General features: G+C 47.2%; 1 protein-coding gene across 1 annotated transcript; it reads right to left on the reverse strand.

The window, feature by feature from the left end:
* Positions 1–14,471: 14,471 nt before the first annotated feature.
* Fhdc1 (FH2 domain containing 1) lies at positions 14,472–55,337 on the reverse strand. The gene is made up of 12 exons (XM_042701888.1): positions 55,302–55,337; positions 48,932–49,572; positions 39,973–40,034; positions 39,364–39,466; positions 32,980–33,065; positions 32,794–32,894; positions 29,927–29,997; positions 29,724–29,831; positions 27,669–27,739; positions 23,859–23,976; positions 19,175–19,339; positions 14,472–16,394 (listed from the first exon to the last, which is right to left on the reverse strand). Exons 2-12 carry the CDS (start codon positions 49,433–49,435, stop codon positions 14,490–14,492), a joined length of 3,294 nt encoding a protein of 1,097 aa, XP_042557822.1. The 5' UTR covers positions 49,436–49,572; positions 55,302–55,337; the 3' UTR covers positions 14,472–14,489.
* Between the last annotated feature and the right edge of the window lie 2,510 nt (positions 55,338–57,847).

The following is a 57,847-nucleotide window of genomic DNA, read 5'->3' on the forward strand; positions in this document are numbered from 1 at the left end:
ACTCTTTCTCCAATTAACCACAAGAAAACTGGAAGTGGCACAGTGACTCAAATGGTAAAGTGCTTGCCTTGCGCTGAAGAGCTCAGGGACAGTGCTCAGGACCAGAGTTCAAGCCCTACAACTGACCTCCCCGCCCCCAACTTCCTCCCCCCCAAAAGGAAGAAATTCCAGTGAGTCAAGCTAAGGCTCAGTGGAGAAGCCCTTGCCTCAGAGATCCACGTTCCTTGCACTAAAACAAATGAAGGAACAAAAGTCTGAGTGAAGGGCTCAGTCCCCTTCATCTAGAGACATTTCATCTATCTATCTAAGCTTGAATGACATTTATTTTTTAAGGACACTCAGAACACATTTGTCACCAGCAAAAGCTTGGGCATTGCCAGATGGTTCAGGACCTTAGGCAAAAAATTCCCAAGAATGTCTAGGAAGCTCTTTTAGCTACAAAACGAACACATCCGTCTGTAAGTCTGAGGAAGTGTTTCCTTCATATTGCTTAAATTCTTTTAGTGTAATCACTTCTTTCTGTGTTTCTTTCTTTCTTTTTTTTCTTTCGTCAATTGTGGGGCTTAAACTCAGGGCCTGGATGCTGTCTCTGAGCTTTTTTTTAACTCAGAGCTAATGTCTACTACTTTGAGCCACAGCTCCACTTCTGGTTTTCTGGTGGTTAATTGCAGATAAGAGTCTCACAGACTTTCCTACCCAGGCTGCCTTCAAACTGTGATCCTCAGATCTCAGCCTCCTGAGTAGCTAGGATTACAGGTGTGAGCCCCCCACACTCAGCATAAGCGCTCCTTTCTATTACTGCAAAAAAGTATTTCCTTATGCCGGCAGGAGAAAAAGGTGGCGGCCTCTTGCTGGCTTGCAGTCGCCATTCTCACTGTTGGCTACTGTTGGACAGCTCTTTTTTCCCATTAGACTCCTTGGTCACCTTTGCCCTCAGGACTTTCACTTGCATTGACTGAACTCTGTGCCAGGAAGCAAGTGCCCGAGGGGCCTTCCCAGGCCAGTGTGTTCTCGAGAGCTGTCCATACTAGTGGCTTCTTTGCTATGTGATTCCTTGGGCTAGGCACAGTGCCTGGCATGTGACTAGTACTCAATCATAGTGTGACTTATTACTGAACCTAGTATTACTTCAGTGAACCTTTATCAAAACCCTGAAATTGGCAGAGGCCTCTGTTGCTTTGCTACCGGAGCTCCATGAGAAGGCACAGGTCGCATAGCGCAAGTGCTCGTGTCACAGGAGCCTGAGCTATGAGAGTGTTTGATTGGCTTGCTTGCACTAATAGATTACTCACCCTTCCTCCGCACCTGCTGCATTATGAATGAGCATGAATCAGACAGGAACCACGGTTTGCAGAGTGGCCTCCTTTCCCCTCTAAAGTGAAAGCTGGGCAGGCACCATCTCCCCAGCTGGGTGTCACTCCTGTCAGGCTGAGGTGGAGAAATACAGCACCGATTGAACTTCACACCCCAAAAACCTACAGTCACAGACCTCTGGGCGCTGTGCCATTTCCCAAGTGACAGGTGACCGATGAATTATAACCAGAAAAAGAATCGTGTGAGTCACGGCCTGGTGCAGGAGGGAAAGGTGGGGACTTCCACTCCCTCCTCCCTCCTCCAGAGTGAACCTGGCCTCTCTGCAAAGCAGGATTTTCTTGGTAGTAGCTGAACTCAGGTCTCCTTTTGGGCAGGTCCTGAGAGCATTCAGCAAACCAGATCGGCTGGCCCTGCTTGTGGTGGCGCCCTGCCAGGGGATTAACGTGGCGGAGCTGGGATGTGAGTGGCCTGGGCTCCTCTTCAGCTGGCAGGAGCGACTGGGGACTCTGGTTCCCAAGGGCCTGCAAAGCCTCAACACCTTCCTTCTTGGCCTCTAAGCGCTGCCCCGTTCCTGTGGTTCATGGCCCCATGCACTCAGTTCTGGAGTCACCTACCCTCTTCCCTGGCAAAGGAGGAGGGCCCAAAGCCCTGGGTAGTGTTGTGTCATGCTGGGTTCCCTGCACCTCCCGCCATTAGTGGATGAAGGACTTTAATAGTGATTTTCTTTCCTTCCCAGAGGCTGGGACTACAGAAGGAGCTCTGGCTCAATATCCCCATTGTACAAAGGGGGAATGAAATCTAGGTAGAGGGATGTGTTGCTCTATGTCACCCAGTTAGTTCTTGACAGGACCAGAGCTGGCCCCCAAGTCTGCTCCTTCTCCGATGCCCTAACAAGGCATCATCAACTCATCTGATTGTTTTCTATAGAGCAGAGACATCAAAGTGCACGAAAGTGCTTACATACTTACGTGAGTATTTTCTATTTCTTCCACCCACACAGCCACCAGCACGTAAGCGACTTGGGATGGTGTGTGTCTCTCATCCTCGCTACAGCCCTGTATCTGAACGGGTGGCCCACACAGTGGGACCTCAATGGAGATCTGTTGTTGGGCGACTTATGGGGCCTGTCCAATGACAGTTCCATGACGGCTCTGCCAAGCCCCAGGCTCACCACCCCTGCTGGATCTTATTTAAATGAACCAGGCTCCTCTCAAAATAGACAAACAAGGAGAGCAGTGCTGTGACTCACTCTCTGCCATCCTGCCTTCAGCACACACAGAGGTTTACCTCACCCACCTCTAGGCGGGAAGAACTGTTGGGTTACTTACCTGGTGGAGAGTTGGGTTTGGCTACAAGCACCCTGGAATAGCGTTAAGGCCACCTGGAGACACCATAGGCAGAGATGGGGTGACATGGGGAGACGATCTCACTGTGGAAAAATGGTTCACACGTGACTTATACTAAGGTACAGAGACACCCAGCCCATTAAGCAGCATCGATATGGGCACCCAACAGGGTAGATTGGATCGGGGTGTGATATGCTTTAAATATTTAGTTGGACCCCTGAGGAGTGAGGTCAAAGGTTTCATTGACCAAGGAGCCACATGGCTCTCCTGGTTCCATGGACACAGATTGCTCCTCCAGCTGCAGACAGCCACTTCCTTCTTACAACCCGCGTTCCCAGGCCTGCACTCTTTGGAGAGCCCAGCCCTGCTAGTATCTAAAGCTGAGGGCCTCTCCTGACAGCTGGCAGTGCTCTACCAGGAGAGGTGAAAGTTGCCTGGCAAATTTTGAGCTGCCCTGGGGAGTTTGGCTGGGAGTTTGCACCCCTCTGAGACTCCTCAGGGGCGACCTATCAATAGGGTTGGGAGTGAGAGGCATCCAAAGGGAGGAAGAAGATATGAAGTCAGCCATGAGCTTTCTTTAAAGCCATAAACTTTCCAGAGTCGTTACTGTCTGCCTAAGCAGAGACCCACAGGGACAGGTTACTTGAAGCAAGCTGGGCTGAACCCGTTCCCCCAAGGGCATTGGCACACTTGGGCTTCCTTCAGGAAGATGACAAAGGCTGCAAGAGGGAAGTAAGCATGACCAGCATCCAAGTGACACTAGAGGCCAATCATTGTTGGCACCATTTCTGAATAGAAACCTGCCGTAGCCTGGGGTTCCAGGTTGGATGGAGCCGTGTGAGCCACAGACTTTAGTGGAACCCCCAGACACTGGCTCTAGCTACTGCAGGGGGTGGGGGTGGGCAGGGGAGGAGGAAGCTGCATGGGTTTGAAAGCAACTCGACCACCTGGGAAGAGACGTGAGAGCTGGTGACAAAAGAGAGATTCAAAGGAAACAAACAAACCAGGCTGAGGGGGAGGGGAGCGGGAGGAGCAGAACAGAGTCAACCCAACCCCTAGCACTGCTGAGCCTGAAAGGCCAGTTTGGTGAATGGGTGGAGAGGAAAGAAATTTCTCTTCAGCAGAGTGAGCAGCGCAAGCAGGAGGATCAGAGTGGTTGCTCTAGGATGGGTCTACTCTTTTCTTGGGCTACACAGGGGGTCTCTGTCCATCCAGTTCCCTTTCAAGACCACTCAGACCAACATTGCCATTAAGCTGGCCTTTTCCTGGGTGGTTTTAGGTGAAGGCCTCAGGGCCTGCCTTCCCAGTGTTGTGGAGTGCCTTTTCTCTTCTCAGAACCCCACCTCAGAGCTCAAATGAGCTCACCGACTTTGGGCAGGTGAGAGCAGAACTCAGCTGGCCAGGACTTTGAGGGGAGTGAATCCTAGCTGGAGGAAATGATGTCACCATGGTGGGCAATGATGAATAGTGCCTATTCAGTATCAGGCCCAGAACCTCTGTACCCTGTGTGGACATAACATGCTGATGTCAGCAGATCTGTAAAACTGCTGACAGCAAAACTGCACAGGGCATTAATGTGGGCAGTGGGTCAGGGCTTATGAGAACCAATTCTCTGCAAAAGAAGTAGGAAAACGGTGTCAGAGAAACATGCAATAAAACAGCTCTAAAAATAAGTTTCTAAGGCTGAGCATGGTTGTGCATGCCTGTAGACCTTGCTACTCAAAAAGTGAGGCAAGAAGATCAAAGTGTAACACTGTCTTGAGCTAAGTTAGTATGAAGTCAGGAAGAAAGGAAGACCAAACCCCATCAATATGCTATCTCTTAGGATTAAAGCCTTTTGGAAAGGGTCTCCCTGGCCCATTGTGCTCTTAGTGAGATAGGCAATGACCAGCCAGATTTTAAAAACCCTGTTTTGACTTCCCACTTCTATCACATGGGTTTCCATTGGAGAACAGAGCCCAGCCAATGGTCCATCAAAATATATGGGAATTAGTCACAGAACATTTACTGAGCATGATCATTTGTCCTGCGCACCAGGACATGTTTTCTGTTTGGATAACTAACTTGAAAGGCAGGCGTGGCTTTTCTGATGTTACACCTGAGAAAGAGATTCCCATGGTGATGTAGTTAATAAATAGCAGAGCTGAGATTTGAACCAGAGCTGTCTGGTTCCAAAGTGCATGTTCTTTCCCATCAGGGCCCAAGGGGGCCTTTGCAAAGCTCAGTGCTGGGAGCTCTGTTTAAGCCTCTTCCATCCAGGTCGCAGATGGAGGCTAGCAGGGTAAGACTGAGTATGCCCAGCAGAGGGGGAGGGCCCACGTATCTTGCATGCTTATCAAGGATTACATCATTCACATCAAAGAACTCACCCTCATGGACTTGGAGGTCATAGAGCCCCACCTTCCTAGGAATGAGAACCTAGATGTTTAGAAACATGTTGAGCTGGCCTAGGCCCATACAGAACAAAACAGGGAAGTCTTGTGAATGCTAGATCTCTGCTCTTTCTTCCAGCTTCCTGTGGCTTCCCCTTGCCCATGGTCCTGGATGGCCTCCCCCCTTCCACCCCCCGCCATCCTGTGCCCCACCATCCTGTGTTCCCTCTTGCCTCTCTTGCTGTGGGGAAGCAGGAGTGTGGGTGGACAGCATACCAGAGCAGGTGGCACAGGGAAGCAGGTGATCCAGGTGGAGAGGTATGCTGGGACCCAGAGACAGGCCTCCTCACTCCTGTGCCTCTGCTAGGCTTTGTTGACCGTGAGAGCGAGCTTCTGGCACAGTTCATTCCCTTGGCCTTTCCTGAACCAACACAAAGCCTGCTGCTGCTATGCTAACCACACCTTCTTTCCTCGTGTAAGTACGTGCGTGTGGGGCAAGCTCTCCAGGAGGGAAGGACAGGAGTCCGGGGTGGGAAGGAATCCCCTGAAGACTTTGGTCTGGAGAATGAGATCATGGGTTTTAGATGCAAATACGTTTTATAGATCCAATAAATTAGACACTGCCCAGCTATTATGTACTGCCAAGTGTCATGTGAATATTCTGTTAGAGGAAGAAGCAGAAATAGGGTATAGCTCTGGTTAGTGACCTGCCCAAGGTTACCAGTCAGATAGAGATGGCTGTGAGGTGAGGACTGACTACACTGAGTCATCCGACAGCTGTGGAACCTGCTGGCCTCTTGGTCTAATACACGTGGACCTCTCAAGCCTTCTCCTTCTCTTGCAGGTGGAGCTGGCTCACCTTGCTGAGCCCCGCGGGGTGGGGGTGGGGGGGTCTTGCTCAATAGAGCAGTTGCCATGTCTAGGCTTTGACCCAGTGATAATGGCAAACACTTAATACTGTTTCAACACATGTGCAATCCTCTCCAGGGTTCTGAAGATACACACAGCTCTTGTTCCCAAACAGAAAGAGTCAGCCATTCATCCTGGCTACCTATCTGCCCGATGTCCTCTGGAATGTCCCCGGCTCTTGCAGATCATGGGTGCAGGTTAGAGACTGCATCTTCAGCAATCAGTGTCCAGCTGCAGCCTAGGAATGTCCAAGACAACAGACAAAGGCAGGCTTCCGTGGGCTGTGCCAAGGCTGGAGCTGAGAGTTTGCAGGACACGGGTGAGGCTCTCATTCCTCTCCAGGGAAAGCTTTGTTTAAGCTTTTGTCATTTTTTTGTCCTTGAGATACTTCCTCTTAGGGGAGCCCTTTTCCCCCTTCCATGAAGTCTTTAGGAGATCCCTGAGTGCTTCTTCTTTACAAGTCGACAGAAACAGAGATGCCATAGTGACAGGGCAGAGGTTAAACAGTAGGCTGTTGATCATACCTGGTGTACAAAACAATCCAGAATCTTCCCTTTTTCTCTCCACTCACACATAGGCTGAGTATGTACTCAGTGTCAGCCTCACTGGGTCTCAGAGGGCTCTGTACACAAAGAACCCCCCACCTAACATACCCCAATGGGGCCACAATCCAGCTCAACTGGGACTTGTGCAATGCCTCAACAAGTTCCACAGATCAAGGGAGGGAAGATATGTTCAGAACTCAGGGCCAGAAGGGAGTAGGTAGAGGGGGAAGAAGTACCTGATCTGGGCCTACAGGGTAGATGGGATTCTGGGGAGCACTATGTTCCAAGTTTAGAATCCCTGCAAAATCCAGAGCTTCCCAGAATCACACCCTCTTCTTCACTACTACTGAGAGGGAGTCTGTCATAAGGTAACTGTCTTTATGCCCCAGAATCCTGCCACATGGACTGATCCAAGTGAAATTAACAGTCTCTACCCACAGTAACCATGGGCCCTGCACTGGTAGCTACTCAAGAAATTCTCCGAGAGGTAATCATGACAAAGACAGCCATGAGACTTCTCATGACAATTGAGGCACAGGTGGATGCGACCTATGCATAGGAAAAGTAGCCTGTGGGCAATACCTGATAAAGTCAGCCACTGAGTCTAGGGTAATCCTTTCGTGAGGCCAGACTATTCCAGCAGAAGGGACATGGAGGCCTCCCACCCAGGAAGAGGGACGTGCCAGTGGATTTGTCTCCCTTGTGCTTTGGAAGGACACAGAATAAGACAGATTCAGCCACCAAGATGGGCCTTGCTTCTCATTCTTAAACGTAGTGGCCAGACCCTCAGCTCTCCAGGTCATCGCTCTAGGTCATGATCCAGCTTATCAAGATCCTTCCTGGCAGGTGCATCTGAGGACTGAGGATAGTATCTAGAAGTGGACTGACCATCTGGGTCTCTGGTACTACACTCCACAAAGGTGGCCAACGATGCTGCTTTTGGCAGCTTTCTCTCTCACACAATGAATTCTTCCATTGGCAAGTAGAGATGATGTTTTGAGTCCTGCTCGGTGGCTGGGATGGTGGGAGGGGGGTGAGTAATTGTCTGTGAAGCCATGAGTTTCTTGGGAGTCGAGCACTAGCCAGAGTTCAACCCATTATGAGCTGGTTGAGAAGAGCTAGGGCTTGGGAAAGGGCTATGAGCAATTGGGCATGTTCTCCAACTGCCTAGCTAGCAACTCTGCCTTCTATTGTGTTGAGCAGATCTTGACTTTGGGAGCAGGAGCCCTGTGGGATGAGGAGGCAGATCTATTCTCTCTCTCTCAAGCCTGGATGAAGAAGCATGCCCTGCAGGCAGCCCACCTCTTGCCCCTGGGGATGAATCAGCTGCTGGAACCACTGGTGCCTTGGGAAAGCAGAACTGCTGCTGACCAAGCGCCACTGCTGAATGGATGCTCTGTTCCTACTTCCCCGGCAGCTTCCTAAATTGAATCATCATTTTCAGCCATCACAGCTCAAACTTCACTCCTGAGCTCCAACACAGCACAACAGTTTCTTGAAAGTAACAAAACTGTCCAGATTCTGCGGGCCAAATTCTGTGGGCAGAGTCCTGGGGCGGGGATAGGGATGGGGAGCTATTTATAGTACAGAAGTAGTAAAGAAGTGGGCCCTTCCTTCTAAGAAGGGGTTCCACATCCACATTGGGGTGGAAGATGAAAAATTTTGTTTTGCCAGTCCTGGGGCTTAAATTCAGGGTTCCCCAAGCTTGTTTTGCTCAAGACTAGTGCTCTACCATTTGAGCCACAAGCTGCACTTCCAGCTTTTTGGTGGTTCATTGGAGATAAGAGGCTCATAGACTTTCCTGCCCAGGCTGGTTTTGAACTAGCAATTCTCAGATCTCATGCTACTGAATAGCTAGGATTACAGGCAAGGGACACTGGCACCCTGCTCTCGTTTTGAATGCCAGAAGTGGATATACGCGTGCGCACAGGCTCCTTGCTGCCCTGAGTGAGCACTGTGGAGAGCGGCACCCACCCCCCTTTCTATGTGGTGAGGGACAGCAAGGAGGCCAGCCTGCCCGGAAGTGTTCTCAGAAGGCTGGGGAAAGCTCCAGCACTCAGGACACCAGGGAACGGGGCTCCAAAGTCACTTTGCTGACAAAAACCTTACTGTGAAACTGAGACCACCGCAGCATTGTTCAGCACTTGTCAGCAATTCCTTCAATATGCTAAATTATGACATTTCCAAAGGGCTGCGGTTACAGAGCTGGAGTGATGTGTCACTTCCTCTGTTCCCCTGGAGCCATCCTTACGGAAGCTGCATCCCAGTATCACGGAAAGTTCCAGACACCAAAGAGTGGCCAAGCATGAGGCTAGAGTTGTATCTCTTTTAAGATCCAAAATAGACCAGTTCTTTCGGCTCCCACAGGACCGCTGTCCCCACAGCCAGGTGCTGCCCCAGAGCACATGGCTTCTGCATCACTGGCTTGACACAGGTCCCAAGAGGAGCCAGGCTGGGGAAGAACTCAGCTCCACTTCTGAGCCCAGGAATCCTTCCCTCCCTCCTTCCGTCCTTCTTCCCTCCTTCCCTCCCTCCCCCTTCCTTCTTTTCTTTTCTTTTCTTTCTTTTTTTTTGAACTTAGAACTTAGGGTTTCACACTTGCCCTTCTCCAGCTCTTTCTTGCTTGTTCAGTTAGGGTCTTGCTTTTTGCCCAGATCCACCCTCAATCCTTCTACCTAGGCCTTCGGCATTGCTAGGATTACAAGCACGTACTACCACACCTAAATTCTTATTAGTTGAGATGAGGGTCTCACTAGCTTTTTTGCTCAAGCTTACTTCAAAACCATGATCCTAACTTTTGCCTCTTGAGTAGTTAGGATTATAATCACGATCCTCTGTGCCTAGTGCAGTCCAATACCGGTCAACCATGTGGCTCTCTCCAGCCCACAGGTTCTCTTTTGCTCAAGGCTAGTGCTCTAACACTTGAGCCACAACGCCACGTCCAAGCCCACAGGTTCTCAAAGCATGATGTAAATCAAGTCACCAGAAATCTGTTAATAAGGTAAATTAGAGGTTCATCAGCAAAGATATTAGTTGGTGGGTCTGTGTTGGGACCAGGAGCTCAGACCTGGTGATTCTGTTACATACTGGATACTCCATTTGACAGGCACACCTCGAGGTGCTGATGCTCCAAGTCCTGGAGCTTCCCAGGATAGCTTGTTACCTACAGCAGACATCCTGCGCTCCCCGAGGCAGTCCACTTGCCAGCTACCATCTGGCCTGGACTCATGTGGTCACAAAGGTGGCCTCCTCACCTTCTCATCCATGGTTCAGGAGGCTAGGGGTCAAACCCAGCCTCCTTCCTGGAAGGAGGGTGTGTGCTCCTTTTGGTGAGGGTGATATACACTCAGACTAGAGCAGAGGGGTTACCTGGCTTCCTAATGAGGCGTCGTCCTGAGAAACTACTTACAAGCCATGCCACAGTTCCTCAGGGAAAGCTTATCCTGAGCTCCTCCACTGCAACTGCAAACGAGCTAGGGAATATCGTCTCCTTGCAATGATGTCACTCAGACCTTAGATGCTCCTGAGGAGGGGAGGGGCAAAGCCCAGATGATTCCAGTGGCCCACACAAATCTATTCAAAGAATCTTTTCACAGGCATCCTTACTGAGAAACTCAGACTCCTCCATTCCACAGGATGGTGGGCAGAGGGGTGGTGCCAAGCTCCTGGAGGTCCCTCACCAAAGGTCCTGCAAGAACAGACTGAATGCTGACTGTCCAGGGCTATGACCCTTCCTGCAGTGAAGTCCCATTGTCTTCACCAACCAGGAAGCCAATGGTTCCATTGCATAGCTCTGGCCCAAAAGACAGAAAAGCTATTTGCTTCAACTGTAAGAATACAACTCCTGTCCTTCCTTTGGTGGTCTAGTGAGGCATAGCCATGTTTTAACTGAAAGATGTTTGCAGAAGATGACGCCCTCGGGGAGAGAGGTTGCTCTGGGTTGTGTGATTCAGCCCTTCCACAGATCCTGTCTGGGCTGCCTGAGCACTCTTACCCTATCGCCCTAGTAATTTCAAGAAGCACTTACTGAATGACTAGATGCCATGTCTCTTATCCAAATCTGGCTCATATATTTGATTGCTTAGAGGTGTTTAGGGACATACACTAAAAACCAATCTATTTTTTTCTTTTTTGAGCAGGGCTAGAGAATGGGGGGGGGAATTCAAGTATTGGGACACAGAGGTCCTTTAATCCGATGCATATCTTTGGTGGAAGGGCTAGAACTCACATCTCTTGCAAAAGACAACCAAAGTATAAAAGAGTAATTGAGAACCTCTGGGAAAGCCACAAACTTTAGTGGTACTGATGGGACTGTGTTGGCAACTCCTGGTATAGCAAGAATAAGGTGCTATGAGGAATTTAGTGTCCTAAAGTACTTATAATCCAGACAACCAGATTCTAAATGTCCAAGGATTTTATAGCAACTCAAAACAAGAATGTCACCAGCTGTCTCCTCTATTGATGTCTGAGTCTGGGATACTCCTCTAACCTGCTTTCAGATACAGCAGCTAGGATCTCAGGCATAAAACCTGAGATACAAGAAAAGAAGCATCCTACACAAACCTTTCTTTTCAAATGCATGCTAACACTGCATTTCCTATGTAGTGACACCTCTCCCTCTCTTCTCCTCTCCCTCCCCATTCCTGAGCCAGCCAAAGGTGAGCTGTGATTTCACAATAAGTATCCTAAGCCAAAACGCAATTGGGACAGGAAGGAGTAGATCCAGACTTGCCAGCCCTACAGAGATCATACAGAGGCTGGCTCAACACAGAACAAAAACCCATGAACAGCCAGGGGCCGGTTGCTCAAGCCTCTCAGGAGGCTGAGATCTGAGGATCGAGTTTCAAAGCCAGCTGGGCAGGAAAGTGCATGAGACTCTTATCTCCAATAAACCACTCAGAAAACCCAAAGTGGTGCTGTGGTTCAAGTGGTAGAGCTCTAGCCTTGAGCTAAAGAGCTAAAGGACAGTGCTCAGGCCCAGAGTTCAAGCCCCATGACTGACCAAACCAAACCAAACCAAACAACAACAACAACAACAAAACCCATGAACATTCTATTGTTGGCTTGTGGGTCAAGTGTGGGCCTATATCCCTACAGGTGTGGAACTGAAGCCCATCCCCAAGCCCTTGATTAGATGCATGTGTCATGCCATCAATACATACCAAGAACATATCAAGAAAACCCAGGGCCAGCATCCTCATTTTTGGCTCTGGACCCTTTGGAAGAGAAGACTGCTATAACCCAGACCTCCCTCACTTCCTGAATCTCCACTTCTGTCTGGGCAGGAAATCAAACATCTTCTCTGCAGGATCCTGTGGACGTAATCTACAGAGGGAAGAAGCCAAGATAAAACGCAACTCTCACACACAGGAACTTTATTAAACTACCTGTTCCATAAAAGCAATATAAATGGGACTTTTAAATACATTCAGTTCATCTTTAACAAATTTATATAGAAACCTACTTACATTTTCCACTGCATACTTAAATTATTTGCCCAAGCTTACTGCGGATAAAAGGTAATTGATCGCTCACCTGCACACACAGATGCACATGTGTAGTCCTTGGAGTTGAGTACACCCCTTCTCAGTATTCAGCCTTTTGGGCCTGACAGCACCAAACATTCTGTGGAGCTTTCTCTGAGCCACCTGAGTACACCAGTTCTCAGCTCCAGGAAGGCTGGAAGGGGCTTTGAGAAGCTGATCCCAGGAGAGATGGCTCCCTGCTTGTTTCTGACTTGGACCCTGAGAAACCAACATGGAAGCCACATTCACGTCTGTAGAATTGGGGACAGATGCTTAGGTGGAGAAAAATGACTTGTCAAAGGCACACAGCACAGGACACAGCTATCTACAACCTTCTTTGCTACCCATAGTCTACAAGCTTCTGATGGCTTTCATTCCTTTCATATGGGCTCTATGTCTAGGCTAATTTTGCCTCACCATTGAACAAGACATCAGTGAGAAGCTGTACAAGATCCTCACTAGGCATCTCAGGGCGCCAGATATACTTGCTCTGGGTTATTATTATGTGTGTATGTGCCTGTTCAGGTGTGTGAGTGTGTGTGTGTGTGTGTGTGAGAGAGAGAGAGAGAGAGAGAGATGTAAGCACTCAGGGCTATTTGTGTGTCTGGGGGTTGGGGGGATAGTGAGGTTAGAATTCATGGCTTAAGCCATACCCTCAGCTTTTTTGGCAGTTGTGGGGCTTGAACTCTGGGCCTGGGCGCTGTCCCTGAGCTCTTCAGCTCAAGGTTAGCACTCTACCACAGGAGCCATAGCACCACTTCCGGCGTTTTCTCCTTATGTGGTGCTGAGGAATCAAATCCAGGGCCTCATGCATGCAAGGCAAGCTCTCTACCACTGAGCCACCTTCCCAGCCCCAGCTCTTTTAGTTTTAGTTCACTTTTCAGATAGGGACTTTTTTGTTGTTGCCTGAGGCCTGCCCTGGACCCTCACCTCTAACCTATGTGCCCCACAAAGCTGGGGTGCCAAATGTGCTCCACCATGCCTGGCTTATTAGTTCAAGATGAAGTCTAATTAACATTTTGCTCCAGCTGGCTCCAAGCTTCCATCCTCCTGATCTCTACCCGTTGAGTAATTGTGATTCTAGGCATGTGCCATCATGTTCAACTGCTCAGGGCTATTTCTACAAGAGGCCTATAGCTCTTATTTCTTCCACCTGAATGTTGGCCTTTTCAATGGTTAATGCCATGGCTTATGGCAATGGTTTCCATTAATTACGATGAAAAGCTAATTATGATGAAAAGTAATATTCTATAGTAGTGAGACTCTTACTTCATTCATCACAGGATCTCCACAAATGCAGCTCTTACCTAGATCCATCTACCTACCAATGTCAGATCTAAGATGAGGTTTCACTCATATGTGATCCAGAGTGAAAAGGGGAGACAATCTTTAAAAAAACAAAAAACTTTCAATTATTCATTCTCCCATTTCCTAGAGAGGTCATGAAAGAGTACTGGGGGAGATTTTATGCTTTCTTTTGAATGAAAGTAAAAAAAAAAAAAAACCTAAGAATTTCTGATAAAATAGCTTGAATTGGGACTTGACCACCACTATACCAAGGAAGAAATGTCAACACTAAAAAAAAAGTACCGCTGAGAACAGGAACCTGAGAGGGTGAAGGCCAGGGGGAACGGCAGGCACCAGTGACATTTGAGAGGAGGGCTTGGAGCAGGCAGAGGGAGAGGAGGAAGGCTGGGGGCACGCGAGGTTCTGGAGCCAAGGCAGACACATGTCAGAGCAGCCATCACAGCTTTATAACCGATACAAAACGGAGAAACCAAATGAGGACCATGTGCACGGCCACACTGCCTCTGATGTCTTCCCACCCAAAAACAGCACGTGGAGGTTCTGGGATCCACCGTCTGCAGGAAGCACTTCGCTGATGCCTTGGGGATCACCCAAAAAAAAGGCAGGAACATATATATGATTTCTGTCTACCTAAGTCTAACATCGCCTTTCATTCACACACAGACCTGCAGAGAAACACAAGGACATACAGGCAAGGCCAGAACACCCAAGGCCTCGGGGAGGGGGGAGCAGCTGCCCATGCAGGGCCAATTTTGGGCAGGTCAGGGAGTCTGGGGCCTGGAAATCCAGGAAGATAGGAGCCTCTTCACTTTAAGGATAAGGTTTCTCCCCTGAGAGGCATTTCACTCTGCAAAAGGAACCAACTACAACATTATTTTATTGTTATAATATTAAAAAATAAGTCTTTGATATATAAAAACTGGCCAGAAGTATTTTTTTTTCTTTTTTTTTGTTCAGTTATTACATAATGTCATCCTATCCAGTCTATCATGGATGGTGGAACCTTTGTCTTGGGTGCAGGATGAGGGTTAGGGGATCCCCCCCCCCCCCCCCGGAGGTGAGGCAGGTGGCTTTCCACACCCTGGATTTGACAGCAGGAGTGCGCACGACAAGCTGCGGCCCGGAGGCCCCCAGATCTTCAGGGCTGGGGCGGCCAGGGGGGGTGGCGCATCACTTCTGCAGAGGATGGAGGATCCTCCCCAGCGTGGCCCTCCCGGCGTCCTTCAGCCGGAGGGAGGCCCTGTCCCTGGCCCCCCTGGCCTTCAGCGGGCTGTCGGCGTCGGGCCCCTCGGGGGATTCGGGGCACTTTCTGGGGGCCCGGGCGCTGCTGGCACGCCTCAGGGTGCCGTCCCGGGGGCCGGCGTCCTCGGGGCCGCCCTTGACCTTCAGCTGCCGCTGGGAGACGGTCCTGGTGATGGCGCGGGCTTTGGCGGCGGGCGGGACGTCGGTTTTCAGGCACCGGGACGAGGAGGCCACAGTATTTCGAGCGAAGCTGGGGATGGGGGCCGGGCCCCGGGGGGCGCCGGGCTCGTCCGCAGGGCTCTCGGAGCTGGAGACCTTACTGTCCTCGGGCTTGGGCCGGGGAATGTTCCTGAGGGGCTTGGCGCTGGGCTTGAGGGAGCCCCTGCGCTGCAGCGGGGCCGCCTCCTTCCCCGGCAGCCGGCCGCCCCGCGCCGGCTCCTCGCCCCCCGCCGGCCCCGGCCTCCCCGAGGGCGGCCGCCGGGGCGAGGTGTCCGCCGTGCCCCGCACCGAGCTCTGGCGTGCCAGGGGCGGGTCTGCGCCGTGGGGGGGCTCCCGGGGGGCGCCCCGGGCGGGCCCCGGCCCGCGGCTGGACTTGGAGATGGGGACCACCTTGCGCATGCTCTCGCTCTCCCAGGAGGTCAAGGTCCGCACGGCCCGGGGCGCCGCCGCCCCCTGGCTGCGCCGGGCGGCCGCGGGCTTGGGGACCCCCGGAGACGCCTCTTTGAGGGAGCCCCTCTTCGGCGTGGCCGCGGCGTCCTTCCCTCGCAGGGCTCTGTCCCGGGGCGGGCCGGCCTTGCAGCCGAGCCCGGCTTTCGGGGAGGCGGGCGCAGGAGCCTGGCAGGGCCCCAGATCCCCAGCCCCCGAGGACACGGAGTCGCTCCCTTCCCTCTCCCCATCTCCGGGCCTGGGCTCGGCGCCCTCCGAGCAGTCCAAGGTCAGCGAGCAGTCGGTGGTGTCCGAGATGTAGAACAGGCGCCCGGGGTCCTGGCTCTCCGGGTCACTGCTGCCCACGGACTCCTCGGCGGCGGCCCCGGCGCCCTCCGGGGCGGCGTGGAGGCTCTCCTGGGGGACCTCGTCCACGGGGGTCGGGCTGTCGCTGCCCCGCCCCGGGGGCGCCTGCTCCCCAGGGCTGAGGTCACTCGGCGTCAATGGGGATGTGGGCAGGGGCGCCTCGGCACCCTGGAGGTCGAACGGGGTCAGCCCGGTCACCAGCTCGTGCTCCTTGACGCCCAGAGCGAGTGGCGACAGCGCAGGGACGGGTGCGGGCCGCAAGCCCGCCGGCTCACTGTTCCTCTTCCGCAAGACCCCGACCCCCTCGTGTCGAGCTCGGGGGACGCTGGGGGCAGGCTCTGCAGCCTGGGGGGCACTCTGCCAGGCTGAGGGTGGGCCGGGGGCTTTCTCCAGGCTTTCAGAGGCGGGAGGGTTGGGTGCGAAGTCGGGGTCGGGGTCCTTTGGCTCTCTGGGTCCCATCCAGGCCATGGTGGGCCGGGGCTGCCGGGCGCTGTTCCGGGGCAAGCTGTTGAACTTGTTGGGCCCCTCCGAGCTGTCGGTGGTGCTCTCCAAGAAGGTCAGCAGCTCCCGGTCAGCAGACGCACCCAGGGACAGGCGGGAGCGGCGCATGTTGGGGGGCCGGTAGGAAGGGCTGATGGGTCTGGGCTGCAGGAAAGGGGGTAGGTCCTCCGTGCCCTTCTTGGCCAGTAGCTCGACATCGTTCTCGCTGCTGCTCCTGCCAAAGCCCCCCAGCTCTCCTGCCGTCCAGGAGCGCCGCTTCTGTTCCAGCTCCCTTAGCCGCTGCAGCTGCCTCTGTTCATGCAGCTCTCGGTCGTGGTTGTCCTGAGCAAGGGTGGAGAGAAGCCAGCATGAGACACGCGTGGCTCACCTGCGACTCCAGGGCCGCCCACCTGGGAGAGGTGCGCGGGGAGGGCGGCCCTGGGCTCTGGCTGGTTTGCAGATGCGCACTTGTCGCAGTGCGTGGAGATTCCCTAAAGTGTCTTAGGGGATCTGACCCAGGCTCACTGCTGGGCCTGGCTCCAACAACCTCGACTGTTCTCATCTAATCCCTTGGCCCAACTTTTAGTTTTCAGCCAGGGCTACAATTCCAAATATGCACAGGACTTCAATTCCAGGAAAGTCAGCTTGGTTTCTAAGTAGGGAAAGACCAGGAGGAGGATGGAGAAAACGACTATGTAAGCAATGCACAGAGAAAAACCACTGTGAAATGTTCTGCATGCAAACTGTAGCATAGGTATGATAGAACTGTGCTGATGTGTGCACACGCCACACACTTGCATGCACATAACACACACTGCTACTTAACAATGACCTGGATACAGAAAGGTGTGCCCCAAATACTAAGAGATGCCTGCCCTGGCCCCCCACAACCAGAGAAAAGGACAAGAACAGGGGTGCCTTGCAAATCCACCCCGATGCAAAACACTCCACCCTATCCCATGCAATGGAATCTGAACCTGTGAATATTAAAACAAAAGTTTGAAAGCCCACTTTAATGTATCATTCATGGAATGACAATGTACTTTTGCTGCTCAGATCCAGGTTTTTAAATTTTATTTTATTTTTTAGGGGATGGGGGATGTTACTGGGAGTGGAACTCAGGGCTTTGTTCCTCCTAGGCAGGTGGCTCTACTACTGGAGCCATATCCTCAGCATTTGTTTGTTTGGTTTTGACTTTAGTATTTTGAGGATAGGGTCTAATGCTGTTCATGCCCTGGTAGGTTGGGGCCAGTCCTTCATATTGCAACTTCTCAAATAGCTGGAATGACAGGTATATGCTACCACACCCAGCTGTTGATTGAGATGGTGTCTCACTAACTTTTTGCCTGAGGCTAGCCTCAAACTGTGATCCTCCTGATCTCAGTTTCCCAAGATGATAGGCATGAGCCACTATACCAAGCACTGATGTAGTTTCTTAAGGTATTTACAACTTGGGGTTGGCTGAAGCTGCAGATGTGGAATGGTGGCCATGGAGAGCTGGCTGTGTCACAAATCACAACTCTTTTGGATTGTGACATCTGTGTGTGTAATTACATAATTACACAGACATCACCACCCAAATCTGTTCTTGTTAGCAATTTTTTTGTTTGAAAATCCACTTCCTCCTCCAATGAACTTTTCCTGGCCAAGCTTCTGTGAGGCGCTGGCTGAGGACTCCTGCTCCTCCTACAGCTCCGGCATCGGCCTTCTGGCCTCCCATCATTCCCATCTCTCTCAGCCGTCTCCCATGCAGGCTGCTCTGGTGGGAGGGGCTAGGTCTTGGCTCTCAGGTAGAATGCGCTATGCAGGTGGCCTTATAGGCTTGTAGGATTTGGACATGGACTGAGCTCCTCAGAAAGAGCCAATTTGGCTTCCCCCATCCTCCACAGTCTCCCACAGCTGAGCTCACTGCTTGGATAGAAGTACATCAACGTGGCCACAGGCTCAGTCTCCTCCCCTCAGCTGGACAGAGAAAGGAGAGGCTGGAAAATCCAAGTAATTCTGAGCTTGTGAGGAATGTGCCCAGTCTTTCCCAGAGATCCAGCCATGGATAGATCTGCATTTAGGGTAACAGTGTAAGCCCTGGGTTTGATCCCTAGCACCAACTAAATAAATCAATAAACAAAATAAAATATAGGACAAGAGATAATTTGGGGGTATGTGGCTCCTTGGGGCTACCTGAAATGAAAGATGAGAGCTACTTTTTCTTTTTTCTTTTCTTTTGTGGGTCCAGGAGCTTGAACCCAGGGCCTGGGCACTGTCCCTGACCTGTTTTGCCCAAGGATAGTGTTCTATTACTTGAGCCACCATCACATTTGGCTGTGTGTGTGTGTGTGTGTGTGTGTGTATGGGGGGGGAGAGTGGGAGAGAGAAAGAGAGGGGGAAGAGGGGAAAGAGTGAGAGAGAGGAACAGAGAGAGAGAGATTGATTAATTGGAGAGAGAGGTCTCACAGACATTTTTTATTCAGGCTGGCTTCTAACTGCAATTCTCAGATGTCAGCCTCCTGAATAGCTAGGATTATAGGCATGAGCCACCATGGCTTATTGTTTGGTGTTACTTAACAGAAGTTTGATTTATGACTTCCAAATTCAACTCAGAGAGCAATGGAATTGGCAGCTGAGGGGAGGAAGCATGGCTGCTGTGATCCATACAGGGGTGTGGTCCCTAGATAGGGGAAACTATCGGAGGCCATGCTACAAAGAACAACAGGGTCCTTATAGAGCCAGTGCCATGGCAATGATGCGGGGCTGCAGATGAGTAAAAGAGAGGCCTTTCCTCTAGGTGGACCACAGAAACTCTGAAAACAAGCACTCTTTAATCCACTTGGGTTGAGCAAGAGAGACAGGCTGTTAGGGAGATTCTTAGACACTGTGACTTCCATCCTTGAGAAGGTCTATGAATGGAACACTTTTAGGGCGTTACGTATGCTGATGTGAACACTAAGACACCATGCCACATCAGAGCCACCACTGACCATCACAGGAGAGGACCTGTGTCACAACCCAGCCTGACACTTCCGGAAACCACAGAACCCCTAGACCGAACTGTTGTCCCATGGACAGAGAATTGGATCAAAGCAAAAAGTCAGAGTCTGGAAACGCAACGATGCCACTGGCCATACCTTAACTGCTTTGTTGAATCTGGTGCAGAAGTCTCTGAATATCTGGAAGCATTCGTCCAGCTTCATGGTTTCTTTGTCTTCGCAGAAAAAATCTATGAGGGTATGAGACTCTCCCTGCAGCTCCCGTCTCCAGTGCTCCAGTTCCGACAGCTTCTCCATGGCAAACTGCAGAGACACAGACAGACTCAGTGCAATACACAGATCAGCTGAAGCAGCGTGATCTGAAGTACTCAGGAAGACACACTGCCAGAGTCCCATCTCAAGTCTCTGGGAAGGGAAGGGTTACTGCATGACTGCTGTATAAGTCAACTCCAACTGAACTTGGGGAAAGCTAGGAGCTCATCTCTCTCTCCTAAACCACAAAATGGAAGAATCAGGCATGGTAGTGCATGCCTATAATCCTATAACCCCAGAATTTGAGAGGCTGAGTCAGACTGAGGTTAGCCAGGGCTACACAATGAGATCTCCATCTAAACCCCCTCCCCCCACAATAACCAGAAGAAAAAAACAGATTTAAAGCTAATGTAGAGGGTGCTGATAAAATTTTCACCTTGAAGGTCACTAGAAAGGTTGGTTTTATTAGGAAAATCTCCTGTTCCTATTCTTCTTTCTCTCAAACTTGACTCTTCTATTGGCAAGGGTTGTCTTTAGGGTTTGTCCTGACAAACTGCCCACGCTGCCCTGTCCAGAGGGAGTCTACGCTTGAGCCTATCAGATCACTAAGAGGGGTGCTTTAGCGTGGACTACTGTCCAAGTCAGCTGGGAAGGGCTAGTCACAGTCCACGCTTGAACCCCACATGCAGAGAGTAGATTTGAGATAGACCCACATCGACATTTCACTAAAAACCCAGCAGAGTCTAACCCTGTGCCATTTCCACTGCATTACTCTCCCAACTCCAGTAGGATAACAGGGTCACCCAAGGAGCCCCAGCCACCTGCCACCTGCAGTGTCCTGGGGCAGGTGAGCAAGCACCTCAAGAGCTAATGGTGAGGCGGTGTGGTGAGGGAGGGAGCATTTCTTCCCCATCACCTGGGAGATGGAACATCTGGAATGATGTGGAAATCTTCCCTTGCCTGCTGATGGGGAAATGCAGTTTACAGGAAGGAAATTTGCTACTCGGTGAAATCACATGTCCTGTCTTTCCAAAAATGGGCTATTTTTCTTCTTTTTTGTCTGTGTGTGGCAACCTGAGCTTTGAACTTAGGGTCTGGAGCTTGTTTAACAGGTGCTCTAGTAGCTCTTTTGGCCTTCAGTCATTTTTTCCAGATAGAATCTTAGCTTTTGTTGTTGTTATTGTTGTTGTGAGGGCTGACCTCTGGACCTGGGTGCTGTCCCTCAGCTCTTCAGATCAAAGCTAGCGCCCTACCACTTGAGCCACAATGCCACTTCTGGCTTTTTTCTGCTTATGTGGTGCTGAGGAATCGAACCCAGGGCCTCATGCATGCAAGACAAGCACTCTACCACTGAGCCACCTTCCCAGCCCAGGATCTTGGCTTTTGCCCCAGGAGTAGCCTTGTATTGCAATCTTTCTACCAATGCCCCCAGCATAGCTGGGATTACAAACAAGTCCCAACACATTCAGCTTGATTATTAAGATGGAGTCTACGTAGGCCTTGAACTAAGATCTTCCTGATCTCTACCTCCCAAGTAGCTGGGATTACAGGTGTGAGCCACTACACGTAGCCCAAGGGCTTAAATGTGAACAACTACTCTTGGAATGAGGGGGTTGGAACTATGGTGCGGCAGAAGCTGCAAGCTGCCCACTTTTGAGGAGGACTTACTGTCTGAGCACGTCCTGCCAGCTCAGACCCACCACCTCCCCCTCATTCCAACAACTTTCCCCCTAAATGGCCTTTTCTTTTAAATCAAACACATTCTAGAGGTAGTAGAAAATCTAAACTATGTAGGAAAGTGAATACCAGAGACAGTAACCATCTGAGTCAGTAGCCCACGGCAGTATGCGTGTTTATACTCTATCTTTCTTTATGGAGAGACGAACATTCATGAAGGGATAAATCTTTGCCTGTCATTCTTCTGAAGGGGAAATATGGATTCCAGCCAAGAATAGCTCAACTGGAGAAGCATAGTCTTCCTGACAAAAGCCTATGCTGGGAGCTGGGCTCTGCCAGGTCCCTGCTCTGCAGACCCTGGGCGACAGGCCCACACCAAAGCCAGCCCCGCACCAGGGAAAATGAACGGCTCTGGCCGCTGATCTGAGAAAAAAAAACATAGTTGAGTCATGTGTCTTGAGTCCCACAGGACCAGGGACACAAAAGTCCAAAGTTGCACTGGTGAAAGGGCTTATTCTCTTTCATAGAGACTGAACTTTCACCTTGAACTTGACTGCTAGGGATCAAAGTTCCAAACCAGTATGGCTTGCCCAAAATCTATTTCAAAATGTTGAAACTGATCTGCAGAAAAAAAGTGTTCCAATGATCTTTCTCAAAAATCTTGAACAGAGGTTAGGGCTTGCCCTAGGTTTATCTAAGTATGCAAGAAAAAGGCCCAACAAACAACTCCCCACAAGCTGACCCATTCTGCTTACCACAGCAGGTCCTGAGACTTCACAGCCCTTCATGCTCCGATCCTAACCCATTTTAAAAAACTTTGTCTCACTATTTAAGAAAGAAAAATACCTAGCTATGTATCATATTTTATTTTCAGAGATAAAAGCAATTGACAGGGCATGGGGCATAGCTCAGTGGTATAGCACTTACATAGCAATTACCACCACCAACAAAATAAAATTATATCCCAAAGAAACAAAAACTTCCAGTAAGAAAAGTTTAAAGAACTAAAACAATGGTCTATAGGTAAGGAGAGAGTAGAGACATTTTTCATCCCAAATCCCATTGCACAGCTAGGTGCCAGGGGTTCATGGCCTGGCACTGTAGCTTCATGGGAGGCTAACATCAAGAGGATTGCAGTTCCAGGCCAGCCTGGGCAGAAAAGTTCCTGAAGTCCTTGGTAGTATGAGTGTGTCATCCCAGCTATGACAGGAAGGCTAAAATAGGTGGACTGACGCCTGAGCATGCACCAGGGTACGAAGGGAGACCTCATCACAAAAATTAGTGACTAGAGGTAGAACTTAACTATAAAAAGCCTACCTTGAAGGCAAGAGGCCTTGAGTTCAAATTCCATACCTTTGCCAAAAAAAAGGGGGGTTCTATATTAAGGTTTAGTTTAATTGTGGAAGATACAGCTTAGCAGTAGAGTGCTTAGCACACAGAAGTCATGAGTTTAATCCCTAGCTCCATGAGAGGAAGGTGGGAGAGACAAAAAAAAGACAGAGAGAGAGAGAAAGAGAGAGAGAGAGAGATTTAGCATAAAATATTAAACTTAAGGTAAAAACTTGGGAGAAGGAAAGAAATATCCAAATTCTTCACTGTGACACGTGGCAGTTCTTACTCTTGAATTTCATAATTTCTTTTGTTCATCCAACTGTGCTCAATACTGTTTGGTGGTACTGAAGCAATGATGGTAGTAGCATTTGCTTTGTTGTTGCACTAGGAGAAAAATGTGTCTATGTGAAGGGACTGTGAGCAGAGCACCTGCCTAGCATGCAAGAGGCTTTGGGTCTCATCCCCAGCACCAAAAAACAAACAACAAATCCCAAAAGGTATGAGTCTGGTTATGCTTGAAAGTAAACGGAGAACATGTTTAATAATAAAAATAAACTCACAGCAGAGCCACACACAATGCAGCATTTGCAGGTGGAGCTGAAGGACATATACTATTCAAAGGAGCCCAGTGAATGCACAAAGCCCCGGCCCTCACTGTTCCAACCTAGCACGCAGGTAACTCTGCTCCACAACTCCCAGTCATGGGTCTTAGCTACTGAGCTAATGGCTGCATCCTATCTCGTAGAAGACTAACAGCAGGAAACGGTGCCACTTTTTTTTCTCTTTTAATAAAGCAGATTAAAAAGATGTCAGACTATGTGATTAGTGAGTCATGGTGAGCCGCCACAAACATGTCCACTCTGCTAGTTTTTGTTGATGTTATTCAGAGCAGCTCCTGACACACCCTGTGGGCTGATGTTCCAATGTTGACAGGCAGAGTAACTATGTGTGTTCTGCTGCCCAAAACCCATACCCATCCATGTGCAGTGGTCCCAAGAAGGAAGGACGATGATCAGGGATGGGCACCAGTGGCTTATACCTGTAACCCTATCTACTCAGAAGGCTGAGATCGGAGGTTCCTTGTTTATAGCTAGCCCAGGGAAGACAATCTATGAGACTCTTATCACTAATTAGTCAGCAAAAAGCCCAAAGTGAAGATGTGGCCCAAGTGGTAGAGTGTCAGTCTTGAGCTAAAAAACCAAGCAAGAGTGTAAGACTCTTAGGTTCAAGCCCTGGTACTGGCCCTTCAGAAAAACAAAAACAAAAGGAAGATTGGCCTGGGTCCTGCAATGTAGGGAGATTTCAATAGAACTTTGTGTTCCAAAACCATGACAGGTGTACAACCAGATGTTGAGTTGCTGGGCAGAGTTGGAGCGTCAATGCCCCAGGCTGCTATAGGTTCACCACAGGAAGGTGGATCTGGCATGTTTATGGAGCAGTATAGGTTCCTTGTACTAGCTTTGGGGAACTATAAATGAGAGCCTGCTACTCTGCAATTCACCCAGGGGAAACTGAGGCAGCCTTTCCAGGGCTGCCGAAGGCTGAGATTTGAGGGACTGACCTGAAGGAAATCTTCCATCTGCTGGCAGAGCTCCCCATCCCGCTGGACATTTTCCTGAAGCGATCTCGTCCTGACAAAGAGGGAGCGCAGTTCCGCCTCGGTGTTATCCAGAGATAATCTAGAGAAGGAAGGGGAGAGTGGGCAGTTGGCACAAGGTGTGGGTATGTTAAACCAGTTCCATCTGTTTGATGGACACACACACACGCTGGTTCAGGGCACAGGCCGTCACTGTTCTTGGAGATGTGGCAACTCAAGCCCCATGATTTGCAAAGCTTTTCATAAAGCAGGTCTGAACACCTTTATGCAACAGCATCACCACACAATGCTTTCCCTGGATTAGTAAGCTCTAGCCCACAAAAGGCAAGGCAATAGAGGCCCACAGTCCCAGTACTAAGGGCCCCGTGGAGAAACTAAGCAGACACTACGTCTCACAGGTAGCCACACACACTCTCCCTATTGTATAGAGCACTAAAACACAGCCACCAGCTCTGAGAGTGAATGATCAGATTGATTGTAATGATTCTGTTACATGCATCAAGTCAAGATTAGTAGAACATGATGGATGGCTTTGTTTTCTGTGCTAGTTGTGGGGCTTGAACGCAGGGCCTGGGTGCTATCCTTTAGATTTTGTACTCAAGGCCAGCTCTCTACCACTTGGAGCTACAGCTCCTCTTCTGGCTTTTTGGTGGTTAATTGGAGATAAGAGTCTCACAGAGTTTCATGCCCAGGCTGGCTTTCAGCCACGATTCTCAGATCTCAGCCTCCTGAGTAGCCATGAATCACCAGTGCCAGTTGTATAGATTTTTTGTTTGTTTTGTGTGTGTGTGTGTGTGTGTGTGTGTGTGTGTGTGTGTGTGTGTGTTGGTACTGGGGCTTGAACTCAGAGCCTAGGTGCTGTCCATTAGCTTTCTCCATTCAAGGCTGGCTTTATACTACTTGAACCACAATTCCAGTTTTGGCTTTTTGGTGATTAATTAGGTATTAGTGTCTTATGGACTTTCCCACCTGGCTGGCTTCGAATTGTGATACTTAGATCTCAGCCTCCTGAGTAGCTAGGATCACAAGTGTGAGCCACTGGTGCCCAACTCTCTTGTCTTTCTTAGTGCAATGAAAATTTTTATCTTCATTGGTTATTGGTCCTATCTGAGATCGGATACACCCATGTATTCAACCCTCCATTTCAAATAAGCAAGCCTTACCAAAAGGATGTTTTCTAAGGTATTATCTAGCTAAACTGATTTTTTGCTAGCTAGAAATGTAATGGTAGCCAGAGGCCGGTGGCTCATTTCTGTAATCCCAGCTACTTGGAAGTCTGAAATCAGGAGGAATGTAGTTCAAAGCTAGTAAGGGCAGGAAAGTTCATGAGAACCCTTCTCAACTCATAGCTGGGTGCAATTGTATGCAGTCATCTCAAGCTACATGGCTTGAGAACAAGAGGACTGAAGTTCTAGAGCAGCCCAGGCAGAAAGACTCCATCTCTATGGAGGGAATCTAGACATGATAGCTCACACCTATGATCCTAACAACTATAAAGTAGGTTCATGGAGACTCCCAGTGGGCAGGAAGTGAGACTCTTATACTAAAAATAACCAGTGAAGAATAGGGCTGGCCATGTGGCTTAGTGGTAGAACACCAGTCTAGCAAACTAAAGACCCTGAGTTCAAACCCAAGTCCCACCAAAAACAATAACAACAAAGAAAGCAAGAAAGGAAGAAAGGAAGGAAAGAAAGTAATGGTAGTTTCTCCTTACATATCTCTTGATAATAGTTCTATACTAGTCAGAATAAAAATAATTTCACACAACATTAAAAAGTGAATAAGTCTGTGTCATAAGATGAACATATTCATTTTTACATCATAATCTAGTAATCTGTAAACATGAATTATGAAATGTTTATACCTCTGCACTGATAATTCTCCTTTTGGAAAGGCATATAATCTGTGGTTACGTGTTCATAAAGTTAGTATCAGTGAGATACTGGCCAATGACAGGGCTATGAGCTGTGGTTCATTTGTTTATATGCAGATGGTTCATAGCTATCATAGCTGGCTAGAGTCACACATATAATAAGTACATGATAGGCTGGGTGTGGTGGCACATGCCTGTGGTCCCAGATACAGGGAGGTGGAGGTAGGAGAACTGATGTTTAAGACTAATCTAGGCAAAGTTAGCACAAGATTCCATCTGAAAAGCAAACTAAGAACAAAAGGACCAGGGCATGGTTCAAGTGGTAGAGCACTTAACCTAGCAAGCAGGAAGCCTTCAGTTAAGACTCCAATACCATGCACAAACACACACGTACACACACATACACAAAATATATGACATAGTCGGGTGTGGTGGTACACACCCATAGTGTTAGCTACTCAGAAAGTGGGGCAAGAGGAGTGCTTGAGCCCAGGGACTGGAGATCTGTGGGAAGCCATGTGCTGGTGGCTCACATCTATAATCTCAGTTACTCAGGAGGATGAGATCTGGAGGATCTAGATTCATGGCCAGCCTCAGCAGCAAAGTTTGCTAGACTCCATCTTGAAAATCACTAGCATTAAAACAGGGCTGGAGGTATGCCTTAAGTGGCAGGGCACCAGCTTAGCAAGTGTAAAGACCTGTGTGTTCACAGCCCAGTACTAAAAAGAAAAAAGAAAAAGTACAGAGATATGAACTGGGTCCACACATGCAGTGGTGAGCTGAGCAAACTCTTCCTGCTCTACACTGAGTAACTCCACGGGACAGCCTGAAGTCAGCCAGGCTGGCAACGGTAACAAATCAGAGGGATTTTCTTTGAAGAACTAGTTATTTGAAATAATACCATGGGATGCACAGATATGTATTATAAGAACTCAAAATAGGACATTCTCACAGATTATAGCCACCTTAAAATATACACCTATATTAGGATTAAAAGCAAATTAGAGTTATGTAATTAGAGCTTTATGCTTGGTAGGTACTTTCTCTGTCACACTGAGTGACTAATTTAAAAATCAAATCCTGTCACAGCTCTTGGTATGGTTCCAAACCCTTTTAATGTAATAGAAAATAAATGGACCATGCTAGATTCCACAAGGAAACAGTGATGTATGGCTCTCCGTTTGACTGATAGGAACCAACTCCCAGGATAATAAGCTGTGTTGTTTGAATTTTTTGGGTGTGGAAGGATTTGAAGTTCTTAAGCTATATATTTTTTTAAACTGGTGATACTCATAGGATAGACTAACATTGTTTCTTTTAGTTTAAAAATAAAGCTTAAATTTTAAAAAAAACATCAATTTTCTCCAAACAAATTTCTTTTAAACAAATTAAAAGAAGTTCTGAAAGTCTAACAGAAATCTTTTTAAGTTGGGCACTAGTAACACATCTCTATACTCCTAGATTTTCAGTAGTATGAGATCTGAGGATCATGGTTCGAAGCCAGCCTAGGCAGAAAAGTCTGTGAGATACTAATACCCAAATAACTACCAAAAAGCCAAAAGCAGAGGTGTAGCTTAAAAATTAGAGCACCAGCCTTGAGTGGCAAAAGCTAATGGACAGCACCCATTCCTGATTTCAAGCTCCAGTATTGGCATATGTGTGCACACACACTAAGAAAGCTTTTCAAAGTTCATATTCAAATCTAAGAGTTCTAACTTCTCAGCCATTTTCCTAAGAGGACCATTAAGAAAACTGGATTCTCACAATGCACTTTTTTTTTGTCTTTTTTTTTTTTTGTACTGAGGAATCAAACATAGGACATTGCATTTGCTAGGCAACTGCTCTGCCACTGAGCTGCAGCCCAGCCATCACAATGCATATCCTCTGCCCTCTTTGCTTACCTTGCAGCCTCTTGAACATGATGCAGCTTTTCAGAAAAGTTTAGAAGAACAGCATCTTGCTTTTGAGCTTCCTGGAACAAAACCAGAATATTCCCTCACTGGATAGATTAAAGGAAATCATTTTCTTCCAGATTAAAGGAGCCTTCAACTTCTTGTGTCTTTTGACACCTTGATATATTCTCAGCAATTCCCAGAGACAGGAACTCTGCTATCTTCATATTTACCAGAAAAACCTCAATTCTCAGACACAGCAAGTAATCTGCCATGGAATACAACTCATGTGCATTGCAACTCAATGGAAGAGGTGGCAATTTAGCAGGCTTATTGTTTCTAAGAGAATCCAATATATCCTGCTTAAATATCACCCATACCTCTGAGTGTGTTTTTAAAGGCGTAAGATACTCTCTGCTGTAAAACCAGTTTGCATACTGAGTTTAATCAGTAGGTACCTGCTGGGAGGTGAGAGGAAGGCAGGTGGGAAAGGAGCTGTTACTAACTCTGAAAGCTTCCTTCCCCCATTCAATGGCCAAATTACCCAGAGTCAGCGGACAAACAGAATGGAATACAGTCTGCCAAAAAGTGGGTAGGCTAGATAGAAAATGCAGATTTTTTTCCCCCTGAAAGCCTTGAAAAATGAACTTTTCAAACAAGTCCTTAAGTCTGGCTCAGTACTCTAGCACACACAAGGCCTCAAGTTCCATTCTCACACAGCAAAACAAAAATCTATCAAATACTGAGTTAAGCATGGCCCTCTATCTTCTGAAGAATACGGTCATACAGTCATATAGTGTATGCTATGTATAGGGAATGTTCTAAAGGCCAAACATTGAGCTAGGCCCTTTATGGAAGTGTCCCTTCCAGTCCTTTCCATTACCCAGCTTGGAGTAAGTTATCCTTGCTTCATAATTAGATAAAGAAATAGAGAAGCTGGTTGCCGGTGGCTCACACCTGTTATCCTAGCTACTCAGGAAGCTGACATCTGAGGCTTGCACTTCAAAGACAGCCCAGCCCCCTCCCCCCCAATGTCATTATTAGACTCCTATCTCCAATTAACGACCAAAAAGCTGGAAGTGGAGTTGTGGTTCAAGTAGCAGACCACCAGCCCTGAATGAAAAAGTCAAGCAAGAGTGCAAGGCCCCAAGTTCAAGCCCTAGTACTGCACAAAAATGAAATAGAGGGTCTCAAGGTCTTTAACTTGTGTGAGGAAGTAGAACTATGCATGCAGGTAGTTTCCTTCTCAGGTCAAAGATGCCTGTCACTGGTGTGAAAACAGGGAATTCCAAGAAGGGAAAGCAAATAATTAGCAATAATAAGCAATTAATAAGCAATTAGTTGAGGTTGTTTAATTACAAAGAGACAATCACCCTTTAGGCCAAGCTATTCTGGTGTTCTGTCAAAATAAGAGGCAATTGACTTGGGATGTAGCTCAGTGGCAGAGCAAGTGGGATCCAACAAAAAGAACGCATGGGTAGGCTCCAAACCCTTTAATAGCAGCAAAGTACTCCAACATTTTCTCAAAGGACATAAACACATTCTATACACCCAAGTGGACATAATTTCTATCCATTTCACAGAAGTGGTTCACCCACCATCCAGTTTTCTCTCCGTCCCCAGGGCCATGACCCTCTCCAACTCTCACCAGATAGAGACAACTGCCACCAAGATGAATTCTATTTCTCATTCTCGCTCCACTCTAATCCAGTGTCCACCTGCCTTATTTTTCTACCTCCACTCAAAACTGTTCATGCCATTCTGCTGTGCGTAAACTCCTGCTAGCTTCCCATTGCAAGTATGGAATTCCAATTCTGCACCTCGGATATCTGACTCCTTCCAGAGGGCTTCTCAGCCTCTGCCTCACTCATCCACTCCCCAGCAGCTCTATAGACCCACAGCTCAACCTCGGCATCTGCAAATAGGGGATCTGAAAAGAGAATCTTCTTGGAACCTGCCACGTCCTCTCCTAACTCAGACATCATGTCTCATGTATGGAACAAGCTTCCCATTCTCCAATACGGATTCACATATGTTCTCTCTGTATTAATTGTTTCCTCCTACCTGTGCGACAAAATGCAGAAGATTCATCCCAGGTTTGTTTGCTTTTGTGTCTGCCAATTTGAGCAAAGAAGATAGTTTAAATCCTACTGCGTTGCCGGCATACCCTCCCTATAAAGATAAAGCAAGAAAAGGAACATGTTATGACTTTAGGCAGACAATAAAGCTTCAAACACAACTGCTGAATTGTTGTGGATTTTACTCACAGCATTCATGATATTCCCAGCCTGGAGCACCAAGTGTAATATTGAATGGAGCTCCTCACATGACATGAGCTCTGTTAGAAAGAACACACAACAGTGCCTCAGAGGAGTCTTCCAACACACACACACACACACACACACACACACACACACACACACACTCCACTAATGATATTTAGTCACAGTGTTGAGCTAGGGATGTCAAGGATTGTCAAATACCACAAAACAGTTTAATAAGAAAAGTTTTCAACTAGTAGAAACTATAAAAAGCCTAAGGAAAGCCAGGTGCTGGTGGCTCACACCTGTAATCCTAGCTTACTCAGGGGACTCAGATTTGAGAACTGCCATTTGAAGCCAGCCTGGGCAGAGAAATCTCTTATCTCCAATTGACAGCAAAAAGCCAGAAGTGGAGATGTGGCTCAAATGGCAGAAATGCCAGCCATAAGCCAGACCAAGCAAGAGTGCAAGGTTCTGAATTCAAGCCCCAGTACTGGCATGCGCGCGTTCACGCGTGCGCGTACACACACACACACACACACACACACACACACACACACACACACACACACACACACACACACACACACACACACACACACACACACACACAGTCTGAGGAAAAGCAGAGCAGTGTGTTGTAGGAATTAACCGTCTTTCCTCCAGCAATTATATTTCTAACTTTTTCCCTTTATATCCACTAGCCTCTTTGAACGTATTTATGCAATATGAAAACCAAGAGCAAGCAACAGTTTGTTTAGCCAAAGGGCTATGAAAAGATAAAAAAATGAATCAGGCTGGGATGACATGTAAATAGACGCAAAGCATCTACCTCAGGGCTTCCCGCCCTCAGCTCTCAGATCAGCTTTCCGTTTTATTCAAAGTGTAGTATTTACTCTGGATTGACTGAGGGCAATGAAAAAAGGGATTAATTTATTACAGCAATGGGCAAGCTACTTCTTTATTAATAGCAAATCTCTTGTACAGTTATGTAAAGAAAAAATTGAAAAATGTAATAATTTGAGAGGCTAAAGAGAAAACTTGATTATATACAGAGATAACAGAATATCATCTGTGATATTTAGTATTCCCCAGTATGTTTGATCATTATATTTGGAACCGTGTCTATATTTTGTTATCTAAGAGGGCCAGTTTGGGAAGGTTATTCAGATAAGAAAAGTTTTCTCCATGCCTACAAATTTGCATTGCTCAATATGAAAACATGTTCTTCCATCACTATAGGGACGGGAAGAACCACCTTCTAAAGTTGCTGCCATGGCCTTGGTATGGGAACAAATCAGAAAAGGCTTCTAAACAAGAAGTATAGCGTCTTTCTAAAATTAAGAAACCATGGTGTGCTGAGGGCAAACTTTTATCTCAGCACAGTCCAGAGCAACTAAACAGGAAAACCAAATAGGAATAGACAGTTCCTCAACAATAATTCAAGCCCAGACACCCAGCAAGAGGAAACCGGGAATGTGGGGGAGAGGGAGGGAGTTAAATTCTCAAGGCCTTAAAAAGGCCAGAAATGAAGGCTCCAGCCTTACAGAGGGAGAGGATTCTGACATAGATCAGGGAGAGGCTGGGCAGCAGTGATGGGAAGCGAAAATGACTGACTTGTTCCCCTAAAACCCAAGTGGGCCTGGAGGAATGAGTAGGAGAAGACACCCCAGATGAGAAACCTCAGGACCCATATTAGGGAGTCACACTGCTAAGGCCTGCAAGGGAGATCTGCTGCTGGACAGTCAGGGCCCAGTCTGGAGACCAGAGCAGGAAGGAGGCGCAGTGGGTCCAGGGCCAAGGTTGTGAGCCCAGAGAACCACCTTCACACAGCTTTATGTCCATTGCATAGTAAACATGCATAGTAAACACACACACACAAACACCATGCATATATACATATGCTATTGATCATACATAAGACGATCTATATTCATACATATCACCCATACACATGATTATCCACACTACAATGTCCACATTACAGACACATATAGATATAACACTACACATCACACACACAATACACCCCATCCACACACACAACCACACTATACATACCTCCTCCCGTGTTCATGTTCTATCTCACAAACATATAAAATACCCCACAACCACAGTATATACCACACACACAGATACACACTACAAATAACACACACAACACATACAACATTCATAGTACATACCACACACAACAGAAAGCACATACTATATGCACACACAATGATGTAAACACATTACAGGCTACGCAGACATATACCAGACACACAGCACATAATATACACACCTCATACAGACCACATACTATGCATTCCATTAACACACTACGGAAAGCTAACCAAGTTGAAGAACAAAAGCAAGATTCAACTAGATTTCCTCTGAAAGCTGAGGTTAAAAAACTTTCTACCATGGAAGATAATCTACAAGCTAATATTCAGTAGAGGAAAAAAGCAAATGGAAATACCTTTAAATGAATCCCTACTAAATCTCAATTCCTTTTTTAGAGTATCTTAGAAATGAGATCTTCCATTTCTAATTCCAACTGAAATTTAAAAAACAATAAATAACCGGGTATAGGCAGGCACCAGTGCCCCACACCTATAATCCCAGCTACTTGGGAGGTTGAGAGTGAATTGTGATTCAAAGTCAGCCCTGACAGAAAAGTTCTCTAGAATTCATCTCTAAAATAACAAGCTAAAAGCTGGGCTGGCTGGGAGTGTGGCTCATGTGGTAGAGTGACAGCCTAGAGAGCATGGGGCCTTAAGTTCAAATCCCAGTACCACCAAAAATAAGTAAACAAACACATATGGAGTGTGTAGATGTGTATTTTTAAAAATAAAAAAAACTATATAGAGATCCATGTATTTGCTTACCTTTTGTAGCAGTTCTTAAAATGGCTATATCTGTGTATAGAGAAGAACAAGAAGGTAAAAATTCCTTCTTTAGCACCATGGCTTCGATTCGAAGTGAATAGCTAGAAATAAAAAGTAAAACTGTAAATTCAATGTCAGCTTCAATCTTACTTCAGAAAGAGCAACAATCAGTGGGTGTGGCCTTACTTTGGCACCTGAATTAGGTAGTGAAGAAAAGAGTCGGCCAGGGACAGCTTGGACACATCACCATTAAACGTTTTTAACTTCTTTACCTAAAAGACAGATGGGAAGCAGGGACAGAGAAAAAAAGGCATCTAAGAATTATTTAAGATTATTTTAAGTTTCATCTTAGAATTCTGAAGAAAATAGAATTTCATTAAACTGAACTTAATAAAAGTTTGGTAGGAAATTGTCATGTCTAGTACTTTGCTTTTTTTTTTTTTTTTGCTGGTCCTGGGCTTGAACTCAGGGTCTGAGCACTGTCTCTAGGCTTTTTCATTTTGAAGCTAGTGTTCTACTACTTCAGCCACAGCTCCACTTCTGGTTTTTTGGTGGTTACTTGGAGATAAGAGTCTTAATGGACTCTCCTGTCTGGGTTGGCTTTAAACTGAGATCCTCAAATCTCAGCCTCCTGAGTAGCTAGGATTACAGGTGTGAGCCACTGGCGCCCAGCTCACTTTGCCTTTTTGTTGTTGTTGTTGTTGTAGGGCTTGAACTCTGGGCTTGAGTACTGCCCTGAGCCTCTTTGTGCTCAAGGCTGGCACTCTACCATTTGAGCCACAGGGCCACTTCCCCTTTTAGTGTGGTTAATTGGAGATAAGCCCCTTTTAGCATGGTTAATTGGAGATAAGAGTCTCACAGAACTTTTCTGCCCCAGCTGGCTTCAAACCTCAATCATCAGATCTCAACCTCCTGAGTAGCTTGGATTACAGGTGTGAGCCTCTGGCATTCAGCTTTCACTTTGCTTTTTTACTGTTTTCATTTTTTTTTTTTTTTTGAAGGGCTGGGATGAAGCCAAAGCCTTGGACATGCCACACAAATACTCTACCCCGGAACTCATCCCCAGCCCTTTTGTGTTTGTTTTGCTTTGCTCTTTGGAGACAGGGTCTCACTATATATTCCAGCCCGGCCTTTTTGCCTTGGGGTCCTCTAGTCTGGTTACCTAAGGTAGGCATGAAAATGGATCAATTTGTTCTAAGGATGAAAGCTTTCTGTCAAGTAATCATCTTGAAGTGAGATTGTCGTTTGCTATTTGGGAGGAAAAGTAAGTGAGAAGAACATATGGAAACAGAACCCTGTAAGTGGAAAAAAGTTATTATTTTAAGTATTTTGACTATCTACATACATAGATGGGACAGAACTTCTGTGTCCCAGTTTCATTTCATAGATAACAGTGTAGAACAAGGACAAATGATTGTATGTAGGGCTGGGGATGGACCCAGACCCTTTCTTGTACATGCTAAACATGAACTCTATTACCAAGCCACATCCCAGACCCACATTCCTCTCCCCTGCATTAACAATGTGATTAATAATGTGATTTTAAGCCCCTGGAAACACAGGAAATTGGAATTCAAAACATAAAAGGAGTATTTTCAAAGATCTACCAACTCATTAGCTTTCCTGCTCAAGGCTAGCACTCTACCACTTGAGCCACAGTTCCACTTCAGGCTTTTTGATGATTAACTGTTGATGAGTCCCATGGACTTTCCTGCCCAGGCTGGCTTTGAACTGCAATCTTCAGACTGTAGCCTCCTGAGTAGTTAAGGATTTGTGTGAGCCACTGGTGCCCAGCTTTTGGTCTTTTCTTAATTTGGTGCAGTTCTGGGATAAACTAGGGGTCTCATACATGCTCTTCCACAGAGCTAACTCCTACTCCCCTTTTTATTGTCAGTCGTGGGGCTTGATCTCTGTTACACTCTACCACTTGAGCTATAGCGCCACTTCCGGTTTTCTGGTGGTTTATTGGAGATAAGAGTTTCACAGACTTTCTTGCCCGGGTTGGGTATGAACCGTGATCCTCAGATCTCAGCCTCCTGAGTAGCTAGGATTCCAGGCGTGAGCCACCGGCACCTGGCCCTTTTTTAATTTTTAAGGGCATAAAATCTCCATTTGTAAACTATTAACCCATCCTGCAGAACTAAAGTGAATTTCCCATTTTTAGTGTTAGTAATTGTGAAGTTTTGGACACTTATGGCTATAGCTAAGAAGTGGTATGTGCTTGATTTAGCCTGGGATGTATTCTGATCTCTCTGCAGCAGAGCTGGGAACAATTCACTATATATGGCAGGGGCAGAATGAGGTTGGGCCTTCTGAAAGCCCTGAGTGTAGTGTATGCAAAGCCTCTGGAAATAACAGTGCAGATTCAGTCTAACACATGAAGATCAGGTCCTGCTAAGTAAACTTGGTAAGTAGAAACACTTTAATAGAAACATTAAACATGTGCTAAACTGTAACACAGCTATGAGTAATCTCCTTTACTGCTGTAAAAGGCCAAAAATGTTTCTAGATCTCAAAAGAATGCTGATGGAAACAGCACATTTCATTTAAGTGCTATGGAGACAGTTCTCCATTCCATTTAAAATGGGATTTATGCTCATTAAGAGGTTCCCTGCCTTTCCACAGGTAGGGAAGTACAAGAGAGAGGTAAATGAACCCTGCAATTATTACACATTCTCATCATCATTATCAAAAAGCATTTATTAATCACTGTTAGACATAATCCTGCTGGCTGAGCCAAGAGACTCTCATTAGAATCCCTGCTGTGTCCGGTTTCTGAGTTCTTGGCAGGAATATGCTCTCTTGAACCTCGCTCATCTCCCACAGGGTGGGTTTCCTTCATCCTGCCCAATTCCACCCCAGTGGCCTTGGAGCGGGGCAGGCAGGGTTTTCTACAAACACACCCAGGCAGCAGAGGATCCTCAGCCCTGCTCTTCTCTCCTTGCAGCAGCAGAGTAAGAAAAAGCCTAGGGGCTGGACTTGTGGATTGGTGGTAGAACAGGGGCACCAAACTCCCAACCCCAAAGCCATGCCAAACCAAGCCAACCTGAACTACAGAAGATTAGAGAAGAGGCAACTCAGCTGCTTCCAGAGAGAACAGAGAGCCCCAGGTCCCTTCTAGTTCTCTCTCTAGGACACTGAGATGGCTGATCCCAGCAGCATAGAGCTAAGGAAGGGCTGACCAGGTCCAACTTCCCTCCCTGGCAAGGGAACACTCAGTGTATCTTGTTGGGGGCCCACCTTCTTCCTTCACAGAGAAGGAGGTGAAGGAAAGATGAACAAACATGCCAAATCAAACGTTTGTGGTGAAGGGCTCAGAAATCTCTGGTAGAAATTGGCTTTGGCTGCTGGTCAGCTGAGGAGGCAGGAGAGAAAAGCACTTGTTTCCGCTTATCTTTTTCAACATGCTGATAAGGTTAGGGTATTATTCAAGTGACACTTACCCACACCCAGCCTTTGTGGTAGCTGAGTGATGAAAAGGTGGGAAGCTACTCTGTGGGAGGTACAGTTCTGACAACCTTTGCCCTTCCTGCCTCCAAAGAAGGTAACCAAGGGCAGCAGAAAGACAACTCCAGGGTCAGAAGGATCAGGGTTCAAGTCCGCCCCTACTCTATGGCCCAGCGATCATGAGACACCATCCAACCTGTGAGAGGCACACTTTATCATTGGTGAAATGAGGAATAGCTCATGATGTTCCTATAAGGATTAAATTTAAATATATATGTATACACACACACACAAAATAATCATAGCTAGGATGGATGGACATAATCATTTCATTTCATTCTCTGTCCAGTGCTTGGATCAAGAGGGCTGTGGTAAATATCTGGTCCCTTCTTGGGCTAAAATTTAGCATAAGACATTTCATCACAGACTTAGGGCCATGTGGCTACACACACCCTCGTGTCTTGTGCATTTATTAACATGTTTCTGACACATTCCTAAGCCTCTGGCACTTAGCTCGGCTTCTTCCCTGGCCTCAGCCTCCAGCCATAGGCCATCCATAGGCCCAGAGACTCCAGAGTCAAGCCTGAATCTGGGTGGTACCAGAGGCCACAAACCTACTGGTCCTTGAAGGGGGAACAGTAGGGTAGGGGCTCTGGCTTTCCCTGAGACCTCTGTGGCCACACACAGGCCTGGATGGAGTACATGGTCAGGGAGGGGTGACCCGGGCCTTTTTGGGTGTTTCTGTACGGGGAAGCTCCCAGTTGAGTATGGAGGGCGTGGTGAGCCTAAGCTAGTCAGTAATGTAAACAAGAAGGTGGCTGAGCCGGCTAGACATTTAGGCTGAGATGGATCTGCAGCAGCAGGAGGGTGAGGGACACCTACACCTCTGGCCTGCTTACACATGTGGAGCCCACCCCGAGGCCTCACCTCAGTTAGCTGTCAGTTGGGAGGGAGCTTTAGGGACTCAGGTGGGTTTTTCTCACCTGACTTTGAACATTGTTCATTTCCAACCATTTCCCACACACATCCAAAAATAAAATTCTTTAAATGTGAGGATTTGAAAAATTCTTTTGCATTTTCTAATAATTTTTAAATGTTAAACGAGGAATGACAATATTAAGAAAATCATACTCTGGCCAGGGACTGGTGGCTCATGCTTGTGATCCTAACTACTGAAGAGGCTATGATCTGAGGATCGGGTTCAAATCCAGCCTGGGCAGAAAAGCTGTGAGACTCTAATCCCTAATTAACTACCAAAGGGGGAAAAAAAAAGCCAGAAGTGGAGCTGTGGCTCAAGTGACAAAGCACTAGCCTTGAGCAAAAAAAAATCTTGAACTCAAGGCCTTGAGTTCAAGCCCTAGGACCAGTGCACACTCACACACAAAAGAAAATCATATTCAATCTCCTACATCCTGGTAACGTGCAGCTGGCAGCCTCCTTCCCACCTGACTCCCATCTACTTAGACATCCAGGCTCTCAGAGCACTTTCACGTGCACTGTTGCACTGTCATGTGATCTTGATGTTCATCAAAAACACAATGAGGTCAGTCAGGAGGGGATCCACAGAGCAGGCTGCAGGAAGACTCAGGAAAAGGGTCCCAGTAGGAATACAATTTCCAAAGCAATAAATCTTTTCTTCTCCTCTCAGTGGGGAGAGAAGAGATCATTTCCAGTGCCTCACACAGGCTAGGCAAGTGCTCTGCCACTGCGCCACATCCCCAGCTGAAGCAAATGTATCATTTTAAAACTCAAACTAAATCTAACCCTTCCTCACAACAATTGTGGAACTTCAAATCTATACAAAACAGAAAGGTTAGGGACTGCTGTGTTTGTAAAATCCAGGGTAAATTATGATCAAATACTTTTCCTTTATAATCCTTCACTAACAAATGCTATTAATTAAGGTAGGCCTAGATAAATTACACTTAATTTACAAGCAGAAAACCTGAGGAAGAGAGAATGCTTCCAGTAATCATAGATCTACAGACTGGAGCTAACCACTAATATCCCACATTGTGAATTTAACACTGATCATCATCAACAAGTTCCATAAACGGTATCTGGGAAAGTGAGGCAGAAGAGCCAGCAGTATTTATGAAAGGGATGATTTATGCAAATCAATACAAAAAAACCCAGAAACTAAAAACAGCCATCCTTACTTTTCTCTTTTTTCAGTTTTGGGGATCAATCCAGGGCCCCACATATACTCAGCAAGCGCTCTACCACAGAGCCACATCTCTTCCATCCTTCCCTTTTTACTCCTAAAAAGTCTCTTTTGGAAGTGAAGCAGTGAATCAAGTGGTAGAGCATCAGCCTTGAGCAGAAAAAGCCAAGTGAAAGCCCAAGACCCCAGGTTCAAGCTCCAGTACCAGCACACATACACAAGTCTCTTTTATTTTTACTCACAGAGTAAAATCTTCAGAAGATTCTAGACTGTTTTATTTGCATTCATAAGCATGAAAGTTAGTACACTGTCTTACAGAATTTTTCTCCAGAAACAAAGCACAATAATATGAATTTGGAAGTTTTTTTTAAATAAAACTACTGCTCTTACTTCTATCAAGCAACAAACCATTCAATAATTCAGTGAATTTGGTCTAAGAGAAGCAAATACTTTTATCTTACGGTACTTTTTTACTCTCATAGCAATTTCCTCCTTTCAGTCAATTACGTGCATGCATACCATGTATTCATATTTTATTCACCACTCCTAATTTTAGAGCATCTTTATCCAAAAATTGTTTTCTTTTTTTAAGGCAAGTCAATGTATAAAATAACCCAGGTTTAGCCTAGGCAAAGGTCAACCTTTGAGGATGGAAAAGAACACTCAAGTTTATTGCATTCCTATGTGTCAGGTACCATGCTGGGTGCCCAAGCAGCACCTGTCATCCTGACAACCCAATGAAGTAAGGGTCATTATCCTTCCTTTACGGTGAGGAAACTAAAGTTCAGAGTTGAGAACCTTGCCCATGTTATTCAACTGAAGTACAGCTTCACCTAAACCAAGATTCTCTAATTCCGTAAGTCTAGCTATTTCTGTGTCATCTATACAGGGACAGTGCCCTTTGCTCTGATGGCTGGGATACTGACTCTTCTTTCACCACTCCTAACATCCAAGCTTACCTCCTCTGACTCTGGCAAAAGCTTAAGAAATTCTCGAAGTGTCTCTGATCCGTAATGCTCACTCTTTCCTTGATGAATATCTTCTACAATGGATTGAGGAGACCTGGAAAAGATAGCAAATCAGGTTCTGCTTCATGGTTACTGGAGCACCAACAGGGAAACAGCCAGTGGAAATGGAAACAAATCTGCCCTCTCCTTTCCTCCCAGGCAGGAAGGCCCACAACAGCCCCAATGATAGGGAACCACTCTGAGGCCCTACATCCAGAAAGCCATCCTGGATTCTCCCAGGAAGAAGAGCAACCCCCTTTGGCCTCCCTGGATTCCTATGGAGCCCAGTCCTAGTGAATTCAACAGCACCAGTCCAGCCTCCATGGTGAAAGATGGATCTAGAACTTCCCTGACAAGGAGAATGGTAATTCTCCTGTACATTCTGCTTTCATATCAAAGACATTTGTGGACTCATCAAGCCACACATGTAGGAAGGATTTGAAGATGTGAGGAACACCATTCATAGTAGAACTTGAATTTCAGCTTGGCCACACCCACAGACTTTCAAGGCTGACAGTGAGCATTTATGATAGAAATTTTAGATGTGTGCAAAAATCTTACTTCTTAAACTGCTTAAGAAATATCCCAATGTTCATGCTCCGTTTTGCATCCAAGATGGTAATCTAGAAAGAGAGACACATAAGATCATTAAAGTAAAAGTAAGAAACAATAGAGGAAAGAAGAAAATTAAAATTTATCAAAGAGCTAGAAGTGTGGCTCAAGTAGCAGAGCATCTTGCCTCACAAGTGTGAGGCCTTGGGTTCAAATCCAAGAGCCACCAAAAAAATGTATCAAAGTACAATACTAATAAGCGACTAATTCCCATGACAGAAAGCTAGAAATTAATAGGTTGATTGAAACATACTGTAAACATCTATGGAAAAGTAACAACATGTATAATACATGTATAATAAATGCAAACAAAAATTATGAATATCAAGACATTCTCTCTCCAAACTTTCTACCATGATATATTTTAACAGTAAAAATGACACACATTTATTTTATTACATAAATTTCAAAACGTAATTATCTGCTTTAAAATTTTCTTTTTAGAAATAGCCCCTGCTTAAAAGCTTTAATCTGGAAACATGTTAGTACAGCAAGAATCATATGAGATTTGAACTGACAAAATAAAACATAACTTGCAGACAGGATTTCAACTCTGATTAACAAATGTAAATGGACTAATATTACTTTCAGTATCTATTTCAGAGAATTTATTTTGTTTTTGTTTATTTATTTTTGGGTACGGTCATGGGGCCTGAACTCTGGGCCTGGGAGCTGTCTCTCAGCTCTTCAGCTCAAGGCTAGCGCTCTACCACTTGAGCCACAGTGCCACTTTCGGCTTCTTTCTTTTTGCTTATGTCGTGCTGAGGAATCGAACCCAGGGCCTCATGCATGCAAGGCAAGCACTCTACCACTGAGCCACCTTCCCAGCCCAGAGAATTTATTTTTACAATAAAATTTTAAATACTTTATTTTTGAAACTGAAATTTATTTTTTAAATTCTGTGAAAATAACATCTTCATAGGAAAAATTCATTTTATTGAGAAAAAAGTTTTATATGTCCAATACTTTTTTAAAGAGAAAGAAATATCCTCCTAGCTGGGTATGGTAGTATATACTTGTAATCCAGAACTCAGGAGACTGAGGAAGACCAGCAGTTCTAGATGAGTCTACATAGACCTTTGTGTTAACAACAACAACAACAAAAAGAAAGAAAGAAAGGAAGAAAGAAAGACAGACAGACAGACAGACAGACAGACAGACAGAAAGAAAGAAAGAAAGAAAGAAAGAAAGAAAGAAAGAAAGAAAGAAAAAAAGGAAGGAAAAAAAGGAAGGAAAAAAAGGAAGGAAAAGACAAAAGAAAAGGAGCCAATGCTGGTAGCTCACCTTTGTAAATTCTAGCTACTCAGGAGTCTGAGATCTAAGGATCACTGTTCAGAGCCAGCCCAGATAGGAAAAGTCCATGAAACCATTATCTCCAATTAACTACCACTAAACTGGAAGGGACACTATGGCTCAAAGTAGTAAAGTGCTAGCCTTGAGCAAAAGAACTCAAAGACAGCTCCCAGGCCCTGAGTTCAAGCCCCACAACCAGGAAAAAAAAAAGTGTTCTATATATATCAATGTAAAAAGAAAAATTCTCAGGCTAGGAAGGTGGCTCAGAGGTAGAGTGCTCGCCTTGCATGCATGAGGCCCTGGGTTCAATTCCTCAGCACCACATAAGAAGAAAAAGCTGGAAGTGGCGCTGTGGCTCAAGTGGTAGAGTGCTAGCTTTGAGCTGAAGAGCTGAGGGACAGTGCCCAGGCCCAGAGTTCAAGTCCCATGACCGACAAAAAAAAGAAAAAAAAAAGAAAAGAAAAAGAAAAATCCTCATACCATATATATTTATGTGTGTGTATATATACATATATGTATATGTATATACACATATATGACAAGTAACTTCTTTTCACATTTTAACATTTCTGGAATCAGGTTGTGTCTTATATACAGTTTTGACAATGCAATTAGATGACATTGCTCTTTTAATGCATGGTCAAAACCCAGATTTAGGCTGCATGGTTTACTGGCGTTGCACTACAGGGCACACAACCCAGGGCCTTGAGCTATACCCCTACTTCTGTCATCATTTTGTTTCTGACACAGTCTTGCCAACTTTGCTGGGACTGGTCTCAATCTCTCCATCCTCCTGCCTCCACCTCCCAAGAAGCTTGGATTACAGGTATGTGATCCCACACTCAGTTTGCAACAGGATTTCACTGCTCAAAATTAATAACTTGAGGAAGATTTTTATCAAACTAGAAATTATTGCTTGGGGCTGTGAAATACAAAAACCATTTCTGTCTCAGGAAACAAATAGGCAGAATTCATGGAGGAAGAATAACCTAAAACTACTGCAATTTTTTTCCATTTGTTGTTTTGGTAAAGAGAGACTAGCTAAAACAGGGATGTTGTTACAACCTCTTCCTTTCCAAATGTATGAGGTTCATTGTGAACAAAAGAGAATCGGGTTTCAGACTAAATTCCTGATCTCTGGGGTTGCTTCTAAGTTTATAAGCAACAGCAAGCCTGTTAGCCAACTTTAATGTCACTTCCTGGCCATAAGGTTAAATTTTTACAAGGGTATGGTTGCCTTCTTTTGAAGACTAATCTTAAACAATCACATTATTTACTAACCTAGGGGTTTATTTCATGTTAACACAATCACCTGCCAGCCATAAAACAACCTCCCAAGCTAAAAGGGCAGCCTCCCTTATTGGAATCCTACCCAGACATAGCAGTTCAAGTTCAGTGTGGTGGGAGGGGAGAGAGGGAAAGACAAGCTGAGAACAAAACCTGTCAACCTTAACACCCTGTAAGCAGGAAAGCTCACACCACAAAACTATGCATTCATTATAATGCATAAACTAAAAAGCTGGAAATGTGAACACGTATACTGATATAGTTACATATACATCCAAGAAACTAACTCTGCATTTCTGCCTAGTCTGAGGACAGAACCTGTATTATATTTCTCACATTAAATTGCTACCTTCTACCATCCTCTCTGCCCCAGACCCCCCCACCACCGTGCTCCAAGCCCAGTCCTCATCCTATTTACCCCTCCAGCCCTGGGGCTCTGTACACCTTCTAGGAACGTGAGGAAGAAAATATCTCTGGTTATTCCCTGGAGATGACATCTTGTAAATTTCCCAAAGCAGTATTAGAACAGAAGTTCAAGCCTGGCTCTCTCAGATTCTTCTTCATTCTGGTTCCTGTGAGCTTTAGCCTCTACAGACCTCCTAGGGAGGCACAAGAGCCCTTCCTCCCTGACCCTGAGGCCCTGCAATCAGCCTGGTTTCCCACTGAGAAGTTTCCCAGGAACAGGGCAGATCTGCAGAAAGGAGCCATCTACAGTGCACAGCCAAGCTCCCTGGTGTCTGAGAGCCCTATGTGAGGGGATGCTGGTGGCAATCACATTCTCACCAGGTAAGTGGGCCTCCAAGGAGCCCAAGTTTGGGTCCCCAGAGCAGCTGCTGGCTTGCAGATGATATGCCCATGGCTCAAGCTGTGTGAACCTGGGCAGTCACCTGTCATCAGTTCCTAAGGAAAAACCTGGACTAGCAGTGGCAGAGCACCTTACAGACAACAAAGCCCAGCTCTGCATGAATGAACGGGGAACATGAGACAGATGATAAGCTTCCAGGGCCCGAGCACCCTCAGATTTGCCAAGAGCCTTACAAGTCTCTCTCTCCTCCCTTATCAAATTGAATCCTTCCAAGCCCTGTTATAAAAGTGTTTGTTAAGCTTTCAAAGAGGGTTATCACTGCACGTGTAAATGAGCTTATCTCACTCAGTGCTGGCTGTCTCAACAGTGAGACCTTGTGTGTGTGTGTGTGGGGGGGGGTGGTTCCCTTGGGGCCCGTGGGCTGTACAAGCTAAGTCAGAGAAGCTGACCTGTCCCCAATGAGTGTGCAGCGCTGCCCCACCCCGGCCAGCTCCAGTCCACTTGGAATCTACTCTGCTGGACTCATCAGGCCACCAGGCAGGACCATGGCCACTGGAAGCAGTGCTAACCAGCAGTCAGGAAACACACTATAAGACTTCTCCAGCTCGCACTGGAAGACAGAAATACAAGGGGAGGTAAGGCCATGTACTCTCCTCATTTCAAGGATTTCCTACTGGATATGAAAGGTCCCCAGCTAGCTAAGTGTCACCACAGACTGATGTGGGAACAGGGTTGTTCTAATGTCTTTAGAGACACTGAGTGAGCATTCGGGATAGGTGTGAATGTCTAGCCTACCTCTTGCTAAAACCTCCAAATGAGCATCTCTCTCTCTCTTTCCCTATTTCTCTCTATTATCTCTGTGTTTCTCTCTCTCTCAGCTGGGGACAATCTATCACTGAGCCACTTCCCTAGCTATACAATTCTTGCTGTTTTCTCCAGCATCAATCCATTACAAAATCTGCCTCCCACATCCTCTACCAGAGGAAGAAATTTCTTTTAATTGTGGTAAACTATCAATAACATTTGTATTTCTTAAGTGTCCAACTCAGTGGCATTAAGTATATCCACGCTGTTGTGCAACCATCACCATCCTCCATCTCCAGGCTTTTCCATCTTGCAAAACTGAAGCTCCGTACACATTAAACATGAACTCCTAAGCCGGATGCTGGTGGCTCATCTCTGTAATCTTAGTTAATCAGGAGGCTGAAATCTAAGGATTGTGGTTTGAAGCTAGCCTGAGCAGGAAAGTCCATGAGATTCTTATCTCCAGTTCACCACCAAAAAGCCAGAAGTGGAAATATGGCTCAAGTAGTAGAGTGCCAACCTTGAGCAGAATTAAAGCCAAGAGTGCCAGTCCCTGAGTTCAAGCCCCAGCCACTGGGGGGCTACAGAGGTACTTTCAACCTCTCTGACGTTGGACTACATGAGGCATCTCCTATAAGCAGACTCGTACTTTGTCCTTTGTGGATCTTGTATTTTACTTAGCATAATGTCCTAGAGACAGAAGGGCCTCTTTAAACCACTTTCTATATTCTCAAAAGGGTCTCCTTACCTACTCAGATAATGCTAAATGGTGGCTGCTCCAATCCCATTCTAGGTTTGTTTATTTATTTATTTATTTGTTGTTTTTGCTGGTCCTGGGGCTTGAACTCAGGGCCTGGGCTCTGTCCCTGAGTAGGGCCCTCTGTGCTCAAGGCTAGTGCTCTACCACTTGAGTCAGAGCACCACTTCCGGCTTTTTCTGAGTAGTTTATTGGAGATAAGAATCTCACAGACTTTCCTGCTAGGCTGGTTTTAAAGCACAATCCTTAGATCTCAGCCTCCTGAGTAGCTAAGATGATAGCCGTGAGCCACTGGTACCTAGCTCATTCTAGTTTTGAAAAGCGAAGTTTTAAGAATCTGCCTCTTTCATCTAGTAAAGACTTAGCTTTCTGTCTTTGATTTTTTATTTTTAACATTTTTGGCTGGCTATCAGTTGGAGATTGTTCCTCCATTTTAGGAAGAAAAAAACACAAGAAATCTCCAGTTGAAGCACATTTTTAAAAATTCAAGTACACTTTTTAGTTTAAGTTTTAGATTGTGAACATGTCTCAGAATTTCAGTACACACAGGGATCCTAACAATAGTTTAGAAAGAATGATCTCTGAATGTACAGTGTGGGAGAATAAAACATTATTATCTCAAATTTGGTACAAGAAGGCACCCTTGCATCCTTCCCTCCTCTCTTCCTACCTCTTTCCTGTCCTCTTTCTTCCGGGTAGAAATTCGGTTGTTTCCTACCTGGTCAACACAGTGAACCACAACAAATGACCCCCTGTGTTTAATCTGCGAGACCTACAGAAGACAGTCGCTTTGCTTCCTTTGCTCTATCCTGACCAGCTCATTTACCTTTAATTTCTTTAGAGGAACACGAAATGGCTGCCATGTATCCCTATCTTTAAGAGCTATGGAATGTAGAGACAGACACAGACCCAGTGCTACCACGGGGGACCAAGGGACATATGTAACCTCAGGAACTTCAAAACTTTTTGGGAGGAAGAGACCAGTGAATTCTGAGGCTGAGCAGAGACCTTTTCTTTGATCTCCAGTAGGTATCTGTGTTATCTCCAAGTGCTTAATTACTGTTGTACCATCACATCTGTAATCTCCTCAAGTTAATTTTTAGGTTAACGAAGATACAATGATCGCACGATTTCATAGCCTTCTCTCCCCTATGAACGGCTTTAACTTACTACTTTGAGTCTCGTTCTAAATTCAACTACTCTCAAATTCAAGTCTTCCCCATCCTCCAGCAGATTCTCCCTCTGGAGTATAATGGAACTTATTTATAATGCTTTATGAATCCTTTAAATTGTAAGCCAATCAGAAAAGGTCAGGTCATTTCTGTGGGAGGTTATACATGACTGGGGACGTGACCTGATTTCCTGCACCTCTGAACCTCCAGAGTTATGGCCTGTGTTGTGACAGGCTGGGGCCCTGTGTCCAGATTCATGAACAGGCTCTGTGTGGAACATGCTGTTCAGTGTATTCTCCAGTCCACCTGGGCAGAGTGTGACAACTATTGCTTTCGACCCTGAACTCCACTTACTGCAGGCTGAGTTGGAAGATTTATTGCTGATCTTTATCAAACCATAATTCTGCTGAGTTATAATTTCTTTAGCAGAAAGAAACTTAATGAGGAAAGGAAATAGGATATTAGCACATTCTTCTATTGAAAAAAGGGTGTATTTAATATATGCAGCAATATTGGATATACTATAAAAACTTGAAAATAATTCTTATGTGATGATGACACGTCACATGAACCAACATGGATCAGTCTAACTACTTATTTCTACATATGGAAGAGCAGAAGGGTTAGATCACCTCGAGATAGTCACACGAATTTCAATTTTCTTCTCATATGCTACCTCTTAGGGTAAGATCTATAAGTGTCAAAAGTAAAGTCTCTACACACCTGTATTCACAGCAGCATTATTCACAAACAGTAGGAAGCAACACAGTGGAACCTTTTGGATAGATGGATGAATGAATGGATGGATAAATAACAGGATGGAGACATACAACAAAACATTGTTTGACTTTCAGTTTGGACCTGTGCTACAACCTAGTTGAACCTCAAAGATATCAAATTATGAGAAATGAGCCAGTCACAAAAGAGACAAACCCTGTAAGATTCCACTAGAGTAGTTAGATTAATAGAGACGATGGCCTGAAGGGAGGGGGGAATGGGAGAGTATTGTTTAGGAGGAACGGTGTTTCACTTATGGAAGATGAAGAGTGCTGGAGATGGATAGTAGTGATAGTTGCCCAAAAATGTGGATATACTTCACTTAGTGCATGGCGTTAAAAGTGGTAAATTTTATGTGACGTGAATTTTACAATTTAAATTATCTTAGCACAAGGGAAGTAGCTCAGTGGTAGTGTGGTTTTCCTAGCACTGTCAAGGGTTCCAAGCAATGAGAAAGAAAGGTGGAACAGACAAAAAAAGTAATTAAAAAAAAATCTACTGATGGCACAGGGTGGATAGAGGCCACTCTTTCCCTCTCATGGTGGTTCTTAGCTTTTCTCTGGCACACCTTGCCTTTCTCCCAGAGGACACCACCTGCTCTTAGCTGTGGCTTCCCAGGCACAACTGAGGGACCCCCTTTCTGTTCCAAATACTTTCCTGGGACACAAGCCCCTTTTCTCCACACGCCCGTCCAATTATGAATTTAGGATCTTGAAGCTCAACAAGGAAAGCTTGGAGACAATGGTGAGACGTGACCAATAAAGCACTTCTGTTGGAAGCTGGGGCAAAGGCCAGGGGTACTAAGGAAATGACCTCTTGCTTCACCCAATATTGAAAGGATACTTAACCATATAAAAAGGCTTTGCATAAAAGGAAGAGACAGGAAAAGCCTGTGTTCTGCATTGAAGGCATCGTGGTCTCTCCTGATGATTTCTTTCTTGACACTCAAACAATCCTAACTCCAGTGTTTCCAACATTTCATAATAGACTCTCAATGATTTCAACAGGGCATTCTACTCCAGCTGTAAAAGGGCCCCAAAATGAACTAGTAGACGGAGTTACATGTTCCTAAGCCAGAAACAGAAAAGAGGTCAAAATTGTTGGCTTAAGAACTGAGTAACGCACAGAAAGAATACTTCATCCTAGGGCCCTGCCCTCTCTTATCTAGGCAGCTACATCACTGACCTATTTTCTCAGTTCCTTTACAAGATTTAAAAAAAAATCAAGATTTTAAGTTGTGCTCTCTCTCCCCCCCCATCTCCTTCTCTTTGCCCTCCCTCCCTTTCTCTTTTCCCAACATTCACTTCTTATCATTCCACACTTGTAATTCTTTCTCTTAGCAGGTAAAGGTTAGCTTTTTTTCCTCCTCAAAGTAACACATTTAGTATTAGCTGCAAATATGCTTCTCACAAAGAGCTTTATGCTTTGGCTCTGTGGAGCTCTTCCTTTCCAGAGGCCACAATTTCATCTAGATATCGGAAGAATGAAGGCCGTCTGGAAATCAGTGGGCAAAACCTAAAGACACACTGGAGAGGAAAATAAGGGTAAAACCCTAAGGATATCTAGTATTGATGTAACTTAAAAGGCATTTGATCTGGGACATCTCTGGTGCATCCCAGATAACTGAGTTCAGAAGCTCAATCTTTTGCGCAAAGGAGACTAACAACCCTGAACTGTAGCAGATTTCTTGGGGAAGGGGGGTGGAGAGGGGGGAACCAGAGCAGATGTGCTAGAGACTGGGCAGTGCTCAGTGGCCACAGACCAATGGCCCCCACTAGCGTATTCTCTGCATGAGGTCATAACCCACTGGGACATGGAGAGGATCCATAAGCACACACCCTATGCTTTTTCACGACTCAGCTCCAACTCATCACAGGGGCCCTTTCGGTCATTTTCAGAGCACATTCACTTGCACTGAATTATTTCTTAGTGATGTTTAGGAATTATTTAGACCATCTGTACCAACAGCTCTCAACACAAAACGGCATGGCATATGTCAGGATTTGTTCTTACCTCTTCCCGGGAATCTCTGAAGGAGGAATAAAATGATCCTCCTCTCCTGGGGAGAGAAGACCTGGTGGTGTCCTCCTGCTGCCCGAAGAGCTCCTCGATGGTCTTCGTGTCAATCTGGTAGTGATGCTGCTGCCTGGCCGCCAAGGTCCAGATGTTGGTCTTGCCCCGCACTTGTTCCTCTGGGATGGTTTTCCAGAAAAAACTTCGCATGCGCTTCTTCTTACCCAGGGTACTGTAGCCGTTCATGTGAGAAGTTGGGGGTAATCCTGGCGGTGGTGGCGGAGGTGGAGGGGGAATAGGAGGCCCCCCTGGGAGTGGAGGTGGCAGGGGAGGAGGTGGAGAGGGTGAAAAGCCTTCCCCTGATGGTAGGCATGGTGGAGGGGGTGGAGGAGGAGGTGGAGGAGATGCTGGGGGTGCTGTCTGCCCGATCATGAACCCAGCTGCAGTGGCAACAGTCCCATTTTCTTTATCGCTGGCCAGGGAGACACAATTCATAACATGCATAGTACTGTTGCCTTCTAAGGAGGTAATTCCTTGACCTTGGGGAAGCAGACACAAACATCAAACTCCTGTTACACTTCTTTGCCCATGAGTCGGCTGCCAGAAAAGTAGACAGCCGTCCTGCTTGTCATCTTCCAAACCTGCAAAGACAGAATGAGTTCAGGGTCAGGACAGACAGAGGTTTCCATAGGGGCTTTGCCCTATTGGAGGCCAGCCCTCCCCACGGCTGGAGGGGGATATATCAAATGGTATGAAAAGCAACCAGTACATTTATTAACCAGGAATTTCTGCCAAAAGAGAACTAATAAATCCAATTTGGAAACCCTCCATTAATCAATAAGGCATGTGCTTATTGAAAGATCACCATAGGTTCAGCAAGTATTGCTCGCTTTATGAATAAACTATTTGTTCACCAACTGGTTGATTCTCTTTTAGGCAATGGATACCTAGCCCTATGGAAACAGCCCAAATTACTGAAGCATTAGGTGTTTAGTGACCCTGCCTTCTTCCAGTCTGGACATGTCTCCTAGCAATCACTGGGTCAAAAGGCATCTTCCACTTAGTGTGCAACAGGCGGGGCATTTGGAGATGATTGACAAGCAGCCTGGCTCATTTCCCTGAAGTCAGGGTCATCAGCATGCTCCTGTTCCCTAGGGTGATATGGCTTCCTCCAAAATAGAGAAAAGAAGGCCAGGCATGGAGGTCTAAACAACTTTCCTGTTCAGCATTCTACACCAGTCACCTGGGCACATGACTTTCAATCTGCCATCTGGACAATTTGGAAGATGCATGGCACGGCCTCTGCCTCCCTCCCCAAGCTGCCAACTTGGGAGTCTAGATAAACCACACTATTTAGAGCCAATTAGAACTTGTCACCTCCCCCTTCCACTTCTGTGACATACAAGGACAGGCTTCCTCTATCAGGTCTGCCACATTTCTGTCCCTTATCCACACAACGCACACGCTTCTCTTGGAGGCCTTCAAATGTTTGTTTTTGGCTTTGGGTTATTACTGACATGATGCAAAATTGGGTCAAAACAGTTACAGTTCTTTCAATACAAGGACAGCTGGCAATGAGGGATGAACGAATGGACTTGACTTGGGAATGACAAGGTGAGAGTGTGAAAAGGGGACTGGCAGGTGTAATTATTATTTTACAGTTATTATTGGCAGAGACCAGACCTATAGACACAGTTATGTGAAATAATACTGGATTATGCAAAAGTAAATTGTCTGATACCTGACATCACTCAAATATGATGACATTTCCCCTACAGCCACAGATCAAAGGCAGGATTACCTTAGAGAATGGAAAAGTCTAGAAACAGATCACTTTTTCCTCAGAATTCGCCTACCTGCACAACTTGTAGGCTATATAAATTCACTTCAGCATGTTCAAAATTAGCATACATCTATTCCATTGCTTTAAGAACTGATGCACCATCCTTATCAAGATTTTTGGTAAGTAGTTAGCTGTTACTAATCATTGCTCGTGTGTACACTGTAGCCTTATATTTTCATAGGCACTGTATTTGTTCTTTTTCTATTCTTAAAATTTTACTTTATTATTTTCAAATAGTTGTACAAGGGGGTTACAACTTAGTATGTCTATTTGTGTCCAGTGTATCTTGTTCAGTAACCCTTCTATCATTCTCCCCGACTGTGACATTCCCCTCCCCTCACGCATTTGCTTTTTATAGATAAAAGTTATAGGGGTTTATAGATAAAGTAATAAATTACCCCTGGCTGCTAGAAATACATATTTACTATTTCTGCTATTTTTGGTTTGTAGTTTGCTGGGTCTGTCCTTTTAAAAATATATATTAAATTATCTCTATAAGAATGTAAGTTTTTGTGAAACATTTAAAGTATTTATTTATTTTGGTGCTGGGGATTAAACCCAAGGCTTTATATACATGCCAAGCATGTATTCTACCACTAAGTTATACCCTCAGGCTCTGAAAAGCTAGGCCTTGAAAACTGCTTAAAGTAGAAAATAAGATATTTCCAACTCTTACAATTTGCACACAGTTTTTAACCATTTGAAGGGTTCAGTTTAGAGCCATGAAGTACATTCACAGTGTACAGCAATGATCACTTCTGCATATTTTCTAAATAGGTAAAATTAAAAGTATGTATCCAAGCTGGTTTACAGCTCATTTGGACTGCAACTGGCTTTTAGAAGGAGTTTTCATGATTATCATTAGGGGTATAACTAGGCTGTTTTCATAGTTGGCACCCCTAAAGCAAATGACTCACTGTCAATTACAGTTTATAGTTATATTTGAACTCTTCTTTTTCAAGACTGTACAGGTAATTTTGGCAGTTCATTATTACATATTTTTAAAATATTTCTGTAGATAAAATAGCTGATGTATATAAGAGTTGCTAATTCTCCAATTGACCTCGAATCCCCCTTTTTTTTTTTTTTTTTCTTCAGTGCTGAGGATCAAACCCAAGGCCTCATTTACACTGGGCAAGAACTCTACCACTGACCTACATCCCAGCCATCTACTATCTATCTAAGAATGATGATTGCTAGGAGAATAGCTAGGTTTATAGCCTAGATTGTGCAAGGCCCTGGATTCCAACCCCAACACTTCAAGCAAGCAAGCAATAAACCAAAAAGTGTATAAAGTGTTTTTTTTTAAAAAAAGGCTTCAATCTAGAAAGCAATAATCCAGTGCTGCCTAAGTACATGTAGAGAGAGATGTACTATGTACCACTAACTCCCCTTCCAGAGAGCTGTGGTTCAGAAAGCCAGTGCAGGCAAAAATAAAATCCACGAGATTCTATTTCAAAAATAACCAACAAAAGGCTGGGTTGAAGGCATGGCTCAAGCTTTGGACCCCAGTAGAACCAGCAAGCTCAAGGACCTGGGTTCAAACGTCAGTTAACACCAAATTTAACTTACTAAGTTTTAAGAAGTTGTACAATATCACTATCTTCTAACATCAAAACATCCCTAAACTCATCTCTCGAAGGGAGATAGAGGGAGGAGAGAAGAAAAGAGATTGGGAAGGCTTCCCCTTTTGAGTACCGTGCTTCACAGGGAAAGTACCAGATAAAAACATGCCAAAGTAAAGTGTGACCTGTGTTAGCTATGTGTTGGCATGACTCTAAACACTGCCTCATCTTTGAAAAGAATGTTATTCTTAAAAGTTTATGAAGCAAAGGGAAATACATCATACTGTCCCTGGTAAGCTGTCTGGTTAATTTTTTTCCCAGGTGACACACAAGCATTTTAGCCCCCCCAAAGCTCCCAATGAATCAGCTCACAGGCAATGATTAGCTATGATGCTAATGCTTTTACTACAGTTGCTTCATAGTATAGCCCACCCCCCTAGGCAAGGTTGCCAATGTCAAAGAGGTAGTAGGAAAAAGAGCAAGCAAATAGGATTCTCTGTGAGGTATTAAAATAGAGGATAACCAAAGAACACTCAGTTCACCATTATATTGCCACAGTGGAGATGCAACTGAACCCCCAGGTACGCTAGGAAAACATAGGTCATGCCACAACCCTGACAGATGACACTTGCTGCCAGTTCTCACAGCTGACAATTGCCAGCAAGGACAATGGTGCAGTCTGAGAGGCCATCAACGGTCCCATCAATCTCCCCAGAACACACAGAGACAGGCTTGTATTTAGCATCTCTGCTGGAGGCTGGGGCCCTCGGCAGCAGGGAGGAGGGAGCAGGGCTGCTGAGGCTGACAAATGCTCAGCCAGGGGAGGCTCTGGGGACAGAACTTGTCCTCAAGTCCCCAGAGGGCTCCCCACAGCCCACCAGAGGTGGGCTTAAGTGCCCGAACCTCAGGTGGAGGCTGGAGTTCTGGGGGAGCCTCTTTTACCTTTGGGAAATTTTAAGAAGACATGCTGGCATCATGAAGTAAGCCTTAGGTATTTAACCGGTAAGCAAAAAAGTGTACACATGATCTTAATTGCCCAAAAGGCCAAGAAGCAATAGCAACCAGCAGCTCTGTGAACTACTTGTGAACTACTCTTGCTGAAAAGCTGGGACAGCCATGCCTTTGGTGTTAGAAACATCCCTAAATTCTATCCTCTTGAAGGGAGATGGAAGGAGAAGAGAGAGCAGGAGGCTTCCCCCGTGAAGAAGAGATCATCCCAAAGGCGTGGGAAGGCCTGATGTTGAACAATAATCAAAAGTAATAACCATACCAGATAACGCTTTCCCTCAGGTTCCCGACTTGTGCTACTGTTGGGGGGGGGGGGGGCAGGAAGGGCTGGTCCAGGGCTTTGGAGGCTGAGCAAGCCAGGTGGAGCGCAGAGGAGAGCAACACAGCAGGGAGGAGGGAAGGAGGAGGAAGGGGAGATCTTTCCTTTTTGCTCTCATTCCACCAACTCCTGAAGAAAAGCCTCCTCTTTCTACTGCCACCACCTAACTCCCAGCCTTCCCGGATTGTTACACACAGGCTGTCTGTGCAAGCACATAGTGGAACCCGCGCTGACAACTTGGCACTCCAAGACAGCATGTTTAATCTGTCGCCTCGTAAACATTCGCAGCTGCTTGAGAGCAGCCCCCAGAGCCCAGGGAGACGCCGGCGGCTTCTGCACGCGCCTTTGCAAGTTTCTCCTCTCTCCGTCCCAAAAGCAAGCAAAAGGGAGACAAGTCAAAAAGCACCAAGTGTCCATGAGCGCTCTCGCAGAGGAGGGAAGGAAGGAAGCTCTGGGGTCCAGACACCCTTGGGCCAGCGGCGGGCGGGGGTCACGGAGGGCTGCAGTCGGGTGGGGGGGGTGTCTGTGCACACGGACCAGCCCCGATCGGCTGGACGGGGAGGGGGGAGGGCGACACCCGATTTCTTGCGAATCACGGAGGACGCAGTTTCCGCCGCCAAAGTCTTCCCCTTTGGCAGCGGTCACTCGTTCACCATCTCCAACCCCGCACCCCGCCGCGGGGGCCCAGCCACTCACCGGCTCTACCGCCTCCCGCCGCGCCCGGCCCGGAGCCGGGGATCACGCGGCCCGGGACTGGTCCCGGACGACCTAATCTAGCCGGCCGGGCGCCGACGCCAGGCACGGGCGCGCGCGGAGAGAAGCCCGACCCGGGCGCGAGGAGAGGCGGCACGGGCCCGCGCGGAGACAGCGGATGGGGACCCGCCGGTCCTGGCTCAGCCGCGCCGCCCTCCCGGGCGCTCCCCCCGGGCGCTCCCCCCGCCGGGGGGTCCCCGGGCCTCGCCTCCGCGCCGCGCTGACACCCGGCACCCGCTCCTCCTGCCGGCTGGGGTCGGGAGGACGAAGGGGAGGCGTCGGGGTGTTTGAGGCGGGAGCGGGTTGCGGCCGGTCCGGGACCTCCGCTCAGACCCACCGTGCTCCGCGAAGCCGCGGGAGAAGCCGCGGGCCTTCCCCGCGGGGTCCGGGGATTAGGCGGCGGGGGCTGTCGTAACCCGGCCGCCGTCGAGGCTGAAGGCAGCCCGCCCGCCCGCCCACCGACTCCCTCCTTCGCCGGTGCCACTGAGGGCGCGAACTTCCAGGGCGAGGGTGCCCCGTCCAGGGCACCGGGGCCTCGGGGCGCAGCGCCCGGCCGGGTCCCCGCCAGCCCCGCACCCACCGCCGCAGGGGGAGGTCGCGGGCCGCGGCAGGAAGGCGACCGAGGGCTCGGGCGGCGCGTCCGTGCGGACTCCCGCAGTCCCCGCCCGCCAGGACGCAGCCACCCGAGGAAAGGGAGCTCAGCCCACCCGGGTGCAACCGGCCGCCCGCCCCGCACGCAGGGTCCGGCCCGCCCGGGCCTCCGGAGTAAAGTCTCCGGGTGGGGAGCGGAGAGCGCAGGTGAGGAGGAGCTAGACGCAGACCCCCCCCCCCCCCCCTCCGCCCCGGCCCCGCTTCGGGCCGGGCCGCGCGGTCCCCGCTCACCGCCGCGCCGCGCTCCCCGCCGCCGCGCAGCCGCCGTCTCCCCGCGGTCACTGCAGGCCCGGTCTCCCGGGCGCAGGGGGCAGGGCGGCGCGGGTGGGCGGAGGGCGGGGCGGGGCGCGGCCTCAGGTAACAATGCAGCGGACCTGGCTGCTCCGCCAGCCGCCAAGGGCAGCACGCCCTTTCCTGCTCCGCAGCCCGCCGGCCGGCCTCCTCCCCGCCGGCATCCCCGGCCCGCCGCCCCCCGGCCACGCCGCCGCGCGCCTTCACCTGCTCGTGGGGTTCGGGGGGCGCGCCAGAGCCAGGCTAGCGTGGGTCCGGGCACGGAAGGGCGGAGGGAGACCGAGCTTGCCGACCGCCCGAGGGGGTCGACCGAGGGGAGGCGCCGGCGCTAGCTGCGGGGCTGGCCGACCCGGGGCCCGGCTCCCACAAAGGAGCCCTGCGGCGGCTCCCGGACACCCCTGCCGCGCACACGCGCGCACCCCGCACACACGCACGCGCCCTGCCCGCACTCGCTTGGCGCTGGAGCGCTGGGCGGCTCTGAGGAGAGGCTGTCCCAGCCCCAGCCCCGCAGCGAAGCCTGGCCCCACCCCCGTCCCGCACCCCCCTGAACATGTGTCCCCCCCCCCCCCGCTCGTTGTTCTTCCCAATCTCGGTGCGGGTAACCGCAACCCATGAGCTTTAGTAACGCAAAGCCGGAGAGGAAGAAAGAAAGAAGCCAAGGCCCATGCAGCCCGGCGGAGGCGGGGAGGGGAAATGGGTGTCGTCGCTGCTTTTCCGAAGGGGACGTGCGATGCCAGGCGCGGTGAAGTCAGCGCCCGACAAACCGGCTGCCGGGAGCTGGGCTGGCGGGGCGGGGCGGCGCCCTCTGCGGGGATGAAGGCACCCTACCTGTGCCGGGCTGATCCCCGAGCAGCCGGCGAGACCTCCCGGACTTCGGTCCCCGAAGACTTGCGCCACCCCCAGTCTGGTCCTCAGCCCCTCCAGGCCCGGGACAGCACTCCTGGCCGCCGCGGTATTCCAGCCTTGCATGGGAAAAGACAAACAGATGAGTGCAAACCAGCCGGCCGGCCAACCAGCCAAACCCAGAACCGGGCCTGCCAATCTCTTGGCCATTTCTGACATTTAGAGAGAGGGAGAGAGGGAGGGGGAGAGGAAGGGAGCCAGGGTATCCAAAGACCATAAAAAAGCCCTAAGGAGAGGGAAATGTCATAAAACACCAGGCCAGTCCCAGGCTCAGGAAGCTAAGGTTAATCCAAAAACACAAGCTGCGCAGGCACCAGGGTACCGTGTGTGACAAGTGAGGCACTCCTGTCCCCAGCCTTGTCAGATGTGGCATCCAGCAGCGGCTTTCTTCCCACTCCTTCAGCCCTGAGAACACACACTTGCCCGTCCAGTACTGAGCATGTGCCCTAAAATCTGTTACTTTTGATCGGGGCCTTCAGGTGTGCCCCTAGTTGAGCTACTTCCACTGGGGTGGCAGGAGGGACTCGAGACCAGCCTGGGCAGCGTACTGAGCCCCCATCTTAATTTTTTTTTAAAACTTTTTGAGGGGTCAAGTCTGGTGACCCAGCCTCACCCCTGGTCCCTTTGATCTGGAGACAGCAGTGGTGGGTCACAGGCTTTCCTTACATCTCTCTGGCTTTCCCTGCTGACCCTTCTTTTCCTCTGAGACAGTCACAAGACTCTTACAAGGCCTTGTCGCCCACTGTCCACTCTTACCCTGGGGCATTCCTTCTGACTTCAACCTGATGTGTGTGTGTGTGTGTGTGTGTGTGTGTGTGTGTGTGGTTGTTTATTGTTGTTTTTTAAACTAAAAGATGAAAAATACAATCAGGTAATTATTCCTAGGAAGATGACAGACCCCTCCCCCCTCCTGGTTTCATCTCTGTATTAGAATCCACATGTAATATACCAAATCTAGATTCACAAGTCAGATCATCTTTCCCTTAAAATGACTACACTTCCCCCATTCCTTTACCAAAGAGCTGATTGTGCAAGTTAGAAATCTCAGCTTTTCTTTGATAGTCTTGCTCTGTCTCCATCTCTCCCTTTCTCTTTTTTAAATGTTTTTATGTTCACTCTCCTCTTACACCCAGATGTCTGCTAAATATGCTGCTTTTTCCCAAGTTAATGGCCCTTACTTCTACACTTTATACTCCATGCCATCACATTAGTCCTAGTTAGAGGAAGGGAACCTAAGTTAATTTTTTTGTCGGCTATGCATCAGACATCTTGAATCTTACAATAACCCATGGAATCCTATGTTTTTCTAGTTTAGAGAACTTAGGGTAGACACTGAATCCTTCTAGTGCAGTGCTCTTCCTATACCCATCCTGAAATTCTCTTGGCAGGTGACTGTTTCTATGTCAATTTCATTGCATTACGTATCATTTCAAACCCTGAAGGTTCACCTGTGCGTCTTCAGTCTGACAAAATGGGAGCATCTTGCTGTCATCTCCCATCATCAGATGTGCCCTGGTTCCCTTAAGCAGTATGACATATTGACCCCAAATGTGTCATGCTTATTCTGACTTAGTTTTTGTGTT

This window comes from Dipodomys spectabilis, unplaced genomic scaffold (genome assembly GCF_019054845.1).
Source record: "Dipodomys spectabilis isolate Male_0828 unplaced genomic scaffold, ASM1905484v1 ptg000297l, whole genome shotgun sequence".
NCBI lineage: Eukaryota > Metazoa > Chordata > Mammalia > Rodentia > Heteromyidae > Dipodomys > Dipodomys spectabilis.

Coding starts and splice junctions, on each gene's coding strand:
- Fhdc1 (XM_042701888.1), bottom strand. CDS start 49,435: ATGCATGTTATGAATTGTGTCTCCCTGGCCAGCGATAAAGAAAATGGG. Junction 40,035..48,931: donor TCAGAGATTCCCGGGAAGAG/GTAAGAACAAAT, acceptor CTCTCTTTCTAG/ATTACCATCTTGGATGCAAA. Junction 33,066..39,363: donor TTTTGCCAGAGTCAGAGGAG/GTAAGCTTGGAT, acceptor TCTGTCTTTTAG/GTAAAGAAGTTAAAAACGTT.